Raw genomic sequence first — 72,089 nt, 5'->3', positions numbered from 1 at the left:
GATGGCCTGCACCTCTCATTCCAAAGCTTCCACATTCTGGCTGAAGTCTTTGCTGCTCCCCAGTGCCTCTTTTAAGACAGACTCCAGTTAACTGCAAACAGCAGATTGTTGTTAAGTCATCCTCTGACACCCAAACCCTTCAGAATGAACTCTCCCTATTAAGCTCTTGGTGTACTAAAATGGATTTGAACTAAATGTTAAAAAGTGTAGGATCATCCTTTTTGGTAGACAACCCCTCCCCTCATCATATTATATAGACAACACATCACTACAAATTTAAAATGCAGTCAGGGATCCATAAACTTGAGTTGATCACACCCTCTCCTTTGCCTATAATGTCACAATGGTTGTCAGGAAATTATTTTATTTTAGCGCAGCTAATTGTCCAAGGAGTACCATGGAGGTGTAAAGAGATAATCACTTTTTTATACTCAGTATCACATGAAACACATGTAGTTCCCTGTCAGTTGCTGAGTGCAATGCTCCCTATGGGAGGTATCTCACCAAATGTATCAAATAACTGGAAAGACCCCTGAAGATTCCTAACCAAAAAGATTGCAGGCCTAAAGTCCTGAACTACTAGGAAGGGGTGGAATGCCTACCCTTTTATTCAGTGTCTTATAAACTTTTGCAAGAAGATCTTTGTCTTGCTTACCATGCCATTAGAAACCAGGTTGTGTTGAACCTCCTGTATCACTGCAAGTGCAATATCTCTACCAATACTGAAACGAGAGACCTAATTCTTCACCAACAGATAAAAAAAAGCATGGTGGGGGACAGGTTTATATCCCATTGTCTTCCAAATGTCTGGAATAAACCTTCCTTACAAAATAAGCAGTGTAACTCACTTTCTTTAACATATCCTACATGACTGGTTGGGTAGCCACAGATTTGCTCTGGGATTGGCTGATACAGCTCTCTTGGAAAAAGGAGATGTGGCATGAGGGAGGCTACTGGCAAGGCTTCAATGGTCATAGCATGTAGTGGCTTTGAAATATCTATGAAATTAATATGTGTGTTTGTGTTTTCTGTATCACAGCTCTACTTTGGCCATGTGGCTGCATATATTTATTCCATTCAAATGTATTGTTTCAGTTATTACTGGTGATTATTGGGCTGATTGTTTGGGTCACTTCATTTGCATTATATCAGGCAACATCTTTAAAGACTAAGCATGTACAGTAGCTTAGCTTCCGTAATTACAGGAGTTGTACTCTGAATAAAATTATTCTTTTTTTCATCATTATTTAAGTTAGACTTGAGCTAGTCTTGGGTGTTCTTTGGAATAGTATAGTTGTTCAATTATTTGTGTGGTCATGATTACTGGAATTTGGCAATCTTTTGGTATTGAGATGGGCCCTTTAGGGGGTGAGAGGGGGGTGAAGTTGGCACTAAGTTGATCTGCCAGGATACTGGCAATATCCTTGGGATAAGTATAGTTAATGCCATTCTGTTGTAGCTCAGAGCAGATCTGAGCATTGCCATTTAGATTCTTGACATAACTATAGAATGCATTGTGGTTGTCTTTGGAATCTTTGGCAATTTTATTTTCGTAACTAGCTTTGGAGGATTTTATGAGGGATCTCAGCTTCTTACTGAGGCTGGTAAGGGAGGTTTTTGCATCCTGGGATTTTCCTGTATTCTGCAATAGTTTTTTTTTTCCTTCTGTTGTATAGTTTGTTTATGGCAGGGAACCACCAGATTGGCTTCCTTTTTTTGGAGGAGAGCATCTTGGTTCTATTTGGGATGGCATGATTCATGCACAAGTGGATGTGCTCATACAGTGCCTTAGTGTAGGATTCAACAATCGAACTTTCATCTCCCGTCTGCATGGGTGTCATGAAGTTTGTCACTTCTGACTTGATTAGCATGAAGTTGGCTTTGGAGAAGTTTTTTTAAGGAGGTTTCCTTACTGGGGGGTGGGGGGTTGGATGTGGATATCAAGGGTGATTAGGTTATGGTCAGACCTGACCAATGAGGGGGTGACCACTGGTGCAGAGCATCTATCTCCCATGTTGGTAATGACCAGGTCTGGGATATTGGAGCCCCTGGTGGGACAATGGATTAGTTGATCCAGGGCGTTGGAATTTATGAATTCCAAGAACCGTTAGGATTAGTTGTTGGTAACCGAGTAGTTTTCCCAGTTAATGGCAGGGTAGTTGAAATCACCCAGTATTAAGGTGTTTGGTTGTATCTTAATATTTTCCAGTATGTTTGGAAAGGTATAGTGAGCATCTTGGGGCATTGTGGGGGATCTGTAGCAAGCTACAATTTGGATTGCAGTCTTACCTAATGTTAGTTGCACCTGGAGAATTTCAGATGCATTGTGTTGGGCAACTAGCCTGGAGGTGTGAATATCCTTGGTGAATATGGACACTCCTCTACCTTTAGTGTTTTGGTCTTGGTTTGGTGGCCGTAAAGTGTGGTAAGAGTTGTAGCCTGGTATTGCAGGGGTGCTCTCTGGAGCTTTGAACCAGGTCTCAGTTACTGCACAGATATCAATGTTCTCCATTTTTAGGAGTGCCTCGAGAGAGTGCATTTTGAGGTTTAGACTTCTAGCATTGAGTAGCATTACCTTCAGATTTTGCATGCTTGTATCTATTACGGTGGTGGTTTTGTCCTTTGAACCTTCCCTAAAAAAGGCACTATAGGCATGGCAAGAGCTTTAGCCAGTAACCTGAATCCCAGGGGCAACAGGTGCAGAAGATATCTGGCAAAGCATTGTGGTTTGTCGATCATGTCGCCCCTGGCAGACATATACTGGATCCCCTTAGAATGACACCAGAAGCTTAGCCAATTGTTGAAGTCAGTCATTTTGTCCTTATACTGTGGTATTATTCTGGGTGAAGGCAGGATGCTACTCAGGGCTAGGATCATACCTGCCTGGGCCACATGATCCAAGAGCTCTTCCATGTCTTTTTTCATGTAGTCCAGGGAGGTACGTCTCAAGTCATTCAGTCCAACATGGACAATGACAGAGTCGTATTTGTACTTGTTGTGGAGTGACTTGAGTGTATGCGTTATGTGGCGGATCCTGGCACCCGACACGCAGCTGACTGTAATTTTTTCCTTGTTCAACCTGGTGAGTGGGACATCAGTGTGCCTGACTATAGTCACCTATGACTAAAGTGTTGGCTACATTGTCTTGCCTTAGGGTCTGTTGTTGCGTGGCACACTGGTGTTGTGAGCTATGTGTCACTTTGGTTGTGACTGGTGTTTGTTTGTGTTTCAGCTTAGGAAGTTTTTGTTGCTTGGGCAGGTTAATGTTAAGGGCCTCCGCATATGTGGGTTAATGTTGCTATGTCTGGGTGTTGATGGTGTGGGTTTTGAAGGGCTATGTGTTGCTTGAGGTGTAGTGCAGGTGTTAAATGTCTCCTCTTGACTGTCTACCACAGTCTTGGCTGGAGAGAGCTTTGCTTCCAGTTTGGCTATGTAAGTGCATCTCTCACAGGTTGTAGTGTTGGGTGGTAGGAGGAGAGGGCTGTCTGTGTACATGAGGCAGCGGAACATGCAAGTACTATGTGCTGTACCGCTTGCTTCAGTAACTGGCATCAGAACAAGAAACATTATTTTAATAATGCAAACTTTTCTTTACTTTAAACATACTGACACAGATACTTGTTATTGTATTGTATATCAGGACTTAGATTTCAGCAGTTTGCTTTCATTTTTTTTAGTACAGGAATTTCACATTCGATAAGACAGTTTTTTTTAATATTTCACTTTTGTTAATACAGACATTGGGAGTTATACATCATGCAGCAGGGCTGATCAAATGTTAGACAATATTAACTTCTCAGGTCAGCCACACTTTCAATAGATTTAATTGGTTGATTGTTTTTGCAAAGTTCCCAGCATGTATAATTCCAAATGTGGACAGCAGTGAATCTACTGATGTAATATTTTTAAACCTTAATCATGATTTAATTAAGTGAAAGTAAATTGCTGCTTAAATCACTGGAAGAGATCAGCTTTTTCTTCCTGGAACACTGCACTGGATGCCTGATTACATATACGCTCTGTCCATAAGAGCTGGATGGAGAGATTCCATCTCAGTCTACTGGGCTGCACATAGGTGTGCCTCAGGGTTTCATGCCTAAACCTTTATTTTTTACCATACTTTTTGGCAACACTGCTATAATGCAAAATGCATATGTGGTAGTTAAACTTTTCCTAGCAACTTAAACTAAAAGCTTCAAACCACACTGCAAGACACATTTTTCCTCAGCAGAAACTGTGATGCATATCAGCTTTTGCAATGATTCACTGTCAGTGGCACAACATGTAGCACCTTTGGTGCAGAAGTCTCTGGGTTCTATTCCCATACCAGGAAGATGAGATGCTGACACTAGATGCAGCATAAGGTACAGTGCTGCACTGCTGAGTATGTTGGCCTTCAGATGAGATTTTAAACTGATGTCCCCGTCTGCTTGAGTTGGTGTAGTTCCGGTGCATGTAAAATATCCAACAGATGAATACAGACACTGGAAATGCTCAGTGAAGTAGAAATGTTTAATATTCCACCATTTTCACAAAGCTTTCAGGTTTAGCTACCCTTCTTCAGTGAGATAACAAAAAAAAAAAAAAAAAAAAAAAAAGAATTAGGATGTAAAATATCCCACAGCACCTGTCAAAAAGTAGAGGATGTTCCCAGATGCCCTGGCCAAATTTCCTAAGTAGTGTAAATACAATCTTGGGTATCTCATGAAAAGAGGCTATTACCCTAGTGGGACTAACCTGGTCAACAAAGGATAAATGATAAAATAAATATTTGATCTTACTCACATGTAGCAAAATGTAAAGTAGTTTCCTCCTTTGCTTTTAAAACAAGGCCGCTCAGTGTGCAAAACTTAATGACAGGATTATGCATGTACAAGTGACAGATTTACTGACCCCTCAGCACTGCACCAGCTCTGAGCTGTCATTTTTGGCACTGCAACTGCAAGATTATCTGTGCCTCTTCCCCATGTCATAGTAACAGACTATATTATGTTCTAGCTTCATCCCTTTCCCGACAGACATCCCACGTTACCAGGCAACTTTGGGCCGAATTGAAATTAGACTGTTTATTCTTGGTTTGAAAAGTATCTACATTAAAATAGTTGTAATTCCCTGTCAGCTGCCTTAGCATGCTATGTAAATAAATAACAGATCTTTGAGTCTAAGGTTGAGTCTTGTATTTCAGAAGCAGCTGTCCTAAGAATTTTTCTAATGCTGAATGTCAGCAAGCTAAGGCCTCTTACTTTGTATATAACAGCTCAGGCTTCACCAGCAAATACCCCCTTCATATGCTCTAGTCGGTACTTATTGTTTGAATCTACAGGTGATGATTTCAACAGTTTTATACTTCTGTCAATCCCGCATGAGTTCTAATCAGAAAAATTAACTGACAAACCTTACAATTTGAATCTAAATCTGCATGTACTTTATAAGCTGTACTATACAAATAATTCTGAAGAGATGAAAAAGCAAAAAAAAAAAAAAAACACTTCACTTCAGAAGTGCCTTTGCGCACCTTTATTAAAACAACAAATACTTTTAATATAAACCATAAGCAGTCATGTTTGTATATTAAAAGACACTGGTTAGAAGAAACATAAAATATAACATATTACTTTTAAAGATTCATTGAAATTTTGAAATTCTGAAGTGATCTTGTCCCTGTGAAAGTATTTTATTATCATACGCAAATGTTAAATATAAAAGGGTTCAAAAGACCTGTAAAGAGGGTAAATAACTTTGCTCAAATCAAAGACAAATTTGTTATTGCATCATGTAAATAATTAAATATCTGTGGTACGAGGATGCAGATCTTGCACCCTTCATTATATAATAAGGGTAGGCTTATGTTTTCAAAATGAGCAGTTTGACCTGGAGTTACCATAATGGAAGGCTAGTGGAAATATTTTCTGGATACTACCTTGGTTTATATTCACTCTTATATCTCTTATCCTGACATCTGTTATAAAATCATTCAACTGGTTCTGACTTTTTGATAAACAGTACAGTATAGTACTGTGGGTGGCAAACTTTATCAGCCTTGCTATATTAGAAAGTTAAACATTCAATTACTTATTGTCTTATTATGCAAAATGCTATTGGTCTAACTACTGTACTGTTTTTAAATAAAAAAAAACAATAGTGTGCACCACTTTTAAATGGCAGATTTGGGTTTGAATCTAATTAGGTTCTACCAGGACACCTGAAATTGAAAGAGTCTCATAGTTGTGAAAGGTTCCTGGCTGCCCCAAGAAAACAGATGTGTTCTCAGTGGGCCTTTTTAGCTAACAGATTTAAACAACTAGAGCAATAATTGGGAAAAACAGTTCCCATGGACAAAGGCACTTACCTGAATAAAAAATATTCAAACTGATCAATAAATTAATCAGTACAGGCTTCAGAGCTTATAGCGCATTTATCAGTAGTGTATAATTTTTGTGGGTTTTTTTTACAGCTTTTCTGCTCATCTCTATAACTCCTTGGATGCCCTGTGGTGCTCTGGGCAAACCTGTTAATGGCACCTCACAACAGATTAACAGAAAATGTTTATAATGTTTTTGAACTCCCTCTCAAGCAGACTGATGTTTCCAATACTTAACATTCTGAGTAACTACTTAACTTGCTATTTACATAGCTGTTATAGTTGCCCACTTGGTGGACCAGAACATTGTTTCAGCATAACTCCTGCTGTCTGCATATGTCACCATTCAAGCTACATCCTGTCAGGTTATTCTGTATGCAGGATCTGACTTGTTTGTTCTGGACCCCTTTGTATTGTAAACAGTCACATTCCTGATAGATGGGTAATGTTATGAAGGCTACATGTGTGTAGGAAGGCAGATGTGGTGTAGGCATGGACCATGATGCATATGGATGTTAAAAACAGTGATCGGTCAGACTGGCGTGAAAATAATTATTTTGGCACATTTAAACCTCTGCTAATGACCCAATATTATGCAGTTCTTTGATGTAATAGAGATAACACTCTCAATTGTGTTATCAGCATATATATACTACCATCCAACATAGACACTTCCATCCATCTAGGATGCTGTACAACCTTCACCTTGAAAGACAATGCCATTTAACATCTTGTGTCATTCACAGTGACTCACTGCTGTGAAGGGAATGTCATGTGGTTACCCTGTATCATTTATCGTGACTTACTCACACCCTAGGCTGCCGCCCACCCAAATTTGCACAAAACAGTCACAACTATAAGTAATGAGTCCTATCTCTTGCATCTTCTACACTTGAGACATTAAATGTGTCAACTCTGTAGCATTCCTTATAGCTGCTGTAAGACCACGTTTGTGTGTGCATGTGTGTGGAAGTAGGTGTGGAGAGGTGCAAATGGATTAAAAAATTATGCCATTTTTCTGGAATTTTGTACATCCTAAGATATTCTGACTCAAGACTATCTTGTCCTTCAGATCTGCAGTTCAAATACATTTTTTGAGGTTAGCTGCATATTATCAAGGAGGTGTTGATATGGTATGAGTCTGAAAAATAGCCATGGTGTACTTTTTTGGAATTATTTGAAGATTGGCTATATAAACTCTATAAAATTTAAATTTTGATGGACATAGAAGGCAAAAGAAATTTGTGAAAGACAGGTCATAGGCAACTGCCATCAAGGACTGCAAACCTATCCATACATGATGAGTTCCAGTATGTATGCCAGTAATGTGTATATAAACATGTTCAATATTAGTATCTTTTCACAACATATGAGCCTTTAAGAAATAAATTTGCCAGCTTTAGTTTGGCACTGCAGCAAACTCAGTTTCTCTAGGTTTGGTAATCATTCATTTCCTTCCAGTCCACTTCATTTTTGTGTGTGTACTTGTGAGAAATAGCTGGACAGATGGAGCCCTTATTAATTCTTAAAATGGATGTTGGTTGCTTTGAATCTGTTCAAAAAGGTAATGGCTCTGGCAAGTGATGTGCACATTTTTAAGTGCAGATAGAATAAATTAGCCGCTAAAGAAGGAACAGGGTATTTAGATAATTTTATTGTTCATCTTTAGGAGATGAATGACATTTTACATATATTTCTGCTAGTATACATGCATGCATGCAAGGAGTTATTTGCTATAACACCATTTCAGTTTCAGTGAGCCTTCAAGCTTTTATGATTGGAACAAGAAGATTTCCACAATTATCAATGGATACTGGTACCTAGTGACATCTAGAATGTGCATCCAGTTCTCATAAAATCCTTGGGTAATGTAAGTACACTAAAATGACAATCCAGAGAAAATCAAAGTCAACAAGCAAATTAGCAGTGGATTTTAGGAAAGTAGATATGTTTAATTAAAACACTAGCCAGTGCTTTTTTATGTACACAGAAAGGTGGAGGTATGCATATGTTAGGGTTGGGTCAACTCTCCTCACCACCAAAAAATGAATAAATAAATAAATAAAAACTTCTTTTTTCTCCAAATCTGCTTTCATGAAAATAAATAAATAAATAAATAAATAACATCTTCTTTCTTGATAATACAATTGAAGTAACTTTTCTCAGCAAATTATTAAGGATGATAGTACAAAATAATCTCCTATTACTTTGAAAAAGGCTACTTGCCATGTAGGTTATTAGTAGGAAATGATGAATCATTGTAACAATATTCACTTACAGTCATTAAATCACAGATTCAAAAAATTAACCAGGAAAACATATGTTAAGTAGTCCATGGGTTATATATAGAATATGTACATGGATGACAGCAGGATTTTTTGCAGGGTGGTGCAAACCCAGAGGCTCCCCACTCAGCCCCCCCCCCCTTCACGCAGCCATTCCAGTGTCCCATTTCTTGGCTATTTTTCCCCAGTAACCATAAACACTGTTCAAAACTCTCAGTCTGCATACTGTTTTCTGCTTTACTTCTACAATGATTACAGATATTTGGATTGAATTTAAAACTTTTCTTTCAAATTTTATAGCACAGACACTGATAGATATTTGCTAAAGAAAGCAATACAGTCTCACAATGAAAACAAATTTAACATGAAAAATCTCTGCCTTTGAAACTCACGTTCACTGAAACAGCATTGAAACCCACATTCAAAGAAAATGCATCTGGCCAGTGGTGGATTACGATTACCTTTGGGCAGTTTTGAAATCATCGGCCCCTTGCCCACATTTTTAGGACCATGCAAAACTTCTTTGATTCACCGTCCTGATTATATTAAATTATAATATATAGTAATTAAATTATATTCCTTGTATAATACAGCACCACTTGTTAGAGCATGTTTTAAATTTATAGTTTTCAACATTTTTCCAGTAAGCAATAAAACAAAAGATGAACCAATAATGTCAAAACTGCTCAATCCAGAACATTTCAACCATAAAAAGCCACTCTGTCTGTCATTGCAATCCACCAATATCAGACAATATGCACAATCTCTGCTGAAGTAAAAGTCATCTGAATAATTCCACATTAACAAGATCTGTAACTAATGAAAAGGTTGCTGCTAGAAACCAACTTTATATTTCAGTGTTTCATCTACTAATTCAATGCCTGCTGCCCTTGAAGAATAAATTGACTGTTACATTAGAAAAATGGTAAGCTGCTAATACTGCAATAGGGAGTGGATGGCAAATGGAAAACAGGTTCTTATTTGCTAGGCATCTCATCCAAATGAGGGCATACTCAGAACTGCAGCATTCCACCCCCTTAAAATGAAACCCACTATTAGCCGTGGGAGTAGAACCCACAGTTTTCTACATCAAGATGCAAGTATGCTACCTGTTGTACTACTAACCCTACTTTAAAACTCTGTACCACAATAGTGATACCATTTGCTAAACAAAACAGTTATAAATGGTAAACAGAGAGCATGAGCAGCAGTAAACTTCTCTTCCTTTGAAGATCACAATTCTTTGAAAATTCACTGTAGACTAAATTCTTGAAAAATGCACCTGAGGAATGCAGCTTGGTAGTTGGGTAGAGGAATCAGGCTCTTGCTTCATGTAGCTAAGGTACCAGGCTTGAGCCTAAGCAAATTGCTAACCACTTACTAACCACAAGTAGGGCATTTCTCTCACAAGCACACACACACACACACACACACACACACACACACACACACACACACACACACACACACACACACACACACACACACACACACACACACACACACACACACACACACACACACACACACACACACACACACATACTCACACACACTTCAACCTCTTAGAGCAAGAAAGCAGGGAAAAGTCTACCATAAATAGGGATAGATTATAAATATCGCTATCATGAACTTAGAAAATTGCTAGAATAAGAGGATTTGTTTTAGTATGCATTTGTTATAGGATATGAAGTCTAAAACTCAAATGTCTGCCATTATTTAACAATTTCAACCCTTTTTACAAGGAACAGATAAAAATATGGGTTACAAATCTGGACATTCTGCAAAAATCTGGCAACTGAGGAGTATGCTGCTTACACACACACACACACACACACACACACACACACACACACACACACACACACATGCACTTCTCACTTGTCTGTTTGTGGTCTGCAGTCCAAACATCTTCTGGCATTTAAATTCTGAGCTTGTGGAAGACGAAGACATAAACAATCTGTCACACAGATGCAGAAGATGGAAACAGGTTGCAAACACCTGTTGCGTTTGTGTGACCCGAACACAAAGGGCATTTGTAAAGAAGAATTCCCTTAAAATAAAGAAAAAGGCAGATTTTTTTTTTAATTAAAAGAAAATTAATCTTTCTTGAATATGTAGACAATGCCACAACCAGTTGTCACAACCGAGTTGTCGGTACACCATACCTGTGAGTACCGTCACAAAAAACCCCCCCTGATATTAGTCTTCAGTGAAGCACCCACTCTGACTTGGTCATAGGGGCAGATCATTCACATGCAAGTAGAATGGAAAACCTGATTTTTGCCCCTCTTACACATTTTCTTGATTGTATAGATATCACTCAAATTTTTGATGCAGGAAGAGGCCCTTGCATTGCATTAAGGCTGGTTATTACTTCCATTTATTTGCTGACGGTATCATTTGGAAGGGATTTTATGCCCATGTATGATACAAGATAGCTCATTTGACAGATGCACAAGCACATTATCTCTGAGTAATATTTACTCATATTATGTTGTTTGATCTACATAGGAGTGATATGCTGATGCTTGAAATGTTTTTTTTTTTGCAAGTTTTCTTAACTTTCAGCATCTCAGAGAGGGAAACAAGATTTTATTTCTGTTTTAATGATCACTCTTCCTGTGAGGTACATTTTTATTTTGTCTGTAATGGGGGCTGCTGGACATGTCTGTTTTTTTTATTTTGTAATGTGTGCGTGTGTGTATGTGTGTGTGTGTGTGTGTGTGTGTGTGTGTGTGTGTGTGTGTGTGTGTGTGTGTGTGTGTGTGTGTGCATGTGTGTGTGTGTGTGTGTGTGTGTGTGTGTGTGTGTGTGTGTGTGTATGTGTAACTTATACATGCTGTATGAATGAATGTACAGCTACACCAACCTGTATGTCCCAAGATATTAACTTGTCAAGCCCCTTTATTGTGCCATACCATTGGTCACACCAAATGTAAATGTCATATTTCTGACCATACTCTCTGTGCCCAACTTTGGACAACTCTACTCATGTCTGTGATGGAAATAGCATGATGTCTTATTCACTCTGACTCACACCTGTCATTCAACATTACTCACACCTGTGAAAAGAATGTCATGTGATATCCTTCTCATTCACAGTGACTCACATTTGTGAAGGGAATGTCTTGTGATGTCTTGCGACATCCTGACTCAGAGTGATTCATACCTTGAAGGTAATATTATGTGATGTACTGTCGCTTTCATGTTACCTCCCACCTGTGAAGGGAAAGTCATACGATGTTGCTCTCATTCACACAGATTCACACCTGTAAAGAAATGACATATAATGTCCTGCCGTAATCACAGCAGCTCACACTTAAGAAGAGAATGCTGGGTAATGTACTATCTCATTCATAGAGAATGAGGGGATGTCAAGTGATGTCTTGTCACATTCACAAGGACTCACACCTGTGAAGGGAACAACACATGATGCCCTGTTTCTTCCACAACAACTCGCACTGTGAAAGGAATTTACTACCTTGTCTCATTTACAGTAACTTACACCTGTAAGGTGATTGTCATTTGAGGTTCAGTCTTACTCCCAGTGACTCATAACTGTGAATGAAATGCCATGTAATGTCTCATTCACAATGACTCGTATCTCTATATGGAATATCATATGATGTACAGTCTCATTCTCAGTGACTCATACATGTGATAGGAATGTCATGAGGTGCTCTGTCTCATTTACAGAGACGCACACGTATAAAAGGAATTGCATGCGATCATCTGTCTTATTCATACTTGTAAAGGAATGTCATGAGTGATTCTACTTGAAAAGGAATGTGTTGTTTGCAAAGAATGAGTTGTAATTTTTTTCTCTCACTAAGAGTGAGTCACACTTGTCAAAAGAAGGCCATATTTATGACTTATTTAGTTCATGCTGATGATTCAAAGCTGTGAAAAGAATGTCATGAGTGCTATGCACCTATGAAAGGAACTCCATTTAGTGCTATCATTCAAGGTTACCCTCACCGACTTGATGAATGCCACATGGTGTTTTAGTTCACTTATGGCAACTTTCAACTATGGCAGTGAGACTTCATGGGTGATCTGTCCTAAGATAATTCTCTCCAATGACAGGAATGTCATAGCTATCTTTGTCTCACTCATGTAATCCTAACTTGGGATCTTAATGCCATATATATGCTTTCTCAAGCTCGTGGTTTTGTTTTTGGTGATTCATAACTCCAGCATGTTTTGCCTCATTCATAGTGACTCTTAAAAAGGATGAAAAAGTCATGTGGCAGTTTTGTGTCACTCATGGTAAACATTATCTCAGAAGATAATGTCATATGAACTTTCTGTCTCTCTCATGACAGCTATCAGGAAGAAAAGCTTTGTGGGTGATCTGTTTTGCTTATGCTAACCTTCTCCTGGTAGAAGAAAATCATGTGTTTTATTTTTAACACATAGCAAACTGACACATTATTGGTGAACTGCTGGAAGAGATTGTCATGTCTGCTTTGCTTCAATCAAGATGATGCTCATCTAGGAGTGGGGGGATGTGTGTGTGTTTGTGTGTGTGTGGGAGGGGTGCATGTGAAAGGGTATGGGGCCATCTATGGTAATGGCTGGGTGCAAAGCATTAATGCTGTCTTTTTGATGATATGTACAGAGATCATGTTTGTGGAGTATTAACTTACAAACTGAGCTAAACTCACAGTTATCATTGGGAACGATATCTAGATGTTACTTCTGGTGATATAGATGGCAGTGATGGTACAGATATGTTATTCTGGGTTTAACTGGCTTGTGGAAGGAGCTTAATGGCTTGCTTCTATTGCATGAGTAGGACCATTATGGCATGTCTTCAATATTGTTTCTATGATGTTAACAGATAAGAGTGTACACTTAAAGCAGTGCTTGTTTATTTAAAATAGCATGCAGAGATGCAGGCATGCTGTATATAATTGTTCAATGTATGACGATTTCACAGTACAGTTCCCCTTTCTGTTCCTTTGCCTTCTGTCTTTGCATTTGTTTTACAATGTCTGGAGCACAGAACAGAATCCAGGGCAATTGTAGAATGAAGACATAATTCTCATAGTGTTTTCCTGGGAACACAGCCCAAACTTTATTAGTTGGTCTGATGCCAACACCATGCAAGACAGTTATCTGGTCTGATGTATAGTTTCATTTAAATGGTGCTAATAGCCATGGATGTACCATATGAGGGTAATCAAAGATTTATGGACATGCTTGACAGGACCTATAGGAAGGCATTGCAGACGTGTTTGACCATGCAGCAGACAGATGGAGAGATATCCTCTGGAAGGGTTAATAGTTGATTAACTGGAATCATATATAAACTTACTAAGCTGGGCATAAATCCCTACATCACTTGATGGGTTGCCAACTGGCTTACTGACAGAACCCAGACTGTAAACGCAGCTGACTCCAAATCCAGCTCCAGACAAGTGACAAGTGTAGCACCTCAGGGCTCAGTCCTGGGACAGCTCTTGTTTGACATCTACTTCTATGAAGTGCAGGCCAACACTAAGAGACTCTAACAAAGTTCACAGATGACTGCAAAATTGGAGCCATTATTGAATCCACAAATGATGTGGATATTCTACAAAAGGGCCTTACAGAAACAGATGCTTGGTGTCAGAGCCATGGGCTCAAGCTTAATGCCAAGAAATATATAGTTATCCCCTTTGGGAAAAACCATGCACCCATGAATTACCACATAGGTGGCAATACACTAAACACCGAAAGTGTGATGAGAGACTTTGGGACACAGGTGGACAGTGGTCTCACCTTCAACAAACACATTGCCACAACATTCAGGATATTCTTCTATGTGGCACACCTCATCACTAAGGGCTTTTCATCCACTGTACTCATCCCTCATTAGACCCATTATAGAGTACAATGCCCCATTTGGTATGTACCTCACAAGACATCTGCAACAGCTGGAAAGGCTGCAGAAATACCTCACTAAAAGAATCAGAAGCCTAAGCAGATGCCCTATGCTGACAGTCTAAAAAAACTTCACCTATGCTCTGTGGCATATCGTCTACTCAGAGGCGATCTCTGCTTAACATACAAGACCATGTCAAACCCTGAGCTGTTGGACATGCTCCACTTAAAGAAATCCCAATCCCTCAGAGTCACATGCTCCAGGGATCTAAACCTTTACATCACAATGAACAAAACATGTTGGAGGGATAGGTTCCTGACCCAGAGACTCCCCATAGTCTGTAATAGACTTCCCATACATGTCAAGCAGAGCGCCTCCTTTGCCCTCTTCAAAAGGAACCTTGATGATTGAATGGGAAATAGAAAATTCACCCCGGGGATCACCTCATTCGCCCTGCTAGACAGGGGTCCAAGGAAGTAAATATTGTGGGAAGAAATATCCAGGGAATTGTCATGGCTAGGCTTGTGTAGGTCCTAGGGCCAATAGCCTAGTACCAACCTATGAACCTATGAACAGTTCCTGAACTCACTGTAGCATTGGGGGATGGCATCAAATGCTTGGTGACAGCACACAGATTGGTGTATGGAGTACCTTTATCTAGGCACAATGATGATACCATCTACCAGGAACACAGTTCATGTACCTCAGTCTGCTATTGTGACTTTTTTGTCCAAGTGATCATTCACCTTCTGTTGCATAATGTTCTGATGTTGTGCATGTACATTACATTCTCTTTTGCAGTTGTCCTATATGTGGACCTGACTAGTATGACTATATTCAAGTGTGTGTGTGTGTGTGTGTGTGTGTGTGTGTGTGTGTGTGTGTGTGTGGTTGTGTGAGTGGGTATTGTTGTGAATGGCTGTGTCAATGTTCTGTATTATTGGTGATGCACAGAGATGTATTGCTGACCTAAGTAACTAAAGTTGAAATCTGCAGGGAAAATGTACCCAATGTACCATACTGTCCTGACTCACAATTTGTCATGGGTGCATGAGGCATAAACACATCAACTTAATATAATCTGTTTGTGGTAGTGGTGTATGTCTGTGGCAGGATATGATCACTCTTTTGTTTTATCCTACCTATGAATATTGGTACAGGACCTACCCTGTGAGGTGTGAGGCAGGTGTGGTGTAATCAGCATACTCTGTCACCTTCACACTTTCACACTATCCCATAATGCAGCCTTGGATGTTGATGGGGACTGATGCATATCCTTTGGATAACATTGCTGGAGTCTACCATGCATATTCATAACATACAGTATTCTACACAGCAAGACAATGAAACTGGTCTGTTATACCCCAAAGCAACACTGCAGGTGTCCATATAATATAAGCATTGCTTAAGTAATGAAAACACAGATTCCATAACATTTCATATCTGAACATGGACCTAGTTGCATGCCGACTTCTCTGCAGTTGTGAACAGCTCTATACTAAGTAGCCCACCAGCCATTCCAAGTTGACTGTACCTTATTTTGTTTGGGGGGCAGGGGTTGATAGTTGACTCTACATAAACCTGTTCTAGGAACCTCAATTTACATCAAGAAATAAACAAGACTTGCTGGAGGGACACAGCCTATGGAATAAGTTACCACTCTATACATCAAGCAAAGTATTGCTTTACCTTTGAGGCTAGTCTTAATGACTGGATGGGTAGGCACATATTTACACCAGGGTTATAATGTATGCCCTTCTTGATTTGAGAGTTGAATGCTATTAATTGCTTGTAAAGGGTTGCAAGAACTTTTTAACTGTGTCTGCTTAAAGGTGTGTATGGCTATTCATCTTATAGTCCCTGTGATTGCTTGTCTAGTATTGTTTTCATGTTGTTATGTTCCTGTGCCTAACAGATGTCATTATCCATATCTGCAGAAGGTATACAACTTCTCCAATGACTGAATGGGGCACATTTTTATTAGTTAAATGTGTTATAAGGCTATGTGGTTGTTGTTGCGAATGCTACATGTCAGTATACAATTACAATATGCACTTTTCAAGTGTTTACTCACTATGATGTTCTTCAGAAACATCTAACATAGATGAATTCTATACAAATGTGAATATCTTGTACATTGCTGGGATGGCAGACACTCGCATTTGTGATTAATCTGTAGGAAGCAATCATCCTCTGGAAGCTGATGTTGGACTAATTCTTATTAATGTATCCTCTGCCCATTTGAACTAGGTGTGCTCTGACTCCCACATGTTTGGTGATAATGGTACCTACAACTTATGGAAAAATGGTAATTCTTCTTTAGAAGAGTTTATGGTAGAATGCCACTTTTGAGACATCTCCCGGGAATTGGATGTTTTCATGCAAATATTCCACCATGGCATTCAAGAAGGTATAGCATATACTGGATGGAGATGCCTGGTATGTGCCCACAGTATCATTAGCTGAGATCTGAAATGCACGAGTAACCAGGATGTCACCAAGATGCTCTGGATGGTGCACACGTTGGTTTCCAGTGGGACAAACAATCTATAAACATCACAGGGAGCCATATGTAGCCTGAATGCCTCACAAACTTTGTTCAGGGATTTCCTGTCATACTCATACCAGTCAAGGATTTTCTGGTCAGATAGAATTTTGCATTACGGTACTGATAATTATTTGCCAGGGTATATGCCTGGGCATCTGTAGCCTTGGCTGTTTTTTTGGTGCCATGTTCTGCTACATCAGCTGGACGCAACATGGCATCAGCAAAAAATGCAGAAAACATGTTTATGAACTATGGTTCTTAGTTAAATCACAATTTCAATGTGTGGCTTCCTTTTACTGCATAAAATAAATTGCATAATATTTATTGGGTCCATATTAAAGTTACTGAAGAGAATTATACTGAAATTCATAATATACTGAATGTACAATGCTGAAATGTTAAAATGGTGAAATGTTAAAATGTTGAAATCAAAATCCCTACTCCCCTGCATGCATAGACACTTGAACTTTCCCCTCACCTTTTTGCAGAAGCCATGTTAGGTTAGTTTCTGAGTTTCACAAATGGAAGTGATATATGTGTACACATGTAGTACATGCATGCTATTAGTAGATGTTTTGAGTTCAGCAGTTGAGTTGAGCTCGGGCTCTCTCCGCTCCCCTGCCCTGCCCCCTATTCTCTCCCGCTCCCACTACCTCTACATTTATAGTAATCATAGCCACACCCACAGCTCACCCTCATATCACCTCCACCAATCACAGCTCCTCAAGTCATATCACATTAAACCACACCAACTTGCTCCACACAAAATACTCCCAATCACTCTCATTCCCCCAGGGCATTTTTTGCATCACCCACACTACTTCCCCATCCACATATAGTGCAACCCTATAATTCCTATTCAGAACCCCCCCCACCTAGAAACAACATAAACTTTATAACCATGACTATCACACAACTAAATCTAGTCTGTCTTCTCATAATTCTTTACAACACCACAAGTTATCACTCTAGCAATATCCCTAAACTTAGTAGCACAACACTGCATTATGCACTCTCATGCACAGACACCACACATTATAATAATATCTGCCCACACTTATTCAAGAACTACATAACGGACCAATTCAGAACTAAACACATATGCACTCATTCCTACTCAAAAAAAACACAATACTTTCTCTCACTCCTCACCAAACTCCAACATCTGTATAACCATTTTAACTCCAGGCTCACCATAAGTGGGGATATCTACCCCAACCCAGGCCCAAATCCATCCTGTCCAACACAAACTGCTCAAACACAAATGTCAGAACATAACACCCCCACTTTCTTCATCCCTGGGCAAATAAACAACAGCAGCAAAACCAACCATCTTTTAATGCTAAATATTAATATTAGAAGTATCAAAAATAAAATACCTGAACTCCAGGCCACAATAGCACACTACTCCCCAGACATAGTTGCTTTAACAGAAACCTGGCTAAAAAAAACATAGCTAACTCAGAAGTTCTCCCTACCGGCTACAATATCATTAGACAAGACAGACCACTTCGTAAAGGGGTGGAACTGCCTTACTCTACAAGTCCAACTTAACTGTCCATCAATTACCTAACTCCTACCCCTCCCCCAATAATTGGGACATACTTATCTCACAACTTCAACTTCACCCTAAAAAGGTCATCACCACAATTGTGATCTATATTCCACCTGGTAATACACCTGCTAGCCTTGAAGACTTCTTATCCTGGTGTTCTTCCACATACTCACAAGAAACCCTTATTCTGGGGGACTTCAACCTAGATTGGTTCACCTGTATATCAGAACCACCAAGTAATCTAATAAATCTCCATGGCTACCAGCAGTTGGTCCAAATTCCAACTAGGTGTGATAAAAAATCTAAAAGGGAATCCATCCTTGACTGGGTCCTAACTAGCAACCCCACATTGTACCCTCACACAGGCAGTCTCCCAGACACCTTAAGTGACCACAACATAATATACTTTATACGTAGTAGAACAAGCATATGCAAAACCACTAACTATATATCCACTAGAAGCAAAAAAAAATTCTCTCCTGAGGTCCTCAACACTTTACTGTGTAACTGTGACTGGACCCCCCTAAAAACCCTCCCACTTGACCAGGCTGTAGCATATTTCAACAAAACATTTCTACAACACCTAGACACTGTCGCTTCATTGTGCAAAATCAAGGTTAGAACCTCTACAAACCCCTGGCTCAGTAAAGAAACCAAACAAATCCTCAAGTCCAGAGACACTGCCTGGCGTTACTATCAAAAAAACAAAGAAACACAAAGCCTAACTAAATACCAAGAACTGCACAACCGTGCAAAAAAATGCATTAGGCTGGACAAAAAATCCTACTATACAACATTACAAACTAAATACCAACACAACCCGCAAACATTTTGGCAAAATGTAAACCAGCTACTAAAATCCACCCAAAAGACTACCCCCAAACCAACCACCCCTGCCACTAAAGTTCCCATCGAAACACAATTCATCTCCCACTTTGTGAACTAATTTCTATCCTTAGTATCACAGGACAGTTCCTTCCTCACTATCCCCCCCAACACAAATAACACTAATACAAGTTTTACCCTCAAAACAGTTTCCACCACTTCAATCAAAAGTATGCTCTCCAAACTAAAAACCTCATCAACAGCAGCCAACCTACTCCCCAGCTATTTCTTGAAACTTACAGCAGATGCTATTGCTATCCCAGTCTCCACTCTCATAAACAGATCAATTGTTGAAAACTATGTTCCCAAACTCTGGAAAATATCCTATGTTACACCCATACATAAAGGCGGGACCTCCACTGAACTTAATAACTACAGACCCATTGCTTTACTCTCCCCCCTGGCCAAAATCCTAGAAAAATGCATCCATACCCAGATGCTAAACTATCTCCTAGACTGCAACATCCTGTCACCTACTCAGCATGGTTTCAGACATGCCCATAGTACCACTACAGCTCTCCTCTGCTTCACAGACACAGTAAACCATCTCAGAAATGAAGGCCTGCAAGTGTCAACTCTTTTTTTGGATATGTCCAAAGCATTTGACACAGTCTTACACCAAATCCTGCTAAACAAACTAAACCAATATCATCTATCAAATTCCACTCTTACCTGGTTCCAAAGCTACTTAACTGACAGGTACCAAGCTGTGAAATGGGAAAATTCTCTCTCTCCTCAGCTGCCCATAACTATAGGAGTCCCACAGGGTTCTATCTTAGGACCACTACTATTCACAGTCTTCACAAATGACCTCCACACCTCCACACAGCATGCATCTATAATTCAGTATGCAGATGACACTACCTTAATCTGTGCTGCACAAAACATTCCCACCCTCCTGCAAACAACTCAACTAGCATTCTCTGACGTTGAAAACTACCTTACCAAAGCCCAACTTATCCTCAATCCAAAGAAAACTCAGCTTATGATTATAACCAGTTCTAACAAAAACACTAACAGTCAATTCACTATCTACTCCACAAATGCTACTCCAATTGCTCCAGTGGCACAGGCTAAGCTATTGGGAATAACCATAGACTCCCACCTAAAATTTGATAGTCATCTGAACTTAACTATTAAAAAAGTACATGCCAAACTGGGGTCACTCTACCGTATCAAACCATTTCTTACGAACAACACAAGATCAGCCATTGCTCACTCCCAACTTCTATCCACCCTACTCTATGCATCTCCCATTCTGACTAATCTCAACAAAACTGAACTAAGCAAAATGGAAGCCTGCTATAACAGAATTGCCCGTTTTGCTGCAAATTGCTCATATAGAACTCATCACTGTACTGCTTTGAGACAGCTCCACTGGCTTGAACTGCCCAACCTCCTAACCTACAATCAGCTCTGCCTCTGTCATTCTATCTATTACCTCCCCAATAAGTGTCCTGCCCTCAACAACCTAGTACAACATCACTCAGCCAAAAGGCCTCTTAGATCATCAAGCAAACTACTACTAGAAGTCACCAACAGCTACAATAGCTTTGGAGATGCACTATATAGTAGTTCAGTGGCTAAAAATGGAACTCTGTCCCTACTAGCATTCAAAACACATCATCCAAAGCCTCCTTTAAAGACCTCATCAGGCAACATCTCAAGCAAAGTTGGCAGTGCCATGATTGCTCCCCAGGCTAGTGAAAGCGGATAACATATGCATACTAAATCTAGAGCAATTTATAATCGTTTTTCAATCTTACTCACAAACACTGGCTAATCTACAATGTATGTACTGTACCTGTGTACTATGTATGTATTCTACCTACATTCCAAAGTTCAGCTGTACACCACAAATCTATTACTTACCTTTATTTTTAAAATTAATATCTTTTTGATTGTTCTCTCCACTGTAACTGTTTGTGCCGCATACCACTGTAAAAACATGTCTCTTGTAATTTGTGTGTATACTGATTATGTCTAAATAACAAAATGTGTCTGTAATTTTTCTTTGTGGAGCTTTTCTCCCCGGGCCTCTGCTGAAAAAGGGCCTTTTCGGCTCAGTCAGACACCCCCGGTTAACAAATGTAAAATAAAATAAATAAATAAATAAATGTTTCACCATTTTAGCATTCTGGGATTTTGCATTCAGTAGTACGACTTTCAGTACACCAGTGTTTGGTAAGTTATCATGTACCCATGATTGCCTTGCATATTAATGAAGGCTCCCTACTGAGAAAGAGAGCCATGTAACATGATAAAGAATGAGTGTAGGGGAGTGTTACACTGTCTGCAGATGAGTAGCACACACCCTGCACTGTTAAAGTGCCAGATGGCACTTAAATAATAAAGTGAAACATGTTTAAATATTTTTTTTTATACGTTTGCTCGGCACAGCACTTAGCATTAGACACGTGCCAGACATCTAAAAACAGAAACCGTTTGCATTTAATTAGTTAGGAAAGGTCATGTTTAAGCGGGTTTGCACAGTGTGGCATGGTGCTCAGCAGTGCTTAAAAGTAACTGAGAGCTATATAGAAATGTATAGCTCTAATCAGCATATCCTCAGAAGCTAAATGTTTAGAGTCGTGGCCTTCTGTGCAGTAGGTACACAGCTCGACTACAGGCCATTCAGCTTTTTACATGTGATAGGGGAAATGTTATAACATTTTTTTTATCATGTATATATTGACATTTGTTAACTGGGTTAGCCCCGCTGGACCAGAAGCCCATTTTCTTTGCAGACCCGAGGATAAAAGCCCCAGTTACACACGTGTCCAATACATTAAAGTTACACTCCAAGATAACATAGTGAAATGCATATGTTTAAGAGATATAAAGTAAAATAGATACACATAATGATAAAGTATCATTAATGAACAATTACTTTCAATTATTTATTTATTTATTTTTTGTTGAAAAACTCTGGTTTGCCCATAGCTAAGCTCTGCTATGCATTGCTAAGCCAAGCCAAGCAATTCTTAATCAGGACCTGTTTTAGCAGTACTTAGCAATACACAGCTCTACTTAGCTGGTTTGGGCACTGCTAAGCAATCCCAGTTTAAGAAGTCCTCAGCTCAGCTAAGTGGGTTTGCGCACCACTAAGGATTGGTAAGCATTCCCTGACTAAGCACTGCTCAGCTGAACTCAGCGATTTTGCATGGTGCTAAGCAGAGCTGAGCATTTTTAAAAATGACCAATGGTGGCAAAGGGTGGGAAAACAGCCTTATTTAAGTGCAGTAGATGGGAATACAGACAGAACCTGTTAGGAGTGTGATCACTGCAGGAGCTATGGATGGAGTTAGAGAGGGTGCTCACTTCTGGGCCCAACTCTGGGGCATTTTGTAGTCCAGGGTCATGGTTGAGCTCTTTTTGAAAGACCATGATGACCAGCTGCTGCAGGGCCAGTACCACGGGTCTGAATACAAATCAGAGGGCTGGAGACTAGCTGGCACATGACCCACCACTGCAACTGGCATGCCCCACACTGGTGAGCAGGTGCATCATCATTATGATGACCTGAAGTATAAGAAGGGGGGGGTCTCTTGGCCTAATAGATCCAAAGCACTTGGGACCACAATGCCACAGAAGTTTGTAAGTATAGGAACTATTGAATTACTAAATTCTAGTATGAATATCTAATAGACAGGTATGCATAATGGTGTGTTTTCCCTCCACAGCTACAGAGGAAACAGCTCGCATCCTGATGGCCCATGCAGGGCACCTGGCCATGATGAGCTGAGAGTGTGGTGAGTACAGATATATCTTGCAGTATATAGTAATCTAATTAAGAAAGAGTACAGTAGTAATTGCCAGTAGGTATATTCTGTTGTGAGTGTACTGCAATGAATGTCTTCATAGACCTGGACTGATATAAGTGAGTATTGCCAGGTACAGTTCAATATAGATGAAATCATGAAACATGCTAAGGTTAAGGAAAGAAAGTTAATATCACATTAATAATGTTTAGCAATAACATGTGTATACTGTATTAATAATACATGTTCTGGTAATAAAGTACAGTAGCAATGAAAATGTGAAGGGAATAAATTAACTGCATTCCTAATCTACAGGAAATACAGTATAACTACAGCCAGAATTGGGAAGAAATAAAGTTTGTACTGCATAGATTGTGGAATAACAGTTGTCTTTCAACACCTGTATTATTTAAAGTGTAGAACAATAAAGATTGTCAGATGTATGCTAATCACTGTGTCATGTCACTCTCAAAAAATCTGTGTTCTGCCAATTTTTTTTTGTGTAGTCTGGGCTGTTGCTCAAAAAATCGAATATTACAGGTCCTGTGAAGTAAACACAGGTATAGCACCATTGCGTGACCAGAGGTTGGCCAATAAAGAACTGTTATGCTAAAGTGCAGATATGGAGCTGTACTACAAGATATAATGCAATATGATATTTGTTCTGCACTGAGATCTGAACCTAAAGTAGTACTGTCTAAGGTATTATAGTGTGTTTCTCCCAGGATTGTCTTGTGTTAACCCTTGCATTTCAGCTATATGCATTCCTGAAGGAAGGTATGCTGATGCAGGCAAGTTGTTGTTATTGTTGTGTCTTTCGGCTTTTCCCGGTTAGGGGTTGCCACAGCAGAACTCCAGTCCGCTAATGATTGGTAGTTGATTTTTACGTGCCAAGTTACCAGCCCTGATGCACAACCTTCAACAAAGGTATGCTCATTCACACGTCACCACGCAGAAGATGCTCTAACTGAGAATCGAACCAGACAGCGTCTTACTGTGCAGTGACAACACTACCGCAGTACCACCAGACTGCCAGTATACTGTCTGCAAATATAAATGGCCCAGGTAAGCAACCTAACACCCTGTTATGGTCTGCACAGATCACACATATTCCCATCCACTAGGGGTTATTTGTGTATACCTGCATTCCAAGTATTAATACACAGTTCACCTACTATCTCTGTCATGCATGAATCTCATGCATGTATGTTCAACTGTTACTGTGGTCTTGTGTGACACTACCTATATTACCAGGTCAGACTTTGTCAACAGGTAAGCTTTAGGTACATATCACTTAATCAACACACAACAGTGGCCCACTAGCTCAGTGTGATAAGCTATATATATATATATATATATGTATATATATGTTGTTCATTTTGCCACACACAGACCGGGGTTTGAATCCAGAGAGAGGTACTAAGATATATTTATAGTAACAGACAAGTAGTACTGACTGTTTATAGAAACAATTATGTATTGTTAACAGATATTCTACCCACAGGACTTACAGGTAAATAAATGCCTGTAGTAGCTGTATGAAGGGTATACTAATTTTTTCGTCCAAATGTACTAGTGCATAAACAGCATTGCTTAGCAAGGTGATATGAGTCCATTAAATAAAACATCATGAAGTACACTACTATTCCAAGTTAATAAGACAAATTAAATGGTCTATTGTTGGCATGGCTGTATGCTTGGCACGTCTGTGAATGTCTGATGATAGTCTAATCCCATGCCTGCGAATGACAGCAGGATAAGTGTAAACTCTCTGTACTGTGCAAAATACATGTCTCTCAAGTGTCACACTATCACAGATAGTGATCACTGCTGCCAAAAACATTGGACACAGATATAAATCCAGTTGAGGTATACCAGTAGCACACTCACACAACATCAGTGCAGAGTACACCTTGGTAGTCATATATGGTCTTCTGAAATGTAATAGTCCCCTATAGTTATGTACCTGTAGATGTTACAGCTTGGCCCATACCATCCCTTCCAGATAGCTTGAGAGGTATGTACATGCTACAGAAGCTATAGGGCACTTGTAGACATAAAGTAAGGGCAGACCTGTAGATTATTGAGTAATAATGTTGTGAAAAATATAGCCTATACAGTTGGTAATGGAATATTTTTCTGTCTACCCACCCCTTATTTGAAACACAAATTATTATTATTTTACTATGGGTATGGTCCCATTTTCACATATGCTGTTCACAAAACCTAATGTTGGGCCATTTGTTGTATTATTGGTTATATATTATAATGGATGCATACTAACATACCTGGTCGAAATACCAATGTTGTTGGCCTTTTGCCGTAACTATTGCTGGCATGCTGTTACAATACTGACTGTTATTCCATTTATGCCTGTGTTCTGTATGCTATGCAATTCTGTTGTTCTGGGTTAATTGGAACACCCATATATGCTGTTATAACTGACATTGAAATGTTCTGTTCATGACGAACCTACACACTTGGACAAACTTCAACACCATTGCATGAGTGGGTAGGGTGATTCCAGTGGATCCACCTATCCCACCTCATCTGGCCACAGCACTGGGTCCCAGCACATCTGGTACCCACTATGGAGCTGCCCCCTCCACTGGTCCTGCACCACCCATGGGTGGAACTACCTCAGGGGATGGGGCCACCCCCCCGGGTGTGGGTGCAGAGAGGGACTGGTCACCCGGCAACAGGTTCCAGACATGGTGTGCAGGGTTATCCAGCAGGATTTGGATGACTGAATGCACCAGTTCAAGGGCAGACTGGCATACCTGGAGGGGGCAGGCCAGCCCTGGCACCCAGCTTCCAGTGCAGTCACCTTCAGGGCCATGAAGGAGCAGTGGTAACTACCCATGGGTGGAGAGCTCAGTACCACTATTGCCATCTGGGGGCACTTTGTCCTCCGATTCCCAAATATCCTCCCTGTCCAAGGTGTTTAGCCCTTCATGTGTCATACACCGCCCCTGTCTGCTGTCTTGTCTGTCTTGCCTGACTGAAAACACAACCTCTCCTACCCAACTTACCTCCTCAAATGTACCTACAGCCTTTCCCCAACATTCCATTCTCTCCTTAACAAAATAAATGGGCATCTGTCCCCCCCAAAAAAATATTGTCCCATATACAGTTCTCCATTTCACTCCCATGTTCACTGCCATGAATCAATAATCCCAGCAATTAATCAGCAAAGTTATGTCACCCACACTCCTCCCTCTGGGATGTGAGGCTCCAAATTCCAAATTGTTCACAACATACACAGATGTTGCTGTACAGGAGAGCTATGGTCCTTTCCTACACCCATCCTCCACATTTCTACCTGCCTTTCATATTGTTTTCCCCCTGCTTGCCCCCATTTCACCACTTTCCTATCATCCCTTTTTATCTTTTTTTGGAAATACTGTGGGTTTAAGCATGACTAAGTGCCGCTTTGCATCGTGGCACATCGCGCAAACCCACTTAAAACTGCTTTAATCACCTTATCTGATTTTGACACTGTTACGCACATCAATAAAATAACGACCCCTACCAAGTCTCAAACCCAGAGACCTCTGAGCTTTAGCATAATGCATTAGCCCACTATGCCACTCAGCTCTGGAGAAGAGCTGGTGTTTCTATAAGCATATCATGCATTCCACTGATGTCACATCAGCAAAAATATTCACCCCTGCAAAGTATTGAGCCTAGCACCCTGTCAACTACAGCATAGTACATTAGCCCACTAGGCCACTCAGCTAAAAGGAAAAACTGGTGTTTTTACAAACATATCCTGATTGCCAGTGACACACTACTTCTACATATAATGGGATAAATGATAGCGTACTTGGGTCTGTGATGTAGAAACTGAACCAGTACACAGCTAAATACATGTTGGATGTACATGAGGCATATGATATTAGTTAAAGCTGACAACTACACAGACTGTTGCAGAATGTCCACAGTTGTCCCATCTACTTATGGCATGGTTGTCATAAAACCTATTCTGTGTTCTGAAGTACTGGCAAGTCAGTGTAGATTGAGGTTACAAAATCATGACAGACAAGTCAGTGTCACACGTCATACCCATCTGAACACACATGTTCATGCGAATGCTGTGTAACACACTGTATGCATGCGCATATGTCTTGCAACTACACCTGCCATAATAATGACTCAGTAACTCTATTTGTTACATTTGTAGCATCTGTGACATCTGGACACCCACAGTCCAGTCTGTTGCACAACATCTACATGGTTATTAATACAACATAGAAATAACTGAGCGCTGCAATGTCCAGCAGAACTGGTTGCCACTACCGCAGTCACTGCCACCCACAGTAGCATGTCAAAAGCCTGTAGGGTGGGAAATATGTCACACATATAAATAGGTGTCCTAAATGTCATCTGCCACTCTCTGGATGGCAGTATTACTTAACATATCTATCAAAGGCACATGCCTCACCTGGACTGGTATGGGTACCCTCACCCTGGCTATGATCTGACAATAGAGCTGACACTGCTCCCTCACTGACATATACAGCTTGCTGTTCCCTAATGTGTTCGCAATCCCCAGTATGACTCTTGGACAGAATTCAGCAGCTGCACCCTGCTACACACGCAGCAGTATTTTCAGCTACCTGCTACAGATCTACCATACCTTCCAAACGCCTAGAACAGGGCATCCACACAACACCCATACATAAAGGGTTGGGGGGGATGGTCAGATGACAGGGACATGTGTCACAGTATCCCCTACATACATACACATCTGATAGACTAGTGTCCACTGCAGCAGCATGCACATTCAGATAAAAATGATGTATTACACTCACTTCTGCCTTTCTCCTTACTGACCCCAACACGCATTGTTAAACTGCCACAGAATCAGAAAGTCTGTTAACAATGGGCAAACATAGCATGCAAAACTGTGGACATACCACATCACTCCAAACAGTGGACAATATTTCTACTTACTGTCTGTGATGCTGTAGCTCCCACACCTTGATAATGTTCTCCTCACAGGCCAGGAAAAGGGCAAAGGCCTACATGAAAGCCTTAATTATAGCACTGTGTTGCAATGCCATTGGCTAATGAAAATGCAACCCAGCTGTTCTGGATGCTATTAGCAAGTGTGAATCACAGACTGGTGCACAGGCAATTCCCTGTTCATGAGCATTACCTACAAAAGGCAAGCTGCTGCCTATGGTAAACAGGTCTGTGACTTTCTCCATGAAAACAGACTGTGCTTTCCTAGGAAAACTACCACTGGATTTCTGCTCACAAAGGAGTACAGCACTTTACCAGGTATGTCATAAAATTCCCCACATAATGGAATGTAGATGGGGGATGCAGTCATGGGAAATAGGAATTTCAACAGTAGATCTCAACAACATATTGTGGGATGACATGTTGCTGTTAGTCAGCTGTCAGGCACCTACAGCCTTCCCTTTTGGCTCCGTCTGCAGTGACATAGATCACAGCTCTGACCCATGAGTCCCCCCAGCAATGGTCAGCTCACATACAAATGCTACTGGATTGTCTGTTGTACAATTGTGTCAGTAACTACTGGTGGATACAGCTGGCATATCACAACATGTACTGTCAGTGAGCCCCTCCCAGTCTGAGAATATCATACAGGCATAGTTCAAACATTATCCAGTTGTCCCTGAGTGTTCCTGACATACCTTGGCTAGGTCACTGTCTACTCCACACCTGTATCTCATTGCCTGACAGCTATGGCTACCAAACCTGGTCACCCCCAACAGCAGGACAGCAGGTTATAGGCAGTAGTAGTGAGAGGACACAAGCTCTGCCTCAAGCTCCAGCAACAGTGTGTACATATTAAGCATACAAAGTAAGGGAATGAATACAGAACAAGATATTAATGTACCATTACTATGTTCTGAGGGGTCTGGAATGTCACAGACACATTCCCCACAGTCTGAAGACAACCATTACATATTGTCTAACTGGTTTCCAGACATCCACATTTGTCTGGCAGGGGGTCCACATATATAGGTTCATAGGTAGGTACTAGGCTATTGGCCCTAGGGCCTATGTAAGCCTAGCCAACAAGGTTACCTGGCTTTCACCACCCATGGATGCTATTTGCCTGCACCCCTGTCTAGCAGGGCCACCAATGTGATTCCTGGGGTGAATTTCCTATTACCCATCCACTCATCAAGATTTTTCTTGAAGAGGGTTAGTGACGAACTCTGCTTGACATAGATAGGTAGTTTGTTCCAGAGTATGGGAAGTCTCTGGGACAGGAATCTATCTCTCCAGCATGTTCTGTTAATTTTGGCAATGAGGTTTAGGTCTCTAGAGCGAGTGGCTTGGAGGAATTGGGATTTCTTTAGGTGTAGCATGTCCAGCAGCTCAGGGTTTGACATAGCTTTGTATGTTAGGCAGAGTTCACCTTGGAGTAGGTGATATCCTACTGATTAATGCCGAAGTTTTTAGGTGGTCAGCGTAAGGTAACTGTTTGAGTCCCATAATCCTCTTTGTGAGGTATTTTTGTGGCCTTTCAAGCTGCTACAGATGCTTTGTAAGGTACATTCCAAATGGGGTGTTGTACTCTGTAATGGGTCTGATGAGAGCCGAGTAGAGGAGGACAATGACTTATTTTTTCCTGGATGAGAATCTTTTCATGATGAGGTGTGCCATGTAGAAGGATTTCCTGACTACTGTGGTGATGTGATTATCAAAGGAGAGGCTACTGCCCACTAGAGTCCTGAGGTCTGTTATCATGACTTTGGAGTTAAGTGGGCTGCCACCTATGTGGTAGTTCATGGATACCATGTTTTTACCAAAGGGGATGACAATGCATTTTTTGGCATTGAGCTTGAGGCCATGGCTCTGACACGAGGCATCAGTCTCAGTGAGGCCTCTTTGCAGGATGTCCACCTTGTTTGAGGACTTGATTATGGCACCCAATTTGCAGTACTCTGCAAACTTTGTCAGCCAGAGGCCCTCTGTGTTGGCCTGTACTTCAGACAAGGAGATCCCAAACAGGAGGGGACCCGAGACTGAACCCTGTGGTACTCCACTTGTCACAGGTTTGGAGTGAGATTTGAAGTCCGCTATTTTTATGGTGTGAGTTCTGTCTGTGAGCCAGTTGATGACTCATCTTGTGATGTATGGATTTATACCCAGCTTGGTGAGTTTTTCAATGATACCAGAATGGAGGATGGTGTCAAAAGCCTTGGCAAGGTTGAGATAGGCTTTGTGGACTGCCTTACCCTCGTCCACGTCTTTGGTGACTGTTTCAAAGATGTCGATCAGGTTCAGGAGACATAATCTGCCCTTCACAAATCTGAACTGGGTGGGGTCCAGAGTTTGGAGGTTACGAATATCCTTGTTTATGAGTTCCATGATAATACACTCCATGGCATTGCAGACCAGGCTCATCAGGCTAATAGGGCAATAGTTCCCGGGGTCCATGGTGGCTCCCCCTTTGTGGAGTGGTACAACTGTTGCCATGCACCATTCAGTGGATACAAAGCCTGTTGAGAGGCTATTATTAAACATGGTGCTTAGGTGGGGGACTAGTTCATTCTGAAGTTCATGTAGAATGCAGCCAAGGATATTGTCTGGTCCTATGGATGCTGTGTTTTTGGCTTTCGATAGTGCAGTTTTCACCTGTTCATTTGTGATCACAGGGACACTACATTCTTCTGGTATGGATATGGGCCCTTTGGGAGGTGAGGGGGCTAAAGTTGGCACTGAACCTATCAGCCAGGATGTTGGCTATATCAGTTGGTTCCATGAATTTTGTGCCATTGTGCTGTAGCTCAGAGCAGATCTGGGTGTTGCCATTGAGATTCTTGACATAGCTGTGGAATGCTTTGTAGTTGTCTTTAGAGTCAGTGGCAATCTTATTTTCATAGTTCACTTTGGAGGATTTTATGAGAGATCTCAGCTTCTTGCTGAGGCTGACCAGGGAGCTCCTCCTCTCATGGGATTTTATTCTCTTTTGCAAGAGTTTCTTCATTCTGTTGTAAAGTTTGTTAATAGCAGGGGACCACCAGATTGGTTTCCTTTTTTAGAAGTCTGTGTCTTGGTTCTATTAGGGATGGCACGATCCATGCACCCATGTGGGTGCTTATAGAGTGTGTTAGTACAAGATTCGGCAGTGGTGACTGTATTGTCCATCTGCATGGGTGTTGAGAAATTGGACTGCCTTAAGTAGTACGAAGTTGGCTTTGGAGAAGTTTTTTTGCTGTGGTTTCCTTAGCGGGGGGTGGGGCCGGGATGTGGATATCTAGGGTGATTCATTTATGGTCATCTGACCAATGAGGAGTTGACTTCAGGTGTGGTAATTGCTAGGTCTAGGATATTTTTGCCCCTGGTAGGGGTGTGGACAAGTTGAACCAGAGCAATGGAGTTAATAAATTCTAGGAATCGTTGAGGAAAGGAGTTAGTCCAAAAGTAGTTTTCCCAGTTAATGGTGGGGTAGTTGAAATCTCCCAATATTAGTGTGTTTGGTTGGACCCTGATATTCTCTATTATATCAAGAAAAGAGGAGTGTGAATCCTGGGGCATGGTGGGGGATCTGTAGCAAGCTGAAATATGGATTGCACTTTTGCACAGAGTTAGTTGCACTTGTATAATTTCAGATGAATTATGTTGGGCAACTAACCTGGAGGTGTGGTTGTCCTTAATGAATATGGACACACCTCCGCCCTTGGTGTTCTGGTACTAGTTAGATGGCCAAAAAATATGTTATGAGTTATATCCTGGTAATGCAGGTGTGCTCCCTGGAGCCTTGAACCAGGTTTCAGTCACTGCACAGATATCAATATTCTCCATTTTAAGGAGTGCATCGAGTGAGTGCATTTTGAGATTTATTCTTCTAGCGTTGAGTAGCATTACCCTCAGTTTTTGCTTGCCTGTATCAGTTATAGTGGTGGTTTTGTTTTTTGAGATTTGCCTAAAAAAGGCACTATAGGGGCAGCAAGAGCCTTAGCCAGTATCCCAGGGGTGACAGGTGCAGGCCATCTCTGGCAAAGCATCATGGCCTGTCAACCATGCCATCCTAAGCAGACAAATACCGGATCCCCTTTGAATGACACCAGTTTAGCCAATTGTTGAAGTCAGTCATTTTATCCTTGTATTGTCATATCATTCTGGGCAAAGGTAGGATGCTACTCAGGGCTAGCGTCATACCTGCCTGGATTACAAGATCAGAGAGCTCCTCCATGTCTCTTTTCATGTAATCCAAGGAGGTATGTCTCAGGTCGTTCACACCAACATGGGCAATGACTGAGTCATATTTGTACTTGTTGTGGAGTGACCTGAGTGTGTAGGTTATGTGTCGGATCCTGGCACCCGACAGGCAGCTAACAGTAACCTTCTCCTTGTCTATTCTGATGAGTGGAACATCAGTGTGCCTGACTATGGATATCAGGCACATGTACACAGTCCGCAAACATCTGTGTACTGCAGATGTTGGACACCTATGAAGAGGGAACCCTACACCACATTTGCACTGCTCTCAGTTATTGTGTAGCACAGATGTTGCTGGAATGTCCACATACACTTGTAGTACCACTCACGTATTTGTCGCATGGTGGCTGTATGACATGGTACTGTAACCTTGCCTATAGGGGACACACCACAGTAGATGGCAGTGATGGGTGTGGGCACATAACAACACAGTCTGTCACAGCACACAGGCCATAACCGGTATACCTAGGATCATATGAGGTTACTAGGCTATGAGCCCTGAGCTCCCATAAGCCTAGCCCAGGTGTTAGTCCATTTGTATGCAAGGCAGCACCTGATGCTCCAGTCCAACAGGGACACAAGTGGTGTCTCAAGAATGTATGTGCTGTTAACCATCCAGTTATCCAGGTTCTGTTTGCAAATTACCTACCCTGCCTGATGTGGGCAGGGTGTCCATTCCACAGCAGGATGATTGTGTGGGACACATATCTGTGCCGCCAACAAGCCCAGTTAATGTCACACACCAGGTTGAGGGCATGTGTGTGGGTTAATAGAGTGGTGCTGCAGTTGCACTTCTGCAGCATTCCCAACAATGTGGAGTCTGTGATTGCCTTATATGCCAGACAGAGGTCACATCTGAGGAGTATTTATGAAACTGGGTAGAGGGATGGGCTTATAGCCTGCTTGCATATGGTATATGTTTGAGGCCCTGGAATTCCCTGGTGGGGAACCTCTGTGATGTCCCTAGCTGCTGCATGTACTGTGTGAAGTGAATGATGAACGTGGCATTGTACTCAATAATGGACCTTAATGGGGGGAATACAGGGATGTTATGACCCCATGTCCCTGGATGACATACCCTTATGTATGAGGTGGGTCATGTAGAATGTTTACCTTACAACGGAAGCAACATGGTGGTGAAATGTCATGTTGCCATCAACCTGTGCACACATAACCCTCTTGACTGATTGCGTGCTTAGGATGTTGTTAGTACTGTGATACTATGTGGGTACTTCACTCTCTCCAAAGGGGATAATGCTGCATGTGGTGGTATGCAGCCTAAGGCCATGTTTCTGGCACCATCATGTGTCAGTGTGATACCCTCCTAGGCAGATGTCCACATCACTAGGGAATCCGGTGGCCATGCACAGCATGCAGTGGTCTGCAAACATGGTTGGCTATTGCCCAATGGCTGTGCGCTGCACCTCAGTAGTGTACATCACACATAACAGGGGCCCAAATACAGAACACCAGGTTATGCCACTAGTTATGGGTCAACCGCTTGAGGTGGATTCCACTATGTGGATAAGGTGGGTCATGTCAGCACGCCAGTATGCTACTCCTCTGATAACATATGGTGTGATGCATACTTGAGAGCCTATATCTATTATGGCCAAGTGGACTATACAGTCAAAGTCTTTGTCCAGGTAGAGGTAGGCAGTGTGCACTGTCACCCCCCACCATGACTTTGGTGACTATGTCAAAGAGGTCAGCCGAGTGTAACAGACATGATCCCTTCCTTGACAAAGCCTAACTGTAAATGATGGAGTGTGTAGAGGTCACCAATGTCCTTGTTAATGAGGTTCACTATAAACTGTACGAAAAAAATAGCTGCTTTGTGAGTAGGTCTCTGGTCACAGAAAAATAAAGTTAAACAACAAACGAAGACCAAATGACAGAGCGATATGCTCAGAATTGTTCGTTCAGGATTACTAGTTCATGTGAATGGAACAAGCCACTAAAATAAAATAGCAAAAGGTACAATCCGTAAAAGGCAGTATTCACTTCGCCAAAGGAAATTCCAAGCAAGGATAAATTCAAACAAGTTTAATGATGTTTAAAAATCCAAACGGCAAGTGCTTTCACCACATAGGCTTCCTCAGGCCAAATGCAATAAATTTTCAATTAAGTGCTTAAATACTCAATTATCTGGTGACATAATTTCCTCTCTATTAATTATGTTCATTTAAAAACATTTAAATTTAAAACTCAAAAATAAATATAATTCATTAACAAGAATTCAATCGGCTCACTATCTGACCTGGTAAACTCAATAGGAGTACCAAAAGCGTATTGTTATAGTGGGCGATTATACATAAAAAATAACAATAATCATATAATGTAATAAACTCCAAACATACTATATATGAATAAAAATTAATTTTAAAAAGCAACTAATTAACTACCAATTCTACCTGTAGAAAATACATTAGATCAACCACAGTAAAGTATAATGTTTAAATCGGAATGTGTCCTATCTTCTCCGTACCAGCACAAGCTAAAACTTGCAGATGAACATGTATATGTGTAGCCCCATAAAATATAATAAATGCACATATATAAAAAAGGACACGCTAATGTAAAAAACATGTACACATACATGGACATAAATATGTAAATGGATCCATAAAAGGCAGTATCTATAGCTGTGTATACTGCCTATAAGCATAAAAACACAGATTCATGTAAAGCTGACTCTATTTCCTAATCGGTCTGCCTTTCAATATAGGTCTAATAGGCACTCTGTCATGAAGCCTGGATGCTCGATGAGCCCTTAACCTAATTATCCATCTACTTTAATTTTGTTCAGTCTTATTCCTAACATCCCCCCTCCTAATGTTAGTATAGTTCTTTTGAATGACTAAGAACTTAAATCTGTGGTCAGATCATGTCTCAATAACATGTTTGGAAAGTGCATTCTTTTCAGATTTAATTCTAATATTATACACGTGCTCTTTTATCCTTTCTTTTAGTTTTCTATCAGTCTTGCCCACATAAAAAGCTGAGCAAGCCCTGCAGGTGGCCAAATAGACCACATGTTGAGAGTCACAACTAGCCTGAACTTGAAAATTAAAACATCGTATAGTTATAGGATGTACAAATCTGCCTGAATTATCTATCAATTCACAGTAGTTGCATCTTTGACACGGTTTCATGAAATTTTCCAATGATTCATGTTGGATCCTGTATTCCAATCTATTGGAACTACATAACATCCTATATAGGTTGAGCCTATTCTTATAAGTAAATTTTGGTTTTTCGCCTACTAACTCGCAAATATTAGGATCTACCTTTAATATATCCCAAAACTTCAAGTAGACATCTCTAATCTGATTCACATCTTGTGTATGGTATATACACACCTTCACTCCATCTTCACATACTTTGTTTTTATTATCTAAAACCAGTGTTTCTTGATTATTATTGGCAAAATAGGGAAAAGCTCTCCCTTGCCTAAGAAGATCCACTCCCATGAGGCCCTCAGTGATCTATTCATGGCCGTATGACCTATCAACCAATTTTTGTTTGAGATCTAGCAAATACATGTTTTTTACATTAGCGTGTCCTTTTTTATATATGTGCATTTATTATATTTTATGGGGCTACACATATAAATGTTCATCTGCAAGTTTTAGCTTGTGCTGGTATGGAGAAGCTAGGACACATTCTGATTTAAACATTATAATTTACTGTGGTTGAGCTAATGTATTTTCTACAGGTAGAATTGGTAGTTAGTTAGTTGCTTTTTAAAATTCATTTTTATTCATATATAGTATGTTTGGAGTTTATTACATTATATGATTATTGTTATTTTTTATGTATAATTGCCCACTATAACAATACGCTTTTGATACTCCTATTGAGTTTACCAGGTCAGATAGTGAGCCGATTGAATTTTTGTTAATGATTTATATTTATTTTTGAGTTTTAAATTTAAATCTTTTTAAATGAACATAATTAATAGAGAGGAAATTATGTCACCGGATAATTGAGTATTTAAGCACTTAATTGAAAATTTATTGCATTTGGCCTGAGGAAGCCTATGTGGTGAAAGTGCTTGCTGTTTGGATTTTAAACATCATTAAACTAGTTTGAATTTATCCTTGCTTGGAATTTACTTTGGCGAAGTGAATACTGCCTTTTACGGATTGTGCCTTTTTCTATTTTATTTTAATGGCTTGTTCCATTCACATGAACTATTAATCCGGAACAAACAATTCTGAGAATACCGCTCTGTCATTTGGTCTTCATTTGTTGTTTCACTATAAACTGTGCTATGGCCTTGCAGATCAGCCTAGTTAGGCTGACGGGTCTATAATATGACAGATTGGTGGATGCCTCACCTTAGTGTAAAGGGGTGACAGTGTTTGTCCTTCACACGGCTGAGACAAAGTCGGTAGTCAGGCCTCCTTTGAATACAGTGCATTATGTTGTTGCAAGGTCATGCTTGAGGTCATGTAGGATGCATCCTGTGATGTGATAAGCTCCCATGGAGGCTATATGCCATGACTTTCACATGGCAGTGGTGACTTGTTCACTACATATAGGAGAAGGTGGTAGGTACTGGGGACATCCTTATGTATTGATGGGGGAGACAGGGGCAAAGCCTACACTGACTCTGTCAGGCATCAAGTATGCTAGGCCTACAGCACTGGTATAGCTGGTGTCCTTGACCACCACACGTGAGCAGATTCAAGTGCTTCCTCTGATGTTGCAGACATATGTGCAGAAGAGGACATGATTGTCTGTAGTGGTTGTTAACAATGTGGGCTGTGTGTTTGCTGTGCAGGTTTCCAGGAGTGATCTTGTTCGCTTGTTCATGCTAAGGAGACATTGCTTCAAAATAGGCACCTGCTCCTACTTTGTGTCAGATGGCAGTATGTCATCCCTGTTATAGACACTGTTTCTTGTAGATGTCCACCAGACAGGTGTACGTATCCTTGTAGAGGATGATGTAGTCCTGTCAGGTATACCTGACTCCATGCATCTATTCAAATGCACGTATAATGCTTGTGTGCATGTGTGGATATTAGTGGCAGTTCCTACAGAGGTGTTGGGGGCTGTGAAGCTGTATAAACCACCCCCCAGGATGCTGTATTCCATGTTGGACGTATATGTACATCTGACCCTAGCTAAATGGGCATTGTGGGAGATGGTGACTGCAAACATGACCGCATGATGGTTGCTTTGCCATAGAGGATGACACTGTAGGATGTTGCAGTGGTAACCCATTTTGTGTAATATCAACTCCAACACACCTTCGCCTCATGTGGGGGTAGCCCTTAGCTGCACCGAGGTGTTTGTAATTCCAATGTTGAAGGCTCTTTGGCCATTTGTGTGCTGGCATGGGTATGTCTACCAATGTATGTTTGCGTAGTTCAAGTAACCCAGCAACAGGGTACAGACCCAAATCCTAATACAGTTGATGAGGTCCTTATAGGCAGAATGGGCTTCCTGGTCATATGTGGTGGCTGGTAGCTAGCTATGATTTGAAGAGGTGTGTTGGCAATGGTGAACTGCTCCTGCAGTGTCCCCTGTGCTAAAGTAGCTCCAGTTGTAGAGAAGGTCAAAGAGAGCAGATTATGGTGCTTCAGGCACACATACAGAAAAACAGAAGACAATCTGGTGAAGAAGATTTGGGACAGACAGGAATTAGGCAAAAGAAAACAACGGTGTCCAGCAAAGAGATGGATATATTGTGTAAAAGAAGACCTGTGACAGTCAGATATGGCTGCCAAAAAGATAGCAGAGTGGCACTGAAATGACAGAGATGGCAACAGCTGACACTACATCCCCACCCCATGTAGAAAACAGGGAAAGGGGGGGGGGTTAGTGATGATGATAGTAATACACACACATAGTTAATACATACATATTTCTCTTTCTCTCTGTATATATACATATATATATATATATATATATATATGTATGTAGATATATATTTATATGTATATAACACACACACACACACACACACACACACACACATATATATATATATATATATATATATACATATACATATATCAATCGATAGATCTATATCAATATCTATCTATCTATCTATCTAGATAGATATGAGTTTTTTGGCTATATACACATATTCAGGGAAAATGTTTTAGTTTTCTGTCTCTTTCAAGGTGATATTTTCAGAAGTCCTAGCTGCTTTCAGAGGTATGTCACAATGCATTACTGGCAGTTGCTGCCTACACTTATTACCTGTTAAATGTTTGTCTGATTGAGTCTGCTAACCCATAGAGGTTTATAATCCTTTAACTGTAGTTTCCTAACACTAAGATAGATCATTTGCAAATGGTTCAGAATTCTGCAGTTCAGTTACAGGTAGCCCTATCAATGTCCTATTATAAGTTCATTGTTTTATTTTAATGCTTCAGTACTGCTAATTTATCATTTGTATTCAGGGTTTTGTGGGGGTGTCCGCAGTGGTGCAGCAGTTAGCGTTGCTGTCTCACAGCAAGAGGTTCTCCAGTTTAATCCTTGGCTGGGGTGCCTTCTATGTGGAGTCTGCATGTCCTCCCTGTGTTCGTGTGGGTTTCCACTGGGTGCTCAGGCTTCCTCCCACATCCCAAAGACATGCTGTAGGTGGATTGGACACTCTAAATTGGCCCTAGGCGTGTGTGTGTGCCTTCTGTGGAAGGTTGTGCTCCAGCCTGGCAACTCAACACAGTAAAACTCCATTGCCAATAATGAGCAGACAGGTGATCTGCTGTGGCAACCCCTAACCGGGAAAAGCCAAAAGCAGAATTCAGGGTTCTGTGTGCTATAGCATAACACTGTGAGTGATCCAAATATATGGCTGTGTGCATGGGTATTTTGCAAATAAATGATTAATATAAATAAATTAAAAAGCAATAAATAAGCAATCTGCTTGTTCACAGGTTCATAGGTTCATACTAGGCTATCTGCCCTAGGGCATTTATAAGCCTAGCCAGAGTGTGTTTGGCTTTCGCCACCCATTTTAAATTAATTTTGCTATGCCCTTTTTCGAGGTTAGTATACTGTGGCTCTGTCTAACAGTGACACAGAAGTGATACCCGGGGTAAACCTACGATCCCCCATCCACTCATCAAGATTCCTCTTGAAGAGAGTCAATGAGGGACTCTGCCTAACCTGGACTGGGATTTTATTCCAGAGTGAAGGGAGTCTCTGGGTTATGAATCTGTCCCTCCAGCATGTCCTATTTATTTCAGTGCTGAGGTTCAAGTCTCTCGAGCGCGTAGCTCAATGGGATTTGAATTTTCTGAGGTGCAGCATGTCCATTAATTCCGGGTTGGACATGGCTTTATACGTCAGGCACAGATTGCCTCTGAGCAGGCGGTATGCCACTGGAGTTTCTTTAACCGGGCAGCATATGGCATCTGTTTGAGCCCTTTGATCCTCTTGGTGAGGTACTTTTGGGGTCTTTCCAGTTGCTGCAGGTGTCTGGTAAGGTACATCCCAAAAGGGGCATTGTACTCAATTATGGGCCTGATGAGGGATGAGTAAAGAGACACGATGACCTCCCCTGATCTAGATGTGAATCCCTTCATGATTAGGTGGGCTATATAAAATGTTTTTCTAACCACTTTGGCCACGTGGTTGTCAAATGAGAGATTAATATCAACTTGGGTCCCCAGGTCCCTAATTACTTCTTCTGTACTTAATGGATTACCACCTATGTGGTAATTTGTGGGCACTTTGTTTTTGCCAAGGGGGATGACTATACACTTTTTGGCATTTAGCTTGAGGCCATGGCTCTGGCACCAGTTGTCTGTTTCTATGAGGACCTTTTGGAGGATGCTTGTGTCGGCTGGAGAGTCGATTATAGCACCCTGTTTGCAGTCATCTGTGAACTTGGTCAGCCACAGTCCTTCCGTGTTGGCCTGTACCTCCGAGAAATATATACCGAACAGGAGAGGTCCCAGGACTGAGCCTTGTGGGATGCCACTTGTAACTGGTTTGGAGTCTGACATGGCTCCAGCAATTCTAACCATGTGGGTTCTGTCCTTGAGCCAGTTTGCAATCCATCTAGTGACATAGGGGTTTATATTTAAGCTGGTGAGCTTATCTATAATGCCTGAGTGGGGTATTGTATCGAAGGCTTTTGCGAGGTCCAGGTAGGCTGTGTGGACCACCTTCCCTCGTCAATGGCCTTGGTGACTGTTTCAAAGAAATCAACCAGGTTTAAGAGGCAGGATCTGCCCTTAACAAAGCCGAACTGGGTAGGATCCAGTGTCTGTAGGTCCCCAATATCTTTTTTTATGAGGTCTATGATGATCCTTTCCATAGCTTTGCAGACCAAGCTAGTCAGGCTTATGGGGCGATAGTTTCCAGGATCCATTGAGGCACCACTTTTGTGGAGAGGGACCACTGTTGCTGTACGCCACTCTTTGGGTACATATCCTGTGGTAAGGCTGAGATTGAACAGTAGTTTTATGTTTGGGTTTAGCTCTTCTTGGAGTTCATGTAGGATGCAGCCCAGGACACCGTCTGGTCCCATTGATGCTGTGTTTTTTGCTTTGGAGAGGGCGGCACTTATCTGAGCATCTGAGATGTCAGAGGGGGCAGCACTCTGCTGGGATAGATATTAGCACTTTTGGTGGGGGGGGGGGGGGGAGTTTGCACTGAACCTGTCAGCTAGGATGTTGGCGATGTTTGGGTTTGGTGTATTTTTTGTCATTTTGGACTAATTCTGAGCATATCTGGGAATTCCCACCCAGGTTCCTAACTTAACTAAAGAAAGCCTTGTGATTATCCATAGTGTCCTGTGCAATTTTTCTCTCAAAGCTGGCCTTAGACGATTTTATGAGTGCCCATAGTTTTTTGCTAACACTGATCAGAGATGCCTTCCCTTTTTGGGATTTTGCTCTATCATGTAGTAGCTTCCTCCTTCTATTGTATAGTTTGTTTATGGCTGGGGTCCACCAGACAGGACGTCTGCCTTTGGAGGATTGGGTCTTGGTTTTGTTTGAGATTGCATGATCCATGCATTCCTGAAGGTGTTCATAGAATGCGTTTATAAAGGATTCTGCGGTCTGGGCTGTATTTTCCACAGGCCTGGGGGCTTTGAAGGATTCCACCTCGGTTTTGAGGAGTGTGAAATTTGCTTTAGAGAAGTTTTTCACTGTGGTTTTCTGGGCAGGGGGTGGGGTCGGGATGTGAATATCCAGTGAGATTAGTTTATGGTCTGATCTTACCAGTGAGGGATACACTTCTGGTCTGGAGCATAGAGTCCCCATGTTGGTGATGATCAGGTCCAGTATGTTTTCCCCTCTTGTGGGAGTGGTAACAAGTTGTTCCATAGCATTTGAGTTTATAAATTCTAGGAACCTTTGAGCTAGGGTGTTGAAGCTAGAGTAATGCTCCCAGTCTATGTATTTTACTAGTCAGCAATTTCACAGTATCAGTCAGTTGGCATTTCTTCTTATAGTTATATTTGAGTGACTCTTCTACCATTTCTAAAGTTTTGTAAATATAAATAATATCACTTGGTCTTCATATTCTTGATATTGCAGTTTTTCTCTGTGGCATTAAACTTTATGTCTGTAAAAATGAGGCAAACAGTTGTAATGCTCTGTATGTACATGTATTTAGTATTTCCGTGTATGTTTTGAACCTATTTCTGTACAATCATATAACTATTTTGCACTGTTAACTTTAATTTATTCTATTTTTTTCATCTTCCATACTGCCTGAAAAAGGTTTCATTTGGGCCAGTCATTGTCTATCCTGGAAAATAAAATTTAGATAAAATGAAATGAAATAAATCTTAGTAAGAATTGGTGCTATATTTTTGTATTTGTAAATTACTACTGTGGTTTATTTTAAGAAAATAATTAGTGGTTTATCTCATGTAATAAACAGATCCACAGATTTCATGTTGTTCCGGTATGACATGTTCATTTGCAATTCAGGAATGTTACCAGTGATGAGCTTAGACTTCCTTAATGGCTAATTTGCATGTTTCCTGAATCGCAGGTATTTCTGCAATGTGCAGATCATGGCAGATCTGCTTGTTGTGGTAGTAACCTGCTCTTCATGTAGATAGTGGAATCCCTGACAGTTACAAGCATGTACACACACAAGCATGTACACACACACACACACACACACACACACACACACACACACACACACACACACACACACACACACACACACACACACACACACACACACACACACACACCAAAGTCTCGGTACTTGTCCCTACCCTCCCATGGTCCCCCACCACCCCTGTAATACTTTAGTACCATTACATCATAAATGATTTAAGCCCTGGTGGTCTGGTGGTCTCATTTATATCACAACTCACTAATCCCACATGGTCTGATGATATCTGTGCCATTAAATAGTCAGCCCTGATGGTCTAGTAATTCCCTTCACTCCCGTACTACTTTTAGTGCCATTATTACACATAAGATTGTAAGCCCTGGTGTCCAGTGGTTTACCCCTATTCCTGCCATGCTGTATATCCTTTAGGAAGTTTAAGGGATATTCTTTGGTGTCTAGTATATGTTTGTGTGCCCATTCGTATAGTAATTTTGTTGCCACTACATCACATTAGAGACTAATCCCTTATGTCCAGTGCTTCCCTCCACCACTGATCCCTGAGTAATGTTGGTGGCATTATGGCAATGTATTCTCTCATAGCCAAGCGGCTCTCCTCACACCAGTACCCTTATTGTGATTGGTGCAATGTTTGCTCCATCAATGTCATGCTATTATATGTCACAGGGCACTATTCACTGGTCTCCAGTGTATTCTCCTTCTCCCCTGTCCCTGTAAAGACGTTTGTGCTGGTAGAGTGTCACTTGGCCATATACTTCCTGGTGGCAGTTCAGGAAAAGACAGCACATGGCTAATTAATACATGTCCCTCCCTTGGAATGCCTCATTAGCATTTCACATGGCGACAGGGTCAATCCTTTGTGGTTCTTTATGGCTTTGTGTTGTCAGAACATGCAACACCATGTAAAGGTACTTAATGAGTACAAACAAGTATCATGAAGTGTGCACATTTGTATACATGCTGTGATACATTTATGAATTCAGCCCGTTATTTTCTTTATACAGAACATTCTTAAAATGCTGCATTGTGATATGATAAATAGCTTTGTTGCTGAGAAAGCCTTCTGTATAGCACCTACATCTCCCCTTTTATGTCCGTACTGATTTCCACTGAGCACTTCGATTCCCCCACAACCCAAACATATTCTGTAACTGAACTGGTGATTCTCTTGAGTTGTTGATAGGTGGGCTTGTCATTTGTGAGCCAGTAGTCCATTAACATGCATTGTACAATGAGCTGGCACACTGTACCGAATTAGTTTTTAAGCATTATGCACACAGACTGCTGGAATAGATTCCATCTGCCCTGTAACCCTAAAAGTAATTAAACATCTAAAGGGAGAATGATAGAAGGAAGGAAGGTATATGACAGGATGAATTATACTCAACACAAATCGTGAGCTTTTATTTATTATATTTATTGGCATTAATGTATGTATATACACTTATGTATGCACATAAATTGATTTTCTATTGTAACGTGGCATCAGCACTGGTTACATGTAGTGATTTTCGGATATGATTAAAGCCAGGCAAAGTAGTCAACAATAAAAAATATATAGCTGCATATAAAATATTGATGAAGGATCAATTAGAAAATATTTTTTAATGTTACATATAGTTTTTTATCACAGTTAAAATTAAAACTATATGACAAATGGTGCAGCCATATAAACCTTTTGACACTCAAGCAAAAACGAATCCCTCTGCTTACGTGCTCTTCTAAGTGAAGGACAGATGTGGTCGCTAAGCATGGAAGGTGTTATCATTGAGCTACAATGGAACTTGATGCAGTTAAGGGTAACCTAGTGAAATGGCATCATTTGTGGTATTAGCTCATATTAAGATTGTCAGAGACATCATTTATTAATAGGATTATCAGCAGATTATTCCGGGATGCCAAATGAAGACATGCAGTATAAGTGGAGTGTACCAATACCAGCAAAAGATATGGTGAGAAACATGAGGTAGACTGTGAAGATGAAGTGTCATTGACATTGCTCCATTTTATTTTGGATATGTATTGTTCAGTCTTTATACAGAGAGCTGTAGTTACTTTCAGTAGAAAAAATATCAACTTTTTTTATATCCAAGCACAGCTTGCATGTGAGAAGTGGTCAGGTACAGTAGGTACATGCATACATTGATATAATAATGGAGCTGCCTGTAGTGCTAAAACAAAATGCATACTCTTTATTAACAGTTTACAGTAGTGGTGTGTATTTCTGGTGACTTTATTTTGCTAGGATTAAACATCACACAGACAATTTGGTGGAAGGAAAAACTTGTGAATGACCTGTACCAGAAGCTAAATAATGACTATGGGTGCTTAATATGTACAATCCTAAAGAATGAAGAAGCAGTAGTAAAAAGGATTTCAAAAGAGTCAAAAAGCCCAATTAGAGACCATTTATATATTTTATTTATTTACATTTGTTGACCAGGAGAGTCCGACTGGGCACAGGTCCATTTTCAGTGGAGGCCCAGGGAGAAAAGCTCCACATTAAGTATTATTTGCATTATACAGTTGCCATCATTCAGAAAAACAGAAGGAAACAGTTTATAAGTAAAGCGAGGAAAAGCCAGGAATACTATAACAAAGTATTATTTCATAGAAAGGGTGGTGGACTTTTACAACAACTTTCCGAGTCTATATTAGAACACCGAACAGTTAAAATGTCAAGTGTTCTAATATCGACCCATTTTCAACAAACGCTGAAAATATCAAAGAAGCAGAAAACCGAATTCTTTACTAGGGAAAGAATTCGGTTGTCTGTTTCTGTTGCTTCAGTATTTTCAACGCTCTGTTGGAAAGTTACGGGTCTGGTTCAGTTAAGTGTGTGATTGAGTGCGGGTTAGGTATGTGTGCAATTGCGTGGACATGAGGGTTAGGGTGGGTTAGGTGAGTTAGGTTTAGGGCGCGGGTTAGGTATGTGTGCGATTGTGTGGACATGAGGGTTAGGGTGGGTTAGGTGAGTTAGGGTTAGGGCGCTGGTGAGGTGAGTCTGTGATAGTGATGGACCTTAGGGTTAGGGTTTGAGTTAAGCTAAGTGGATAGTTAGTGGTATGTGTATTGTTTAGTGTAGGGTTAGGTGTAAGATTTTTAGGTGTGTTTGTGGGTTGCTGTGTGTTTAGTGTGCTTGTGTTGTATGTATGTGTTTGGGAACAGCAAATTTTTTCCCTAGGAAAATATTCGCTGTTCTGACCGTTCGATGTTTGGTATTTTCAATTGGTAGGGTTCGATATTAGAACACTCAACATTTTGAATGTTCGGTGCTCTACTATAGATCCAACTTTCCTATTCCTACTGCCATAGTAAGCTCAACAATAGAAAACTGAATAGTACAAGGGTCACATATATAAGGTAGTTTGTACAAGGAAAAATATTTGTAATTATATAGGCTTGGGAGATTTTAAAGCTGATGGGGAAACACATGGAGTAATAACTAGGTAGCCCTTTCCCTGTAAGTCTGTGTTTATTTTCTAAATACTAAACAGAGAATGTTAGAGGAGGTTAGTAAGACAAAAACAGTGCACTGAATGCAATGTCTTTAGTTCTGTAAACTGTTTTATGCTATGAGCTACAGTGCAGAAAAGCCATTATTTGGGGAGTAAGGCGGTGATGTATAAATTCAGTGTATTTTGCACTGAAGGGTAATAAACCATAGAGAGAGAGAGTGGTGCTTGCACAGGTGTAGTTGCTTAAAGATTGGTGTCTGTAAGTTTGTTTGAGTAATAGTATAGCATGCATATATTGTGAAAACATACTGTCAAGATAAACAAGAGAACAGGAGTTAGAGCTGATGTGGATTTAATTAGAACTGATACTGAGCAGTCCAAGGAAGAAGGTCACATGACACATTGCAATAATAGTAACCCCCCTTAAAATCCCAGCTACTGTACACTTGTATGAACTTCACATATAACTATATGTGTGTGTGTGTGTGTGTGTGTGTGTGTGTGTGTGTGTGTGTGTGTAGCATCTCATTAAAATATTTTTTTAAACACCTTTATTGATTTATCACTTGTGACATAGGCAAATTTACATTTATACAAAAGTAATCAAACTGTATTAACAAATTAACATTAACAAACATTATACCTCATATATATTGCTATATATCATACAACCTAAGCAACTTTACATAAATTATTCAGTTCCTGTTCCCCTCTTTTTAAGCAAGAAACATCTTTATTAAACCATCACTTATGACATAAACAATCATACATTTATATAAATGAAAACAAACCACACTGACACAATCCTAGTTGCTCTGGGATATTTGTGATTCATATTCAGAAAACTGAAGCTACTGTTATCTCAGTACCTTTCAAACTATAGCAATGTTTGAAAATCTTCCATCCCATATCTGTTTTCCTGCCAGCAGTAATTATGAAAAAGATGTCTCTTTCACCACTACAATGTGTGAAGGCTGCCAGCCTAGCTAGATATAATTTTGCAGATAATTCTGTGTCATTGGAAATATTAATATAATCCATGGGCTTGTTTTACAAATGTAAAAGAGGACTATATGTTACGATTAAACTATATGTTGTACTGAGCTTCAAAAATGTAACCACAGTGCAGCCTGTTAGAAGAAAGCTGTTACGTAAAGAATTACCACTGTGTTTGATCTCAAGCTCGGAGACAGGATGTCTGGACCAGCAAATTCTTTCCATTGTTTTAAGACAGAGATAATTGCTAGGTTTACATGTAAAAGTGTCTTTTATTGCTGTAGCTTCATGGCCAGGTGCAGCTTACAAAGAAATGTAAATTTTGAGTTTCTGTTAGCCAGGGAACTAAATGAGAAGTGATAAAAATGATGTAATGTGAAATGACTCAGCAGTACTCGGTGTTATCAAATTAAGACTTTCTCATAGAGAAAGACTGAGCATTTTGGATGTTGTCTGAAGCTGACAACAACTCACCAGCATTTTGCCTTGCAAGTAGAGTTATTTAAGACATAGTTTCTCTTAGAGTTAGATACAGGTTTAACCAGATTAGTCTAGCTGTTTTCTATATTTTATTTTTATTTTACATTTGTTAACCGGGATGGTCTGACTGGATACATGTCCTTTTTCAGCGGAGACCCGGGGAGAAAAGCTCCAACAGAGTTACATTGATAATTAGGTACAGTAAATGAGCTGAAAGAAATTAACAAAAACATAGGCTATTTACATACAAGTACAAGACTGCCATTACTATTTCTGAGATTACTACAAATGTAACATTAATAACATATTAGCAAGGACGGTAGGCAGTATAATGACATAGAGTTAGACAGGATACATATTTCTTTATCACAGTATACAAAGTACTTATCATCTTAGCTAGTTGTTTATGTTTTAGTTAATGGCATAGAGCTAGTCTGGGTTTGATCAAGGACATAGCCAGTGTGACTTGAAGTGGAGTTTTAGACTATTTTTGAATTGACTTAGAGAAGTTGCAAGTGTGATGTTATTTGGGAGAGTGTTCCATATTTTACCAGTGGTGTTGGCAAATAGCGCATCACCACCTAGGTTGAGAGATTTAGTTGTTTGGACAAGGAGTCTGTTTACTGAGCGAAGGCAGCTTAGATTGGAGTAGGGAGCCATTAAGTTTTTTAGTGCTGGGGTATTCTCAGGTTGTTTAAGGATTTTGAAGGCCTCTATGAGTTGGGACTGGTGAAGAAGGTGTGGGAATTCTATCCGTCCAAGCTTTTTCAAGTTAGTACAGTGGTGTGTTCTGTAGGGTAGGCCTGTAATGAACCTGGCAATGTGATTATAGCAGGATGAGAGCTTGGCCAGATCAGATTTGTTAAGGTGAGTGAGGACAGGAGAGGCATATAGTAGGGTAGAGAAAAGGTGGGAATGGGCTGTGGCTGCCCTGGCATTTGGGGTAAGGAAGGCTTTAATTCTATATAGGGTCCCAAGTTTCTTGTTGACTGACTTAATGGCTTGGTTGATATGTATATCAAATCTGAGTTTATTGTCAATGTTTTCTCCTAATAGCTTTGTATAGCTATATATATGTATAGCTTTGTATATTTATGTCAGACTGTTCTACAATATTGTTTTAAAGTTCCTGTGATTTCTGAACTCTTGATTAGCACTGTGCTGAATTGATGAAATTTGTTTTGCATTTTTATTATTTATTATTAAATATTTTAAACCTTTCACCTGTGGCTGTTTTGTGTATACATGATTTAAGCTCTTAGAGAGTACTTGCATGTATTTGGTGATACTGTCCAAGCCACTTCAATAGTCTTGCTGTTCATCACACTTAACTATTTGGATAACAGTAATATTATACAGTGAGATTGGCCACCCTTTTGGAAGGTCCTTATAGAAGCTGATAAAAGTGTTTGGTGGCAGTCGGTACTACCTTATAGTCTGGGCAGAAAGAGGGCATAGTTGGAGAACCTATGCAATCCTTCCCGAGGAGTGTCTGTGTGTTTGTATATAAATCATATCTTAAAGTGTGTGTGTCAGCTACTTGGGTAAGGTCAAGAGGCACTGGTTGGACACAGAGGGTGCTAGAGGTTTCAGCTTGACCACTAGACTGAGATCTGGACTCAATAGCTGTGTCAGTGGGGAGGCTTACAGGGTATCTGGAGAGAAAGGGAGAAATCAGACCCAGACTGACTGTGATCTCTGTGTGCTTTTAAGGGAAATTGTACTTTACTGTGTGTGGGTACTTGTTATCTCCCCAATGTGCACTCACTTCACTGCTGATAATGGTGAGGATTGAGGCTCCTTGATTACTGGGCCAGTGCACAGGCATCACAACCAGTATTACTGTTTCTATTCTGCTTTGTGACCTCCAATTAGATATCATGGCCTTTCAGCTCCTTGCTGGCGGTGTCCCATGATTCAATAGATGGAATATCCAGAGAAAGTCTACAAATTGATTGGTCAAGTGGACTGACCTTTCCCACAGACTGCCACAAGATGCAGCTATATGGTTATTTTTCTACTATTTTTACTTACCAAAAAATATGAATGATATCAGCAGCTGCAGCACCCTACTCATGCACTGACTGAGTGTTGTTACTTCTGGAGCTGTGGCCCCCAGAAAGTCACCTGACCTACCTCTATTATAATCCACTACTGACTGACACTTTCATTTCCACTGAGTACATATATGCACTAGGAATCCCATTCTGAGTCACAGGTTATGGTGGGAGTGATGGTACATACAGGAGGTCTGTCTAGACATATACTAAAAAATGTCACTGGGATGTTTAAACTAAGTACACATGCTCACAGGGAAATCTCAACTGAGTCACTAGTGTAGTGGGAGTGATAGCACACTTGGGCATTCTGGACAATACATACACCTAAAAAGGATGCCCATCTGCACACCTCAAGACTTTATTAGTGAAACACCGGAGATATGGTCAACAAATGTTCATTAGTACAAGAAAACCATCCCAGTCTCACTGATTCCTATGTATATTTCTGGATCACTGAGCACTGCCTGTAATCTGTCTACCATCAAGGATAATATATAATATTGTGTACCTTTATTCTACCTTCTTGGACAATAGACTTCCTCTCTAGGTCACTTAAAAAGTGTTGAGGCAATTATGGTTTAGCTGAAGGGGAACCTGTCCATCCCAGTCCTATTGTTACTCCCATCCTGAGATAAGTACTCCCTTAGTTATATAGACTAGTTCCAACATAGCAGAACCATGGGGAAAATTAAAAATCACCATAGTCAGTGAATCACTACTGAGCAGTAAACACAAACATCTACTAGCCTGGGGTTACAACAGGATGCTTACTCAATTCCCTAATAACTCCTATGATAAGAAATTACTTGTTCACATGCTTTCTATGGACTTCTATATGTTGTATTTGAATGAGTTTTTAGTCAGATGAGTTTTCAATCAAATTGTATGTTAAAGCAGTTTTCTCATTTCATCTTTGGTTTCTAATAGTGAACAACCAAGTGATGAGAAATGTACAAAAATAAACATCTTACATTTGTCACTGACTTTCATCCCTATACAAAATAAGAATGAATTTGTTTCAGGATTAAGAAAGTGTCAGAATGAGATAGGAAACAAGTTCTTAGCTGCTGGAAGCATTCATATGACACGGTCTATTCTAGAACTTGTAGACTACATCACCCATATTATAACCATAATGCATTTCTCTTTTTGTAGCTCTTCTGAATCCTTCTGCCTCTAGACCCACTTTTAATGATGTCCTTTCAATAATAAACTTGCTTTTCACAAACTGAACAAAAGTATGAAGACTCTAAGGGCCAATGTGTGACACGCCACATTTTTTAAGGCTTATATAGCAAAAGATATATCACCTAGATGGCTTAGAGTCCATACACAACCATTAGTTTCTGAGGCGGACCCCATCTTATTAGAACAATGGCCACGGCACAGCATAAGACATCAATGGAATTTGTTAAGATTTTGGCCTCATATCACAATAGGATTATCGACAAGCACATTTTAGAGATCACAGATATGTGTAACGATATTGTCAAATTTGAAGGGCAGGATGGTTACCTAAACAATTTAAAGAAATTAGGGCAGGATCTCTTAACCCTAGAACAAACATTGAAAGATAAGAAAATGAGCAAGTTCCACCGAGATCTCACTGACTATGGGGGTGGGCATCTGTTCTCAACTAATAAACATGTCAGATTTGATTCTTCCAATAGGAAGGTAACAAAAAGGAAAAGATCATGGTCTATTCATAAAAAAATCCAATACATATAGTTGTGATGATAAGGGGAAGAATCCTCTATGACCTTGGAGTCCAATACACAACACATCTCCGACTCACCAGTTTCCAAAAGGAGGAATTCTTCCACCTCTTTAGGGTCAAGTACAAACGGGGTGGGAGGAAACACAGGGGTGGACAGCATGGTAGATCTGTTGAGGCTGATTGTACAGAAATAAATAATTTGTTGAATATATCTGTAAAAGGAAAAAACTTCAAAGACCAATGCATGTTAGGTTCAAGCAAGGCACCCTTTATTACTTGCAGCAAGGAGACAAAGCATGTAGGCACAAGATTTGTCTAGCTTATTGGTGATCAGTATGTTATTCTTATACAGTTCTCTTCATGTCACACAAAAAATGTTAATATTCTATTGCTGACATAGTTAGACACAGCTTTCTGTATATTCTACAGAAAATGTTACTAGACTTATTGCTGACTTATTTGCTGACTTGCCAAACATTTTGAGAAAAACATCCTGGCCTTGGGCTTATTTTAGCCCACCTTGACTTTTCAGTTCATCAATTGTACAGTTCTAATACGTGTTACATGCTATCCAGATTCAAGGTACATTTCTAGCTTTGGTACAAGTAATACTGACTATGGTTTAAACTTTCAGACATCTATTGTTTTCTTTATCAAAGCTTCTAGCAGCTGTACATTTTCTCATGGCATAAGCAGAAATGAAATATCTCTTTGTTAAGTCTCATGACATTAGCAGAAATGAAATGTCTCTTGTTATTTTCATGACATTAGCAGAAATAAAATGCCTTTTGTTAAGTTTCTAATAGCTGTGCAGATTCATGCAGTGTGAACAGAATAAATGTATTAACCCTTTTAAACTTTGAATGCACTAAGCATGCATATTACTATTATATATTTTTCTAACATTTCCCCCCTTTTAATACTTTTATTCTACTTTCAAGACAAGCATAAACAGTTTTTTCTTCCCCCTAACCTCTTCCTACTCAGGATTTGCAGTTAAGAAAGTCATTCAGTTTAAGCTTATGAAAGCATTTTCAGTTTTTTAGCAATTCTTCAAGTTCAGCACTTTGGTATAAGGTTTCTGAAACTGAAATGTCTATAAAGTTTTTAATCAGTCTTTTTATGTAGGGGATGCAGCAGCACACAAATACCACCAGTAGGATTATTCCTACACAGATGGCAATCAGAATGTTCATCAGGATACTGCCCCACCCCCCCAAACAATTTCTGGAAAAAGTCCGTCAATGGATTTGGTCATGGCTGACACCTGCTGAATTAACTCAAGGTGATTGTCTATCTCATGTTTGTGGTCAGGAATATATGAACAGCACTCCTCCTGGATTAAAGCGCACATACCTCCTCTCACTGCTAGGGTGAAGTCAAGAGCCATGCAATTTTAAAGCACTACTGTTCTCATGGCAGTTAGTTCATCAGTTACTAATTCTAGGGCAGAAAAGGTTGCATTGCTCATTATTTCGAGAAGCTTAGACAATTTTCTCAATTTCCAGATTGATTTTGTTGCTCCATATGCTGGCAGTACACCTGCCCACGATATAACAGTATCACTCAAGTCCATGTGTGACAGTACATTTTTCCCTAAGCCCACAGCATGATGGTTTTTCCAGTGGGCATTGATTTGCCCCACTGGATTGACAGGTTTCTTGATTTCTCGAACATTCTGAATTTTCCCTTGAGGTAAAACTGCTATGTGTCGTATGGCCAGAACCAGGTACCCCAAAAAACAACTGCCGGACCAATTCTCAGGTAACCATTTATATGCTTTTCTACTGCATACAAAGTAACAATTTTCTACTTTAGTAGTAACTTTACTATACCCTGGTTCTGCATGAAACTTTTTTTGTCAATTATAGACAGTTGTCTATAGAGGTCAGCATTATGTTTTACTTCACCAATTGTCCTATGCATCAGTTCAACAAATGAATCATAGCTCATGTTGCAATAGGATCCAATGTTATCAGGTTTAGTGTAGTATCTATAGGGAACAGTCACATTGCAATTGCTCCAACCCACCTGAACTGTATCATTCTTGTAAAAACACACAGTTCTCTTCTGTCGAACAGACAAGTGCAATGCTACTTTATCTTGTGATGTGACATCTGATGTATCATAAATTAAGTTTTCCCAGGTCTTGTTGGCTCCTAGGGGAACTGAAGTTAACAGTAACCCCCCATATTCTGTCGGTAAAGCTGAACAGATCCAGCAATTTGAAACATTGAAGGTCTCAGCATACACATATTTGATTGCCTGGTAAGTGTTAAAGTTTGGGTGCCACTCTGCGTGCCACTCTGCATGCTTGTTCAGTTCAATTTGTGTGGCTGAGAAAAGGAATGGCCACAACAAAAAGATTATTGTCACTAGTACAGTCAACAGGATGATTATGCAATATTTTTGAGGAAACGGTTGTTCTGCATTTATGTTTTCTCCGACTCTTCCAAGTAGGTGTATTTGGATCTTACTGGATTCTGTCATCTTTGGACATGTGCTCTTACTCTCTGCCCTAATAGGACCTCCAGCACCGATGGTTTCTTCACTGGGGTTGAGACGGATCAGTCCTATTGATCTGACCCCCCATTGAAGCCAGACTTTGTGCTGTGGGCCCCGATGGAGAGGTAAGATTTTTGTCCAACTCAAAGTTCTTAACCAGCTTGCAGTGCATCAGGTGTATCCACAAAGCTCGTTCTGCTATCTTGACTGCAGTGGGTGTTGAAAGAAGCACCTGGTAGGGACCTTCCCACCATGGCGATGTCCAGTTCTTTCACTTCACTGTATTAATCCACACCCAGTCTCCTGGCGTCACTGCCACTTCTGATGTTTCGGTTTGTTGTCTATCTGAAACAGAATTTGACTGCAACAGATGTTTAGAATTCAACAACTTTTTCATATATTCAGCTAGTGTGAAATCATCTTCTTGGTCTGATGACATGAGAAGTTTCCACTGGGGTGTATAATAAGCCCTTCCAAATAGTTTTTGAAAAGGAGTCAATCCTTTTGCTGTTGGAACAGTTCTCATGCTCAACAGTGCCAGGGGTAAACAGTATAACCAATGTTTTCCTGTCTCAGCTATTAATTTTCTCAATTTGTTTTTTTAGTATACCATTATGCCTTTCAACTAGCCCTGCAGATTGCGTATGGTATGCACAATGATTTTTTAAAGAAATACCAAAATGCTTACTTAACTGCTGTATGGTTTGATTTACAAAGTGTGTACCATTGTCACTGTAGAGTCTTTCCGGAATACCAAATCTAGGAATGATTTCCTTGACAAGTACTTTTGCCACCGTAGCTGCATCTGGACTTTTGGTTGGGAAGGCTTCCACCCATCTGGAAAACATATCTACAATGACAAGACAATACTTCTTATTTTCACATTCGTGCAATTCTATGAAATCCATACAAATAGTGTGAAATGGATATGGTGGTGTAGGGAAACTCCCTTGCTTGGGCTTTATTTCCCCTTGTGCATGATGTTTGTTACAAATCTGACACATTAAACAAAATTTTTTAGAGTAGTTTGTAAATCCGTACGTTGTGAACACTTGGTTCACCAGCTGTACCATCCCCCTTGTTGAGACATGGCACTGCCCATGGCTCAACAAAGCTGCATATCGAAACAAATTAGAGGGTAGTATCGGTTTTCCCTCTCTGGAGATGTACAGCCCCTTTTCGAGGGTTGCTCCTCGTTTTATCCATTGTTGTTTTTCATCTTGCGTAGTGAGTGTCTGCATTGTTTTTAACATATCTAGATCTAAAGTTTCAGAGAGTTGTAATTCCTCATTTAAAAGAAATACTTCTGTGGCTGCTTGTTTTGCAGCTATATCAGCTCTCGCATTGCCTTTTGAAATCCTATCTTGTTGCTTGGTGTGAGCTGTGCATTTACAAATGGCTACTTTCTGAGGTAACTGAATAGATTCTAAAAGATCTCAAATAAACTTTGCATGATTTATAAGTTTGCCAGTAGATGTTATCATTCCTCGTTTTTTCCACTGTTGCGCAAAAACATGTACAGTAGAAAAAGCGTACTGGCTATCAGTAAAGATGTTTACACATTTACCCTTTGCTAAGGTACACGCCCATGTCAGGGCAATCAATTCTGCTGCCTGCGCAGATAAGTTGTGTGGTAAAGGTTTTGCTTCTATAATCTCAGTATCAGAGACTACTGCATATCCTGCTAGGTTCTGTCCTGCAGGACCCCTTTTGCACAAGCCATCCACGTAGTATGTCACCTCGGCATCATCCAAGGGGACATCTTTTCTAGGTAGTATCTTTTGCTCAATTACCTGCAGGCAGCGGTGCGGTGTGCTGTCTGCAGGGGTTGGGAGCAGAAGGGTTTAAAGTCGTGCATTGTTCAATTGTCATATGAGGTTGGCTCAACAATATAGTCATACAGGAAAGATGCCTAGCAGGGGAAAGATATGCTACTTTTTCTTGTAGTAAAATAATTGCGACTGCATGAGTTACTCTCAAAGTGAGAGGGTGGAATAAGACTACTGAGGCTGAAGCCTGTACTGCCATTGCGGCTGCAACTACTGCTTGTACACAGTGGGGTAAGGACCATGCCACTGGGTCTAGTTGTGATAAATAGTAAGCAATGGGGCGTTGCTCATCCCCATGCTGTTATGTCAACACTGATGTCATGTAACCCTGCTTACAATCTACAGTTTGGAAAAAACGTTTATGGTAGTTTGGCAATCCCAAAACTAATGAGGACACTATTAACTGCTTTCATTTACAGAAGGCAGATTCTGCCTCTAGTGTCCATTGTAACAAATCCTGCACTGCCATAGGCTTCTTATATATAAGGTCAGTCAGAGGTGCAGATTCCAAGGCATAGTTTGGAATCCAGCTCCTGCAAAAAATAGTTGTACCCAGGAAGGACATCATTTCCTTCTTGGTAGTGGGTTTTGGTGCTTGCAAAATTGCTATTTTTCTGTCCTCATCTAATGTTCTACCTTCCTTGGATATTACATATCCTAGGTATTTGACCTGTTTTTTCCAAAGCTGCAGTTTATTTTTATTTACCTTATGTCCCTCAGTGGCTAAAAATCATAGAAGTGCTATGGTATCTTCTCTACAATCCTGCTGGGTGGGGGCTGCCAGCAAGATGTCATCAACATAAAGTAAACTCTGACTGCCTCTTGGTGGGGTGAATCCTGCCAAGTTGCTTGCCATTTCTTGTGAGAATATCATTGGACTTTCACAATATTCCTGTGGTAGTCACGTATATGTGTACCTTTTCCCCTGAAATGTGAATGCAAACCAATACTGGCTATCAGGGTGTATCAGTATTGAAAAGAACGCATTGCTGATGTCTACCACAGAAAAATACTTTTGTTGAGGTTTCAAATCATTTAACAGGGTGTGTGGATCTGGCACCGTGGGTGCCCTTGGTATTACTGCATCATTTACGGCTTGTAAATCTTGGACCATACACCATTCTCCATTGGCCTTTTTAACTGGAAATAAGGGTGTGTTACACGGTGAATTGGGAGATTCTACTAGTATCCCTCTAAGTAAGGCTGCTATAATAGGTTTTATCCCTGCCTCTGCATCTTTTCTTAAGGGATACTGTCTTTTTTGTGGCCTGAATGCTGACTTTGGCGTGATAGTAACTGGTCCCACTGTACGAATGAGTCCTACATCTGATTTCCCTGTTGGCCAGAGAGTCTCTGGTATATTTTGTAAGGCATTTTCTTCCTCCTTTAATAGGAGTGTCAATCAGCTGTTCTCACCCGACTGTAAGTGCACAGCTGGGTTGGTCTGAGTTATCCAATTCAACTTTTGTACTTGTATTCCTTGTTCTGACAGTTCTAGTTCTGTCTGTTTTTCCCATCTCGTGACTTTTTCTCCTAGGTCTGCCCATTCTATATCTCTGTTTTTGGTTAAGCTCGATTAGATTTATAAAGTGCAAAGAACTCCTGAGGCAATGAACAGCTGGCTACACTGTTCCCTTCTGTGTCCCAGTACAAGTTACGCAATATCAATCTGTTTGCATGATTCTTAAATAATTCTTGCTCATATTCCATATCAGGTCCTGGTGTGTTACAATAATACAGGGTACAGTGCAAGGTGTTGCTTATCAATGTCAATGGAGGGGAACTTACTGATGGCTAGGTTCATTAACTCTTTGGTCACAGTCCCTGGACCAATCATAACCAAGTCCTGGCTGTACCAATAAAACATTTCACCCTCCGATTGCACTACAGAGGTGTTAGTTTGTTGCTGTGCTTCCATACCCTGCATGGTTGGAACTACTGCTATACCAAATAGCTACATGAAGTCTCTGCCCAAGAGGTTTACTGGGCATTTTGCAGAAACTACAATTTTGCTTTTCTGTGTCAATCCTGAAACTGGATCAGTTATTGCAATGTTACGGGAGAGAGGCTCCCGATACAGCTGTCCATTAGCTGCTTTGACCAGTATGTAATCAGGTGACTCTGTGTTTTCTGGCAATTTGGAGGGATGTATCAGGGTTCATGATGCCCCTGAGTCACACAAGAATTTGACTTCCCTCCCTTCAACCAAGAGTGTAACTTCTGGTTTCGTGTCTGCTAAATAGAGCTCCAAGTTCAATAAAGCTAGGTCTAATATTTCATTTTCTTCATTGTCATTAACTTCCTGCACTTCCTCTACTCCCTCTTTCACATTCTCATTTGTCCCTTCTTCACTAGCCCCTTCTAGTGATTCCTGACTACCACATAGTCAGTCCTCACCTTCCATGGTTGCCTTCTTATTTTTCTTGCAATCCTTTGCCAAGTGTCCCTTTTTACCGCATTTAAAACAGTCTCCCCTTTTCTTTCACCCTTCAAAGTCCTCTGATCATTGATCAGATTGTTTGTTTCCCAGTGCATTTTTCTTGCCCTTTTTCCTGGACTGTTTTACATAAACTTCTGCTCCATCTTCTGCAGAAAATACTTGAGCTTTCTTTTTCTTTTAGCTATTGAAATGCCTTTCGGCATGCCTAGCATATTCAAGTAATGACTGTAACCCGCTTGTACGATGGTCTATCATATGTTTTGTAATAAAACTGCTTATTGGTGCACTACTGCCCTTTAAAAATGCATTCTTTAACTGCTGTTCATATGGGGAATCTTGTGCTTGATCTTCAGGAACCTGCATTCCACAATAGTTATTAAAACATTCTAACAATCTGGCATAGTGCTGGTCAATTGTTTCACCTTCTTGTTGGATGCATTGATTAATGCAAGTCCAGTCTGCCCTAGGCTTCCATTTTTCAGAGATGCGGTCTGTAAGACCTTTTACTCTGTTGTCTAATTCTGCGCTGCTATGTGAGAGGGGTCTTTGTGCAGCGTCACGGGGATTCCAGTTGCCACTAATCATGTACCAATCCGGACCCACAATTTGTCTAACTACTTTTTCTACCTCTTCTCTGTTTAAGTTATAACTTAACCTCATTCCTTGTAAATCTTCTGAGAATTTTCTAAAATTAACCTTTGGATGGGGAATTCCCTCAGTGGCTTTACGGATATCTTCCGGAGTCCAAGGTCTATACACTAAAATAGTTGGGTCCTGATTGTCTTGACCTGCCTGAGGATTGGGTACTTCTATAAGTGGACATATTTCTTCTTCTTCACCTATAGATCGTGAATTCTTAACTATTTGCCATAGCTCAATGCCTTCTTCTGAGTTAACTGCCTTTGTTCGGGACCTGGTCTCGATGGGATCTCTAATTTTAGTCAGTTTTAGTTTCACAATATCTCTATCTTCAGTGACCGCAGGATATCGTGGGGGTGGAATAACCTGTTCACTTGCTTCATATTCTGGTAAGGGAGGCAGAGGTGCTGATGCTATTACTAAGTTATTGTCCTCCTTATCTAAAAACATTGCTTTTGAATCTTTGTTCTTTTGCTCCCTATGGTTTACTTCCTCAAGCTACCTGTGTGCCCGAGGAATTCCTAGTCGACGTTGCTTTTTTACCTGACCTTTGGAATCATTTTTGAGCTGTTTGATAAGTTTGATAAGCGAGGAATTTTCTAATTTTCCATCGAATTCATATTTATTAACCCATTTTGAATAACATATTGTTGGCGTGCTGCGACTGCATATATTTTGCGTCTTCTGTTAACGGCGGGTTTTGGGGTCTTTTTGTGCAATTATTACCCATTTTGTTCTACCCTTTGATCGTTACGTAACTTCTCTTAATTTTTAAAGTGGTACCACGGATTTTGTTATAGTCTCTTCAGAATGACTGCCTACTCATTCTGTTTCTCCTGATCTATGACAAGACAGTAATCTTTTTTGTCCCTGACTTGTAAGCAAAAATACAATCTGACAAAAACAATACACATCTAGTCCCTGATCTAAAACAGAAAACAGAAAAAAGTAGATTCACCTTACCTGAGCCCACGTGATTGATCATTGATTCGCAGAGACCCATCCTTCAGTCACAGATCAGAAAGTGGCTGGCCTCTTTTGAACGACAATTCAGTCGGATGACTTTCCATATAAGAAGAACCGATTTGGTTTCTTCCCCGTACGGTTTCAACCACCTGGCCATTTGATCCGAGGTGAAGAGAGGGTTTTGGCTCGAAGGACCAATCTGTAAAAGGAAAAAAACTTCAAAGACCAATGCACGTTAGGTTCAAGCAAGGCACCCTTTATTACTTGCAGCAAGGAGACAAAGCATGTAGGCACAAGATTTGTCTGGCTTATAGGTGATCAGTATGTTATTCTTATAAAGTTCTCTTCATGTCACACAAAAATGTTGTTATTCTATTGCTGACGTAGTTAGACACAGTTTTCTGTATATTCTACAGAAAATGTTACTAGACTTATTGCTGACTAAGTTAGATTATTTGCTGTCTTACAAAACATTTTGAGAAAAACAACCTGGCCTTGGGCTTATTTTAGCCCACCTTAACTTTTCAGTTCTTCAGTTGTACAGTTCTAATACATGTGTTACATTCTATCCAGATTCAAGGTACATTTCTAGCTTTGGTACAAGTAATACTGACTATGGTTTAAACTTTCAAACATCTATTGTTTTCTTTATCAAAGCTTCTAGCAGCTGTACATTTTCTCATGGCATAAGCAGAAATGAAATATCTCTTTGTTAAGTCTCATGACATTAGCATAAATGAAATGTCTCTTGTTATTTTCATGACATTAGCAGAAATGAAATGCCTTTTGTTAAGTTTCTAATAGCTGTGCAGATTCATGCAGTGTGAACAGAATAAATGTAATAACCCTTTTAAACCTTGAATGCACTAAGCATGCATGTTACTATTATATATTTTTCTAACAATATCATCGACTGAATTGTCTCCCACACATATAAAAATTCTGAATAAAGGTCTCAACTTCATACCTGGTTTCTTTGTTCCTGAAGACACATTTACTAAAGATGTCTCTGATTTCTGTAGATTACTGAATTTGAAATTATTTTTTCAGACAACAGCTGACTCAGAATCTAACTCCAGATTCAGGTATCATAAATCAAACTTCATTCCACCCATGCATCCCAATGTGTCTATGTTTTACAACTCTATTCTCAAAGATCTACACTTCAACTTCAGGGACATTTGGGCCAAACACAATACTGTGTCCCATAAGGAGATGGACATGATTCGGGAATTGGCAGATAACAAGGAATTGGTAATATTGTCAGCAGACAAAGGTGGAGCTATTGTGGTTCAAGACTGGTCTCTATACAACTCTGAAGCTATGAGACAATTGTCAGACAATGGGTATTATACACATATGGTTATAGACCCCACACCCGGTTTTAAGAGGCAAATAGATGAGTTTTTGCAATCAGCCAGGGAGGAGGGAATCATAACAGATGATATTCTGTATTATCTCACAGTATCTGACCCTTGCAGTCAATATATATATTTTTTACCTAAAATTCACAAAAATCTACAAAACCCACCTGGCCGACCTATTTTCTCAGGAAGAGGCTCAATCACAGAGCCACTATCCCAGTTCCTAACATTACATCTTAAACCTTTGCTCATATGTGTTAGAGCTAGAATTCAGGACACTATGGAGTTTCTTCAGATTATATCAGATATGCAGTTAGAAACAGGGTGGTATTTGTGTACTTTGGATGTTTCTGCATTATATACCAACATCCCCCATTGGGCAGGTTTGGATGCCTTAGAATATTGGTTAATCAAGTCTGAATTATATCCCCCAGGTATTAATACATTATCGCTCTGTTTGGCTGAGCATGTATTAACCAAAAATGTTATATTCTATGGGAATAATTGTTATTTACAGACTAAAGGTACTGCTATTGTGGCCTCGTTTGCTCCGATATATGCCGATCTCTTCATGGCTTACATCGAGGAACAGATCATTTATGATAGAGCCCACAACATATACATGGATGAGATCGACATATGGAGGAGATATCTGGATGATTGCTGGTTGGTATGGAGGTCTGATATTACATATCTCAAGGAGTTTGTTACATATTTGAATGAGAATAAATGGGGCATTCAGTTTATGATCACATATGACATTGACCAAATTACTTTTCTGGATGTATTAGTAACTAGAAATGCAGACCATACATTGAAAACTGAGGTCTATCAGAAATACCCTGAATACAACTCCTTGCTCGATGCCTCTAGCTTTAATCTCCCCCATATATGCAAAATAATCCCAAAGTCACAATTCCTACACCTGAAGAGGATTTGTTCTGATACTGAGACCTATCATACATATGAGTCTGATTTGGTTAACAGGTTCAGTGACCGAGGATACAAGAAAGGGGACATCGCTCAAGGCAGACGTTGTGCTGCAAATCAAGATAGAGAGACCCTACTTCAGTATAGGGATAAAAAACAAAGCCAGAAATCCCAAATCAGATTGGTGACCACTTATGGGAGAAACACAGATGTCCTCATCAACAGTGTCTGCAGACATTGGAACATCCTATTGGCTGACACCAAGCTTAGCACCTTATTAGAGGATACATGTAATTTTTCCTAGAGAAGAGGGAATAATATTGGTTCATTTTTGAACCATTCCAAGCAAGTGAACAGATCTGAAAGCAGCCCTAGACAAATAACTTTGGAAGGGGGCCCCTTGCAGGGATGTTTCCCATGCGGACACTGTACCCATTGTCAGAATATGTCTAAGACGAAAGAATTTACTAGTAAAAACATTGGACAGGTATTCTCCATAAAGGTTTTTGCAAATTCCTAGTCTGAATGGGTGATTTATATGGCTTCCTGTAAATGTTCAGCTTTCTTTGTGGGACAAACATCCAGGTTTGTCAAATTCAGAATATCAGAACATTTTAGTGGCATCAGAACTGGTAAATTAACAAGTGTGCTTTATAAACACACACAAAAACACCCCAAAGCCACTTTTAGATTCACAGTGATTGATAGGATACGACAAAACAGTAATAATAAATCAGGATTGCACCAGGTATTAAATAATATGGAGAAAAATGGATTATTAAATTGGGTGCCCTGTTTCCCTCAGGTTTGAGTGAATATCTTTAATGAAGGATTCAATTAACACCTTTGGACTTCAGGTGGTGCTACACTATATATATGTGCATGTATGTCTTACTAATTTAATGCACTGAAGAAGGCTTGACAGCCGAAACCGGTTTGCTTTATTTTCAACTTTATGTCTTCCAGCCAATAAATTATTTTTTGCCAGTCACTGTTTGCTGGCTCTACAAGTTTCTTGAATGCGTTTGGTTTTTTGGAGCCGTGCAGCTACCGTACGTGCAGGGGCCTGCTCTCCTGTCCCACAGACTGCCACAAGATGCAGCTATATAGTTATTTTACTATTTTTACTTAAAAAAAAAAAAAAAAATATATATATATATATATATATATATATATATATATATATATATATATATATATATATATATATATATATAAATTATATCAGCAGCTGCAGCACCCTACTCATGCACTAATTTTAGTTCTGGAGCTGTGGCACCCAGAAAGTCACCTGACTTACATCTATTATAATCCACTACTGACTGACACTTTCATTTCCACTGAGTACATATATGCACCAGGAATCCCATTCTGAGTCACAGGTTATGGTGGGAGTGATGGTACATACAGGAGATCTGTCTAGACATACACTAAAGAAGGTCACTGGGATGTTTACACTAAGTACACATGCTCACAGGGAAATCTCAACTGAGTCACTAGTGTAGTGGGAGTGATAGCACACTTAGGAAGTCTGGACAAGACATACACCTAAAAAGGATGCCCATCTACACACTTCAAGACTTTATTGGTGAAACACCGAGATCTCATATGGTCAACAAATGTTCATTAGTACAAGAAAACCATCCCAGTCTCATTGATTCCTATGTACATTTCTGGATCACTGAGCACTGCCTGTAATCTGTCTACCATCAAGGACAATGTATAATCTTGTGTACTATTATTCTACCTTCTTGGACAATAGACTTCCTCTATAGGTCACTTAAAAAGTGTTGAGGTGATTATGGTTTAGCTGAAGGGGAACATGCCCATCCCAGTCCTATTGTTACTCCCATCCTGAGGTAAGTACTCCCTTAGTTTGGAGCATTTCTCCCCGGGCCTCCGCTGAAAACAGGATCTGTGGAACCTAGTCGGACGTTCCCGGTCAACAAATGTTAAATAAATAAAAAAAATAAAAAAAAAATAGTTATATAGACTAATTCCAACATAGCAGAACCATGGGGAAAATTAAAAATCACCATAATCAGTGAATCACTGCTGCGCAGTAAACATAAACATCTACTAGCCTGGGGTTACAACAGGATGCTTACTCACTTACCTAATAACTCCTATGATAGGAAATTACACCATTACATGCTTTCTATGGACTTCTATATGTTGTATTTGAATGAGTTTTTAGTCAGATGAGTTTTCAATCAAATTGTATGTTAAAGCAGTTTTCACATTTTCTGTTTGGTTTCTAATAGTGAACAACCAAGTGATGACAAATGTACAAAAATAAACATCTTATATTTGTCACTGACTTTCATCTCTACACAAAATAAGAATTAATCTGTTTCAACATTAAGAAAGTGTCAGAATGAGACAGGAAACAGGTTCTTAGCTGCTGGAAGCATTCATATGACGCAGTCTATTATAGAACTTGTAGACTACATCGCCCATATTATAACCATAATGCATTTCTCTTTTTGTAGCTGTTCTGAATCCTTCTGCCTCTAGACCCTCTTTTATATTTAACAGCTACATGTTATAAGTCAGTGCCATCATCTGAGGTCTCAAAACCCATGGAATAAGAGGAACAGTGTCATGGAAATGAGTTATGAGCAGGTGTAGAGGTAAATTTTAAGTGTTATGGGCCTCCCAATATTACATCCATTTTCAAGAAATTGTATTCTAGAATGATCCATGGTGTCAAAATAGATATGCGAGAACAGTTCTGTGTATAAAACAGTCATCTTCTACTTAAAGTATCCAAAATAATAATCTGCATAATTTCTTTTCTGAATCGGTGTAGAGAAAGGAATGTTGCCCAGCTATGCTTTTAAATACTTAATCTAGTAGTATAGGACCACTGAGTTACAAGCACACAAAGATGTCAATGCCAACGTATGCTACCCCAGTGGTCTGTAAACAGAATAAACAATTACAAAACCATCCCTGGGATTCAGAAACATCATCACACTAATGTAAATTGCCTACCGCAGATAGGTCAATTTAAGTGTCAGTGAAAAAATGCAACTCAGATACAGTTGTAGACATAATGAGAAAGAGCTCATTATCACTTGATTAGCAAATTTCTGGACTGCCTTTATTTTACATTAGCACTGTAAGGACTATCTTCCCTGTCTGTGCATGCATTACCTTGGCAAAGGCTCCTCCTACTCACCACACACACACACACACACACACACACACACACACACACACACACACACACACACACACACACACACACACACACACACACAATTTATTCATGCTTTTATAGACATGCACACACATGTCCACAAATATAATCAGACTAACTTCCCCATCTCCTTCTTCACCAAGTTTACCTGCACCAGGACTGCTTTCATGGGACTGAATGGGTGAAGACTGTCTTTTGACAGTGTTAACTTTTATCTCTAACACTGGTAATTTATGCTGATTAGTGATTCTCTGAATTGCTCAGAAGCATAAATGGGAGCTGCTGACATTTCTGGGTGAGAACGCATGTCTAATTAATATCACCCCATTAGCTAATCACCCATATTACTCAAGAGCTTGCAGCTGGCCATAGGATCTCCCTCCATGCTAAGGCTCCTGCTGGTGAAAAGCCTTGGCTGTAGGGTAGTTTATGAATTGCAAACACTTACCATGAGTGGTAAATGGCTGTAGTAAGGCATCCGATGTCCAGTCTTTCTTAATTCCAGGACATCTAGTTTAATGATAGACTGTCTTGTAAAATAGATCTGAAAGTTACAGTACACAGGTGTTGAATGTGATAACAAATGAAAAAGTATGGTTGTGCAAGTTGAACTTACCATAACATTAGATGTTTGAATGATCACTGCTGCAATAGCCTTGGATACATGAGTTAAATCTTGCCCAAGATATAACATCTGGCCAGTTTGCAAAGCATTGCGCCACCTTTCGTGTGCCCACACAATCGAACAGCTGGAGCTGAACTGATTAAAAGACACGTTTGTACATGAACCCTTTCAGAGCTTTCCTGCCAGCAGAGACAGGGAGGCCAAGCCATGAAAGAACAATGCTAGGAGCAACAAAAAATAAATGCCCACACCCTGGCACAAAAAAACACACCAGAAAGCAAGACAGGAGGGAGGGAAGGAGTGGTTACTGCAGCAGTGATCACTCAAACATCTACAGTTATGGTAATTTCAGCTTTACTACTGCGCTATGTTCTTTCTGTTGATCACTGCTGTAGTAGCCTTAGTTATATGGGCAGATTACTAAAGGATCATAGGATCATAGGATTATAGGAAGTTACTAGTCTAATGGCCCTAGCACCGTTACAAACCTAGCCAAGTTCTACCCTTATTTCCATGATCAGCACCTATTGCCCGCATGCAAGAGTGACACAGTTTGAACCTCTGGGATGAAGTTACACTTACCTATCCAGTTGTCCAGATTGCGTTTGGAGAGGGCCAATGAGGTGATGTGTTTGACATGACATGGGCGTCTGTTCCAAAGGTGTGATAACCTCTGGGAGTCAAATCTATTCCTCCAGAAGGTTCTATTAATATCACATGCTAGGTAAAGATCTTTAGAGTGAGTAACCCATGTACCATTTGACTTGTGGATATGCAGCATTTCCAATAAAGCAGGGCCAGACATTGCCTTATATGCAATTCAGAGATCGCTTCTGAGTAGTCTGTATGAAACAGAATAAAGTGACAGTGAATTCAGATGATCCACATTGGACAGATGCTGAAGACCTTGAATTTTCCTTGTGAGGAACCTTGGTTGTCTCTCCAAGTGCTGCATGTGCTTGGAAAGGTACATACTAAAAGGGGTGTTGTACTCAATTATTGGCCTGATGAGGGAAGAGTACTGGGAGGTTATAAGTTCTTTTTTTACTGGAGGCAATGCCTTTACTTATGAGATGAGCAATATAGAATGCCCTTCTTACCATTATGGTTCAAAGGTAAGGTTGCTGTCAACCTGTGTGCCCTGGTCTCTCACCACTGAGTGCATACATAGGTTATCGATATTAATGTGGTAGTTAGCAGGAACATTGCTCTTACCGAAGGGGATGAAAATAAATGTTTTGCATTTAGTTGCATTTAGTTTGACATGACTTTGATACCAGTCATTTGTTTGTGTAAGACCCTCTTGTTGGATGTTGATATCATTTGGAGATTCTATGACCACTCCCAGTTTGCAGTCATCAGCAAACTTTGTCAGCCATAGACCTTTAGTTTTTTCTTGTACTTCGGAGAAATAGATTCCAAATAGTAGAGGTCCCAGGACTAATCTGTATGGAATACCACTGGTTACATGTCCTCTGTTTGAGTGGATTCCCCTATTTTGACTATATGTGTTCTATCAGTGAACCAGTTAGCAACCCATCTAATGATATAAGGGTTGATACCTAGCTGGGTTAGTTTGTCAATGATGCCTGAGTGGGGGATAGTGTCAAAAGCTGGCTAAATCTAGGTAGGCTATATGCACATATTTCTTCTCACCCAGAGCTTTGGTGACTGTCTCAAAGAAGTCCACCAGGTTTAACAGGCATGCTCTCCCTTTGACAAATCCAAACCGAGTAGAGTCAAGTGTTTGGAGAGTGCCTATATCTCTGTTGATAAGGTCCATGATGATTCACTCCATGCCTTGCAGATAAGTATAGTCAGGCTTAAAGGTTTATAGTTGCCGGGGTCAGTGGAAGCACCACCTTTGTGCAAGGGAATGACGGTGGCTGTTTTCCACTCAGCTGGGACAAAGCTGGTGCTTAGACTATGATTGAAAAGAGTACCCAGTGGTGTTGCTAATTCTTGTTTTAACCCATCTAAGATGCACCCTGGGATGTTATCAGGTCCCAAAGATGCTGTGTTTTTGACCTTAGAGAGGGTGTTTACAACCTGCTTTTTAGAGATACAAGGTAATGGACAGGTGGAAGGGATGCCATGGGGTAAGTGTGGCAGAGGACGGGGAGAGAAGTTTTTATAGAACCTGTTGGCCAACAGCTTAGCTATGTCCACAGGCTCAGTATATGTGGTATCATTAACTACCAGTTTGGCACAAATATGGGCCTTTCCTTTTAGGTTACAGAAGTAATTAAAGAACACTTTATGTTAGTTGAAGAGGCTAATTTGGATTCATAGTTTGCTTTGGAGGACTTCACAAGATGTCTTATTTGCTTGTTTAAGCTGAGAGGGAGTGTTTCCAGTTTAGGGCTCGGTACCTCTTACTCTTAGACAGCAATTTCTTCCTCTTATTGTAAAGCCTGTTAATAGGAGTTGCCCGCCAGACAAGTTTGCTCTTCCTTGAGGAGCTTGTTTTGGTCTTATCAGGTACGGTTGAGTCAACAAAGTTAATTGGTGTTTGTATAAAGCATTGGTGTAGAAGTCAGCATAGTTGCCAGTTCCATCTGAGGGGGGAGGTGCAGTGAAGCTATTTATACCATCTTGTAAGAGGTTATAATCTGCTTTAGAGAAGTTTTTTAGTTTAGCTGCTGCTGGGGGGGGGGGGGGTCAAATGTGATACTTACTTTGAATGAGACTGATTTGTGGTCATATCTCACCAGGGAAGACATCACAGTGGAGGTGCTACAGTGGTGCCCCATATTGGTAAGCACCAGATCCAGGATGTTGGCACCCCTTGTGGGGATGTCAACCAGCTGGTCCAGGGCATTGGAGATAACAAAATCAACGAACATTTGGGAAGTGAGTTTGAGCACAAGTAATCTACCCAGTCAATGGATGGGTAGTTAAAGTCACCCCAACCCCTGCTGTTTGGATGTATTTTGATAGACTCAAGTAGATCCAAATAGACGGAGTGGGTGTCTTGATTCATGGAGGGTGTCCTGTAGCTGCCAATGACTTGAATAGGTGTCCTACCAACAGTTAATTTCACCTGAAGTATCTCCAGAGAATCATGCTGTTTAACCAACCTGGAGGTGTATTTATTTTTAAGGAATATTGATACACCACCTCTTTTAGTTTTCACACCTTCAGTTTGTGGTCTGAATGTGTGGATGGAGGTATAACCTGGTATGGCAGCAGTGCTCTCCACAGCCTTGAAACAGGTCTCTATGACTGCACAAATGTCTGCGGGTTCCAGGGTGAGGACTGCTTCCAGTGAGTGCACTTTCATGTTAAGACTCCTAGCATTTAGCAGCATGACCTTGAGGTTGTTTTTTCATACTTAATTATATTTGGGAAGTATAAGGAGAAGGGTCCAGGAGCCCCTGGAAAATAGTTCTAGCAAAGCTTGATTTAGAGCTAGAGAAGGAATCAAGCCTATAGTACTTTGTAAAAGTATGCATAGACAACCAAGTAGCAGCTTCTAGAATGCTTCTAGAATGCTTCTAGAATCCAACCCTTTACAAAAAGCCATAAGGCCCTGTTAGAGTGGGCCGTGACCTTGCCTGGAAAAGATTTGTAATGGTGAGTATAGCAAAAAGTAAAAACCTTAATCAACCATTTTTAAATAGTCTGCTTTGATACAGATTGTCCCTTCTTCTTACCTTCACAATAAATGAACAATTGATACAAAGATCTGAAAGATTTAGTTCTGTCTTGATAGTATCTGAGCTGTCTGTGAACATCCAAGGCATGGAGTATCCTTTCTCCCTCATTTTTAGGTTCATGAAAGAAAACAGGGAGATGGATTATTTGTCTTAAAGGAAACACAGACAGCCCTTTAGGTATAAAAGGATTAGTTTCCAAATAAACCCTGTCCCTATGGAAAATGAGATAGGGTTGACTCACTTTAAGAGTTTGCAACTCAGATAACCTTATTGCAGAGGTGAGAGCACTCAGTAAAATTATTTTCCATGTTAAGTACTTCAAGTTATTCAGATTAAATGGTTCAAATGAAGTGTTAACTTCTGTAACATAAGATTCCAAGGAGGGGTCACCAGTTTACTTGGAGGTCTCTTATGAAAAATCCCTTTCAAGAACATTTTGACATGAGACTGCCTTGAAATAGGAGGATCCATGGACAGACATGCTGAAATGGCCAACAAATGAATCTTGATAGAGGAATAAGAAAGGCCATATTATAGTAAGGAAAGTAACTCACACAAATATTGTAAATCCAGAGAACAACTAGCACTGAATGAATTGGTTATGTTTTTGGCACAAACAGAAAACCTTTTCTGTATGCTAATATATGATTTTCTAGTAGCAGGTTTTCTTGCCTCCATTCATACCTGCTGCACATTCTGAAAAAATAGGTGCCTAAAAGACCCTATCATCCAGGACTTCAATTAAAAATGATTGATTTTGGGGTGTATCAAACAGCCTATGCTCTACTGTTAGTAGATACAGCCCATGAAGAAGCTTGAGTCTGTCTTTGGTTTCCCATGCCCCTGTACTTTTATCCCTCTAGAAACTACTCAACAAGCAAAGTCCAAAGCAATTGTACTGATTGGCTGCTTTGGAACAGGGAGGAGACTTGGATTTAACAATGTTTGTTGTTGTTAAGAAAATGTTTAACTGCAATGTGCAAACTTAGATGCATTTAGGGTTAAAAAAGAAATTAATACGTTTATTCTGCTTGTTCTGTGTGAAATATGTGCAACTGCAGGAAACCTAGATAAGAGAACAATTGACACTTGAAAGTTTACCATGGTCAGCAGAATGTGTATTGAGGCCAGGGTTGTATCTTGACTCTGGGCAAATGTATCATATCAAGAACTGAAGAGCTGAAATAATGTAAGAAACAAAGGAGGGCTGAAATTAGCCCAAGGCCAGGTTGTTTTTCTCAAACATGTTTTGCAAGACAGCAATTTTCTAATCATGTCAGCAATAAATCTAACAATGTCTTCTTTCCTGACCATGTCAGCAGTTAAACTAACAATATTTTCTTGTGTACATGCAGAGAACTGTATAAGAATAGCATGCTGAACCATGGAAAATCAGACAAACCTTGTACCTACATGCTTTGTCTCCTTGCTGCAATTAATAAAGGGTGCCTTACTTGAACCTTACATGCATTGATCTTTGTGCTTTCTTTAACAGATTGGTCCTTCGGACCGGAACCCTCTCTTCACCATGGATCAGAGGGCGAGGTGGCTGAAACCGTACGGGGAAGAAACCAAATCGGTTCTTCTACAGTATAAAGACCTCCAACTGAATTGTTGTCAAAAGAGGCCAGTCACCTTCTGATCTGCGACTGAAGGACGGGTTTTCCGAATCAGCTATCAATCATCTGGGCTCAGGTAAGGTGAATCTACTTTTTCTGTTTCAAGATCAGGGATTAGATGTGTATTGTTTCTGTCAGATTGTATTTTCTTACAGTCTGGGATAGAAAAAAGGTACAGTCTTGTCATAGATCAGGTGAAATAGATCAGTAGGCTTTAGATAGTCATTCTGAAGAGACTATAACAAAATCCATAGTACACGTAAAAATTGGAAGGCATCAGATAATATTTTCTGTACAGTCTACGTAGCAAACAAAAAATAGGGAAAACTGGGTAATAATTGTAAAAAGGCACCCGGAAATCCACCGTTAATGGAAGATGCAAAATATATGCAGTCACAACATGCAGATAATATTAAATACTTTTCAAAATGGGTTATTAAGTATGAATTTGACGGAAAATTAGAAAAATCCTCACTTATCAAACTTATCAAACAACTCAAAACTGATTCTAAAGGCCAAGTTAAAAAGCAACGACAGTTAGGAATCCTCCAGGCACACAGGTGGCTGGAGGAAGTAAACCGCAGAGACCAAAAGAACAAAAATTTGAAGGCAATGTTTTTAGATAAGGAAGACAATAACTTGGTAATGGCATCGGCACCTCCGCCTCCCCCTCCTCTACCAGAATACAGAGCGAGTGGACAGGTTGATCCACCCCCATTATATCCTATGCTCACTGGAGACAGGGACAGCTTAAAACTGAAATTAACTAAAGTTAGGGATCCCATCGAAACTAGGTCCCGAACAAAGGCAAATAATCAAGAAGAGGGCTCTGAATTATGGCAGGTGGCTAGGGATATGTGACCTGTAGAAGAAGAAATATGCCCACTCATAGAAGTTCCAAACCCTCAGGCAGGACAGGAAGATCAGACTCCAACTATCCTAGTATACAGACCTTGGACTCCGGAAGATACCCTGAAAGCTACAGAAGGGATTCCCCATCCAAAACTTAATTTCAGAAAATTTTCAGAAGATTTACAAGGAATGAGGCT

This window comes from Protopterus annectens, chromosome 14.part0 (assembly GCF_019279795.1).
Source record: "Protopterus annectens isolate FY-2018-M chromosome 14.part0, PAN1.0, whole genome shotgun sequence".
Lineage (NCBI taxonomy): Eukaryota > Metazoa > Chordata > Ceratodontiformes > Protopteridae > Protopterus > Protopterus annectens.
Note: the sequence above shows the minus strand (reverse complement) of the source record.